This window comes from Schistosoma mansoni (assembly GCF_000237925.1).
Source record: "Schistosoma mansoni, WGS project CABG00000000 data, supercontig 0151, strain Puerto Rico, whole genome shotgun sequence".
Taxonomy (NCBI): domain Eukaryota; kingdom Metazoa; phylum Platyhelminthes; class Trematoda; order Strigeidida; family Schistosomatidae; genus Schistosoma; species Schistosoma mansoni.
This window is the reverse complement of record NW_017386048.1, coordinates 75,769-145,735: the sequence shown is the minus strand read 5'-3', so window position 1 is coordinate 145,735 and position 69,967 is coordinate 75,769. Positions and strand designations below refer to the sequence as shown.

Sequence of the window (69,967 nt, the reverse complement as noted above, 5' to 3'; positions counted from 1 at the left end):
AACTTTCAGGATCTGTCAGGAGTTGCCCATGGTCAATCTTAGATGCAGATTTATGCTGGGACACTCATTGTCATTCATCCAGGCGTACCAAGCGTAAATTCTTCAATTCTATTTCTATAGTACGTCAGCATAGGGGGCAAGATTTTACCACCCAGCTCAGAGAACAAACCCACATAAAAAAATGTCTTAACATTTGTATTGAAAATTCTGACTTTGGTGTCGACTGACAATTGTCTTGAGTTACAGATGTAGACATGATAACACTGAGATAAAATAAATAAAAGTATTCAAACGTTATTTTATCTGGAAAATTAACAATAGTTTAGTTGGGAAGCTTAAATATTCATCATAAATATAGATAAGGAAATTCTAATTGGGAAGAGGATACCTAATGTGATCATATAAAATATTGACATTGAGATGAACTGTGGTCAGGAGGATCATAGAAACAGAAACAAAACAGTTGGAGACATAAGGCATATAGAACTGTACATATAATTCTGGTTTTTCCAGATTTATAGGTAGTGATTTGACAGATTTCGACTTACCTTGTAGATGACCTTGAATACAGGATCCACTTTGATTGAGTATTCTGTGTTCACAAAAATTTTTAAAAATATTTGTTTTATTGTCTTGATCAAGTTAACTGTTTATCATACATTCGGATAAACCAATTGAATAAAACAGTAAAGGTAATTGTTGTTCTTCAGTTAGTAAGTGATAGACTAATTAGAATATGGGGTTCAGATTTATTTGCCATAAAACAATTAATTGTATCCCACCTCTCCCATTAATAATGTTTGAATTAGAACATATATGTAGGGCTTCAGATGTTAGTCTCTCTTTGTAAGAACTAAATACGTTTTGGAGGATTCTTCTGCCATTAAAGTCAACTGTATAGTCCAACTACATCGAGTGTAATGTATGGTAGACCAAAATATATTACTTTCAGAAATAATGACAAAGTTATTATTAAAAAAAGTATTTAGTAATTCCAATTATAATTGCTACAATCCGAGATATGTATCCAGATTAATCACGTAATGAGGATATCATATGATCTGTAAACTTAGCAAATATGTCAGAGATCTGTTATCGTAATAGCGGATAATTGAGAACGAGAAGCATATGTGTGCAGCATTGTATTTGTCAGAGATAATCAATGTATCATAAAAGAGGGGTTCAAAACCGGAACGGAAGGTCAAGTCTTTTAAGCAACAATTTTAGTGTAAATAATGGTAATTTTACAGATTATGAGAATTATTGAAATAAGATGAGAATGATAACAAAAACTAATTATGGAAAGCAGAGATGGATAGTCGTTAGCAGTGGAATCCAGGAAGCGCGTTTCGTCCTATTTGGCACTCGTCAACTGGATGTACCTGCATCTCAGAGTTGATGTTCACTCTAGGACTCGAACCCAGTACCTTCCGCTTCAAACGCCATCGAGTTATCCAATTGGCCACTGAGTCCTGATAGCCACTTGCTTGTGCAATGGGGTGAAGTGTAAATTCACTTGGTATTGTATGTTCGAATCTTTCCATTGATGTTTTAGGACTGCAACTGGTCAGCCACTATCCATCTTTGCTTACCATGCTTGTGAATTAAGGCTATATCGAGGCAATACGCACAGTATGCACATATGCCAATTAGATACTGACCAGTTGCAGTCCTAACACATCAATGGGAAGATTCTTACATACAATACTAAGTGAATATTCATGTCAGCTCATATTTTGCATTTACATTATTAGTCTACTTGTCGTTAGAACATAATTACTTAGAGTGATATTGTATATATGAATATAAAGATATGAAAGAACTGATAAATTGGTGTAAATAAGTGTAACCGAACAGTTGACAATACAAGATATGAAAATTTTTAAACATACAGCTGCCTTTAGACTTGTTTCTGAACAACTGATGTGATATAATAATAATAATAACACGCAATATTGTACAAATGAATTCAAACGGGATGAATAGAAGGGGGTTTTATCACCGAAGTTAATAAAATCAAACTTGTCTGATATGCTATAATAATTTGTAGATATTTTATGACCTGCTTCACACTACTTGCGAGTAATAAAATCTGAAGTTACAAAAACGGGTAACTAACGAGAGTCACGTATTTAGGCGAGCAGAGAAAGCATAGCTGTCACTTTCGGGATATAGACTATCAGAAAGTCATTGATAATGAGTGTCAGTACAAACTTATAGTGTTTCAGAAGTGGAATCAACGATATAGAGCAATTCTCAATGTTATAGTAATCATAATACTGTTACTACAGGTTATAAGGTAAACTTTATTTGGCGAGGATGTACGCCAATAAAAAGCCTCGTACGTACATTTTATCGGTCTACCTAACGAACGAATAAGCACCACACAGCTATTACCACCGAAATCTAACGTCACTGACTGAGTTAAGAGAGTCATTATGTTATTAAAACTGCTTAAGTTGTCGGCACTTATTTGTTTATAGTGTCAAGGTCTGAAGAACAATACTCAGTGCGGTTGATCGTCTTGATCTCCGAGCTGATTTATACGAATCAGTTAGATGGTCTCAAAGTTGGGGGTTCACAGTTTAATTCTAGGAAGAGTGTGCTAATGCACACTGGACACAATAATCTTTACCAGTACACAGTAAATGATACACCGCCTACACCCGTACGGGAGCAAAACGTGCTAGGATTGACAACGAGTAATAGCTTGAAAACAACTGTCAACTGCAATCCAGAAGCGGTTAAGGGTTTCCAATTATTACGGTCACTTTGCTAAATATTCAAATGCTTTGACGAAGATATGTTTCAAATTTTACACTTCACTTATGTGAAACCTCATTATGAAACTTAGTGAATTCATCAGATAGTTCAGATAATGTACAGTTTGGGATCATGTTTATGTGAGTAACAAAAACAAATTATATTTATTCAAGTATTTTGGGCTGCTTATTAAAGTCAAACAGTCGATAAAGTCGTTTGAAAACTTATAAGATACAAAAACTCAGTTTGCGTTTCCTCAAGTAGCTACACGGCCGCGTCACCTTTTCCTATTGCTTGATCGATCCTGACGATAGACATTGAAATCTTGTGGTGATACTAAGCAATCGTCTCACAAAGCATTTAACCAAGGTTCTTGAATGATAATTACACAATAATTACGATACACTGCAAAGGTTGGTTCCATAAGGCGTGCACAGACCTCACAGCAACGGCTTACAACAGACTCAGTAAGTCGGATCATAAGTGGGTATATGTCACGTGCAACGCGGGCTGATCTGCTGACCATGCTTTTCGAACGGGAAGTTTAGTCCTAACGTGATTCGCATTTCTCAAACTTTTGCTGTGTTCTTACGCAACAAAACTACCACTTCTGATCTAAAGTATCTATTCTGAGCTATGCGTTCGAAAGATTACGTTTTATTAGTTTTAGCCAACTTATTAGTTAAATGTGATTTTGCCTTAGCTTACTATTTGTTTTTTCCAGTTTTTCACGAAAAGGCTAGTTTCAGTTAATCTTAACCCGTTTTTATCCATTTTTTACCTGTTTTTAGTGTACTGTTTTTTACGGTCTTAGGCTTTTGCTAGCATCTATAAAACAGTTTACGTTAATATAGTCATTAAAAATCATGTAAACGACCTGCAAAGGTTGGTTTCATGAAGCGTTCACAGACCTCATAGTTCTTATTTTCCTTACGCATTCACTGGGTTTCAGTGTTTCTTTCTGAACTGCATTTATGTTGTTTTAGTTTATACTTAGTCTTGACGACAGCCATATTGGTTTGCTCCCCCGTTAATTGTGTTGCTTGCATTGACTGGAATTGTGCATTTTTGATTGTGAATTAAAGCACTCTTCCAGAATTGGAAACACTCTGTGTTATAAAGAAACCGAATATTATCTTTCGAACGAATCTGCACGTGATCTATCCGGGGAGGATAGAATAACATTTATTTGGTACGCTTGGTAATTTTCTTACATCCTCTATCAAATTATTTACTTATTGTAATTTAAAATTGATTACCGACCGAACAGTTATTGGTTGAATCACTGGGTGGCAATATTTGTTTAGGTAATAATGTACATTTATATTTATAATGAAATCTGGAACCGTCATTTACGCAATCACCTTGTTGTGGCTTCATCTGGAAAATAGCGCGTATCTAAACTACATAAACAGTCATTCAGTAGTCCAAACCATAGTTTGGATTCTACAAAGGTGTCCTGAGTCTCAGACCAGATAGAGCTGCTGAAGAAGTTAGACGTTTTACTCTGTCTGATGGTAGGTTAAGAGTGATGTGGTTTTGATTTTGAAGATGCTAAATAGTGCTTTTGAGCCTGGATGATCCATTACTTTACTTCCAAAATACTTAGAATGACTCAGAGGGCATAAGAAACGCTTTCAAAAGTCAAGGACGAATAGTAATTCCTTAACATCCAGGGTTTTCTTAGTGGGAAATCAACTCATTAAAACTATTCCCGGAAAAGTAGTGTGTGACTTATTCAGGAGAAAACAATATATTCACATCAGTTTACGAGAAATAGGATTAACACAAATCGTCGAACTACCGTTCTCAATCCATGAATCTGAATCTTATCCGAGTAGCTAGTCCATATCTCATTAGACAGGCCGTTAACATATATAGAAATCAAGTTAGTTACAGGTCTTCCCCTAATCCTCGGATAATAAAATCCCGAGGTTAAAAAGTAGTATGGAAACTAAAGGATTTAGTATCATATTAACCTAGAGGAAAACACTGGTTTTGTAATCCCAGGTAATCTTGATGACCTCGGTTAGTTCAGACAGCATTAGTCTCAGCTACATTGTTTCAACTGAAAAATGGTAATTTACGTATTTTTATAAGGTGAGATGGACCTTATAAGACAGGTTTCTAGAGCCCTGCTTCTTATATAGCTTTTGCATGGTTAAATAGAAAACTGAGTGATCACATCCTTGAGTTCTCGCGATCGCAGTAGAGATGAAGTGAGTTGTTATGGTAAATTGGTCACCAAAAAGGGGCTCTGTAGGCCTATGACGTTGACATCAACGTTATCAGTTTTGCTAGGCACATTTTAAGCTGAACACAGTTAGTCAAGCATTCGCCCCAGAATGTGTCTGAGTACACTGCGCTGCACATCTGCGGCGGTAAATAGTTAGCTTGGATACCATACTCCACAGTTCATTGACCTCTGACGAAAATTGTACATATCTTTGTTAAGTTACCGTCCGACAAATAAACGTCTGCTCAACCTGCCTCCACCATTAGAAAGTTTCTTCATGGCAGGCGGATAAGCTTTTTAGGCTGTCAGCTCTGGTTGTTAGACAACGTACGGTGTTACGAAAAATAGTTACGATGACCTTTAAGGAAGATAGATGCTCAGGAACCAAGTGTTGTGTGATCAGCCTCTTCACTTAATCACCTATTACTTAACATACGTCTAACCTTTGATCACACGTTTCCCTGACTATTGTAAGATATTAATTGCATTCTGCCTCACTAGGCAGAATAAAAGACCTCAAGTTTAGATATCCGAACAACCATCTGCCTGCAAATTTGAGGTCTGAGTATAAAAACTGGTACTGTGTGAGATAGATATCTTAGTCAGTGAGTCTTATGGGCATATCATCTGACTATAACTCATTGACTGTAACTTCCTTAGATTTCTGTCCTTGATCATTCAACACTAAATATGGTTTGCAGTGATAAACGTCCTGCGAGAAACCTTGTAGTATACAGAAGGTTTGTTAAAACCACATGAGCAGTCAATTCCTTAGATACAAAATTGAACTTCATCGCGTGGTAGCTGCTACAAGTATTATCACATTAGACAGCAAATATGTCTTTTATCAAGGTTATTTTGCAGTGATTTAATAAAACCAACAATTTCCGGAAGAAGTGGGTAAGAATTCATAAAGACCAACGGGGGTTATGATACTTGCTTAATAGACATCGCCAGTAACCATCAAAATTTAATTAAACTCTTTAACAAGGTCGATTTTCGACAAGACAATGATTACTTTCAAGGCACCCGTCAGTTCAACTCCATCTGTAGCTCTTTCACAGTTACCTCCGGTCCTAAGCCCGGGTAAAAGAGGAGGGTTGGGCATGGGATAAGCGACCCCATCCCGTAGAAAAACTAACTAGCTAAAAAACGCCAACCAGAAGAAATTATTCAAACCATTTAAACTCTTCCTTTCAAGCTCAAGGAAGAATTATGACGCCTAACGAAGAAAGCCGAGATTCTTCGGAAGTCACGAGACCGATGCCTCTTCTAGCAACCACAGCAACACTCCTTAAAGGCACTGAAGTCAGTCATTGAAGTAACTGCAAACATGCTTCACCTTCTATTCAAGAAGATTTGGGAAGACGAGCAAGTACCAACGGACTGGAAAGAAGGATATCTCATCAAGATACCAAAGAAAGGAGATCTGAGCAAATGTGAGAACTACAGAAGCATCAGTTTGTTATCAGTACCAGGAAAAGTTTTCAACAGAGTGCTGCTGAACAGGATGAAAGACGCAGTGGGCCCACAACTTCGAGGTCAACAAGCTGGATTCCGTAAGGATAGGTCGTGCACAGACCAGATTGCGACACTACGGATCATTGTTGAACAATCTGTTGAGAGGGATTCGTCACTGTACGTCAACTTCATTGACTATGAGAAGACGTTTGACAGTGGGGACAGGAAAACATTATGGAAACTTCTTCGACACTATGAAGTTGCTGAAAAGATTGTCAACATTATCCAAAACTCATACGATGAAATACAGTGCAAAGTGGTGCATGGAGGACAGCTCACAGATGCATTTCCAGTAGGTACCAGAGTCAGACAAGGCTGTCTACTCTCCCACTTCCTCTTCCTTCTGGTGATTGACTGGATTATGAAGAATTCGACATCTGAGGGGAAATACGGGATACAATGGACTTCTCTGAATCAATTAGATGATTTGGACTTCGCAGATGACCTAGCCCTCCTCTCTCATACACACGAACAAATGCAGATGAAGACAGCAAATGTAGCAGCAGCCTCCGCATCGATAGGCCTCCACATTCACAAACGAAGAAGCAAGATTCTCAAATGCAACACAGAGAACACCAACCAAATAGATAACACTTGATGGCGAAACTCTGGAAGAGGTGGAAACATTCACATACCTGGGAAACATCGTTGATAAACAAGGAGGATCGGATGTAGATGTAAAGGCGAGGATTGGCAAAGCAAGGGCAGCATTTCTACAATTGAAGAACATATGGAACTCCAAACAACTGTCAACTAACTTCAAAGTGAGAATCTTCAATACGAACGTCAATACAGTCCTACTGTATGGAGCTGAAATGTGGAGAACTACTGCACACATCATCAGGAAGTTACAAATATTTATAAACAGTTGTCTACGCTAAATACTCAACATCCATTGACCGGATACTATCAGTAACAGCGTTTTATGGGAGAGGACAAACCAGCTTCGAGCTGAAGAGGAAATTAGGAAAGGACGTTGGGAGTGGATCGGACATACATTAAGGAAATCACCAATGTGCATTACAAAGCAATCCCTAACTTGGAATGGTGAAGTGAAGCGGAAAAATGGGAATCTGAAGAACACATTACGCCGGGAAATAGAAGCAGACATGAAAAGGATAAATTTTAATTGGAAGTAACTGGAAAGGATTGTCCAGGACAGAGTTGGATGGAGAATGATGGTGGGCGGCTTATGCTTCCACACGAGCGGTGACAGACGTGTGTTTCCGTCAATTCGTGAATGTATGAAAAACGTAATGATCTGAAGCTGTTTTCGCGTTTTCTCGTCGATAACCACCACCGAAACGCCAGTTGTCGCTGTGTTTTTCAGAGACCACATGAAACTTGAATATTATGCATTGTTTGAAGGTCAGGTAAATCCCAAATCAGAATGAGGTTTTGTGTAGATTGTAGTGATTTTAGTAATTGATTTCATGAGTAGGTGTCAGGTCATCATGAAAAACCCATAAACACTGGACGACCGTTTCTTCCCAGTATGGAACTCCTTAGAAGTGCACATCCACGACTCCGCGCACAGGACTCGAACCCAGGACTTTCGGTCTTGCGCATGAATGCTTAACCACTAGTCCGCTGATCCACTAAAACATCAACTACTGCTGCCTTTTTCAGAGACCATATGAAACTAGAATACCATGCACTGTTAGAAGGCCAGTTAAATTCCAGATCCACCATGTAGTTGAATTTGTTTTGCTATCCCTTACTTCACAGGAGTTAGTCTGCATACTTTCTAGAACAGTTATGTATTTGGGAAATTGTGCATGATATTGTTTGGCGTTTAATACAGATATGTTAGAAACGATCGATATCCAACTGGGGTATATGACTTTCACATGCATTGGTTTAATTCTGTTGGTTAACTTAGTCCAAGTTATCTGGTTAATTTAAATGCCCTAAATAAGCATCCTCTTAATATGCGTTTGTTTGGTTGTCCGTCTATCTATCTACCGGTTGATCGTATTGATTCACCAATGCTCGGGACCCGCTGACTAATTTACGCTCTGGAAAGTTTTTATTCACATCAATACAATCCAGATTAGACCGGTCTAAAGCAGTCCTGGATTTGTTTCACTACAATGCAATTTCTGGATATCCTGTTGCCAGTGTTCTTTCCATTATAATACTGTCTCTGATGATTCTGAGTGCCCATGTTATTACCAATCCAACTTATTTACAAAGAGGTGTTGATCCAATACTACTATCATTCCAGTCCATCCATGTCCACTCAGTCCAATTACACTTTGGTCTTTTACGACCGCTAAGAACATTCGTGTTCTGGTTTTTACTTGATTCATTTGTTAACAAACACAACACACACCTAATAACAAATGGTACTCCCGATCGTAGCATGTAGCGTTCGGGAGGTACCGGTTAGAAATACAAATTAACCACATGTCTGACCTTATCTGGACGCGACCTGGAACTGGATAAGAGAGTTTTGTAAACAGATGTCTTAGTCTTTCTGTCTTCTAGGCTCAGCTTGCTTGAGTCGACCGGGAGGTTGTAGTGTTTCAGTAGATCTGTCTCACTGACTGAGATTGAGATTTCTTCAGTGACTAAGTCAAGTTACTTACCTTGCATAAACCAACAATCCTATAAGCACATCAATAATCGTAGTGACAATCACCTTTCCATCTGCATCCCGTGGACCAATAAGATAACTACAAATAATCAAATTCATTATGCTAACTTATTATCCACAGAACTCTCTAATTAGAACTCTACTAGACAAGTATTTACGTCAGGGAGAACTTCTCGGGTTTGATCGAATCAGGCGCAGAACAATATACAACGGAGTCATAAGTTAGTACAAATACAGTAGTTAAACATAGATTCTTTCTGACAAGCGTTCGAGTTCGTGAGGATGCAAACCTACGCGTCAGTATTCAAGAGGCTAGCAAACCTTTTTCATCATATTTAGGGTGTCTAACAGATGTCTATATTCATTGAATACAATTTCCGCTTGAACGCGCCCCCATGACACCTACCACAATAGAAAAATGTAGGACGGTGTTTAGAAACGATAAAACTGGAGTGTGATCTGTGATTTCGAGGTGATTTTCAGTAGGTTATATATTACTTACACCAGTCCATATTTCCAGATGTTCGTGAATGAGAAGCATATCTTTTCTTAAACCAATATTTTTCAAGACCAGAAATTAAAAGCAAACGACGGACTTTTTATCGCGATGAGATCATCAGATATATGAAACGGGCTTAAAGTGTAGCGAAATGATACTACTACAAACCATATGACAAAGGCTAGGTGAACTATGTATCCAAAGATTGACGTATTGTGATAAACCGAGGATTGACTTTATTGTACTTCAGGTGTTGCGCAGTCACAAAGCGCCCTTTGCGACTGGGAAATTATGGCGGGAGGTGAGGAGTTTTATTTTCCTAGTCGATCCAAATGTCTGTAGCCCTTATTTTGTACCGAGATCCTAATATATTCACTTTTACTTACATAAGAAGAATCAAGCGTCTGACATTTACACTTGTGATTTCGTATTGCATAAAATAGCAAACCTAAATATTTGAATCCTACTTTTCTTACTCCTAGTATATTGAAAACTCCTAGAACGTAGGATTTTTAACTGAACTACAGAGCTCTTCATCTGGTGCTTCGGCATTACAGTACATATGATATCAAATATCTACGACGTACGTACACCTTTTACTCCTGACAATTGTTTAACTGGCATGAAGCTGAACAGAAACAGCTTGGTCAGTATACTCACCCTCCCATAAACAAACAGGTGGTCAACTGGTATTGCTAATATTCTGAAAGCGTGTAGAATTTCGTCCAAGGGCCAAAAAATCCCCCATTTATTACAAACGAAGCTCGAAAGCTTTTTTGTGGACACATTTCATCATCCACTTCGTTTCGACAATACTTCCAAGACAATTAGAATAATCAATCTGCTTAGTTGCTGCATTCTGTTTTGTAAGACCAGACAGCAACATCAACCTGTCTCGAAGCATCCTTTGGGATTTGAGCGGATAAATGCACCAAACATTTCAACTCTCACAGCTTTCAAAAATCTCGTTTTGTCAGTATATTTCAATCCTTAAAAATTTAAAATATAGCTTTATAGATAGGTCTATATCACTTTCCTAGGATATCTTGGTAGATAGTCCCTCGTATTTGCTCTTCAACATTGGGTAACATGTTCGGTAACTTTTTTATTGTTCTTTTCTTCCTAATGAATTCCTATACGATTTAGCTAAATCTGAGCAGTAACGCGGTTTGTCAAAGTCGATGAATCTATTAGCGTTGGTCGCGCATACATGCATCGGTGTTGTTTCATTGACTCAAATTAGTTCCCTTGCGTCTACCAATACAACTCAGTTTAACAGTCAAGGTCTTGCTGAGGTGATACCATGTTTTAGTTTCCTTTCATCTTGTTCTTACTCCAGTCAACATGGCCCATCGTGCATGGTAATGGTTAGGACGTACGTAACACATGACCCACCTACCTCAGTTGTTAATGACCCATAACTTTATCTATCGATATGTTATCTTTGGCTGACTTCCTACGTTTGATTTCTGCATTACTCGGTTATATCACCAAACAAGCAATGTTTCAGGGGCATCTATGATCAAACACCTGCAATCTGTTCATGTTCACCGCCGTAGGTCGTCTTATAACCGTGGGATAACAGTACTGAGTACTCCAGTAGGCTCACCTCTTCTACGGAAAACAAATATGTTACATTCATCGCACGTGAAGCAAGTTGGGAAGTGTAGGAGCTTTCTAAACGCGTGGTGAGACTTTATGATCTATCAACCCACCAGGGCTGATGAAACCTCCAAGATCATAGTGGTCAGCTCTTCTGACTACTTCATTCCCCATTTGCAGTCTCAGCAGGGCTTTTTATATATTAGGGGGTAGAAATGTATCTTAAACTTGCTTCCATTATTACCCAAGGGCCTTAGGAAATTGGAGTTTGTCATCGTATTCAATGAACTAAGCTGTCGTTTACGTACTTCAGAGCAGTGAGTGGGATTCGAGGAAAGGAATCAGTCCGTGAAGTTAAATAAACCAAGTGGGGTTTACAACGGGATATCTGTGACGAAATCAAATGAAGCAGGATGGTCGACAGTCCTGACAATTGCTTCTCAAATTTCTGTATCTCGTTTAATTGTAGACTAAAACAAGATTAACACTCCATTTTTTTCGAAGTCAGTCGTACGCAACGTGGGAGCTGGCGCATGTGCACATTGGTTCAAGTTGCAATACTCCACTGACACAGATGAAATTTCCAGAGCAAATCTTAGAATAGCAGAGGAATTAAAAGAGCCAATGGTAATAGGAAAGATTAAGAATGGAAGGTACGATTTGAGAAAAAATTAAGCAGTGAAATAATAAAGCAATTTATGGGGAATTCAGAAACTTTTTTACAAATCGCACCACTAATAGCTAACTATTTAATACCCTCTTTTTTATCGACCGACAGTTACTTAGTGTTACCAATATCAACTGCCTTGTCCATCTCTTTCTCTTTTACTACTTATGACTCATGATCATTGCGTTTACCTTGCCATGTGCGTTTAAGTTGTTTATCGTAACCAACAGTCGTAGCCCTTGAAGTCTAATTATTGTACCTACCTTGTATTTGCGTAACATATTTCATCAATTACATGCTTCCAGAGCAGTTGGTTGGGAGAAAGTTAGGGGCAGCCAAACCAAAACGTGGCATCAGAGCTTGAAATCACTAACTTCTAGTCAAAGTCATGTTGGTAGATGCAGACTACTTGGTTGGGGTCCGCGCGACTATCGTAACCAATGGCTGGGGACTCTAGGTGACATGGCTCAGAATCGATCACAATGGCGTAGGTGTGTACACTGTTTATGTTCCCTTAAACCTTGAACTTAAAAATTGCTTCATATCTGTCTTCCTATACTATATTTTTATGTACAACCTTCCTTTTATATATTGCCACCACAAAATAACTACTATGAATCCGGTGTTCATTTTGTGCTAATGAGGTATGGCAACTTGGACCGATGCATATGTGTGCTTGGTCCCACGTTGTAGCTGACTGACTGACTGAAGTTGTTACACACACTTTTAAACGTACAATCCGATTTAGATATAACCAACAATGACATGAGAACAATGCTTAAGTCAAACATCTAGTTTCAGCAATGCTGAAATCAGTAATTGTAGGTTCAAATAAGCGAATTGTTTGTAACCTCTTTTTCTCGTGAACTACACTTTGATACTTTAGATTGATTACTGAAACTAAATTCGAAATATCTAACAGATTGTAATTAATACTTACGTTGCATCCAAATATTGAATCAGTTACTAATATTTATGATTTATACAAGTTGTTCCTTGCCACTAAGTTGCTTCGTTGTCGTACTTGTTTTTAACCTAATCATGTGTAACAACAATTAGAAAAAAATATTTTATTGCACAGTATCTTTTGTACATTTACTGAAGGACCTTTTATATATGCCATGAAATGTATGTAGGCTTTTTATAAACTTTAATTAAACTTTTGTCTTTACTACTACTAGTACAGTCCTCTTCTCTTTGCTTGTGTTTGTTACCCGGACAGTCATTTAATTGTCATCCAATGTATTAGGTTCATTTTCGTTCGAAAGTATTTTCTACCAAACTTTTTCATTATTTTGTTATGTCACTTGGAGACGTTCATCATTCAATGTATTATTTGTATTCCTATTTTCTGATTTATCCTAACATCAGTCCATGTTTCTGGACCGGGGCCTCCCAGTCATACTTCCCCAACCAAACTTGCTCTCCCTAGTACCTCCCGTAACCAGGCACGTGATGCTGAGTCTCGCAAGGAGAAAAAAATTGGACACAGACGTGTTACAGAAGAAGGGACTGTTACGTACAAGAAGGTAAGTTACACGAAACCTACTACCACTAGTTCCTTAAATTATGTTCATTATTTGAGTCATCACAATACACATGATTTAAGTTACATTTCAAAACTACCAACCCAGGATACGTTAATGATGTTTCTAATCTTGCAAGGCAGACATCACAAGCAACAATGTCGGAGTTTCGACAGTTCTCTGTCCTCATTATCAATGTTTTTCTGATACCATTAGCTGTTTAATCACTTGAAAAGCTAAAAATGAGCTTTATTTCAAATGGTTTGTATTCTCTTATCGCCAACTGGACCGAATAACCAGGTCGTCAGGATCCTGGTGTGGTTGTCAGAGTGAAGAGAAAACAGTGGACAGACAGACCTGGAGTTATGTACTACGTTTTCAGGAAATATGGAGTGTCATTATGCCTCCATTACTGAAATCTGTATTCTGATGATTTAATTCGTCTGTCTTGATTTTTCTAGTCAGAAAATCTGTTATTGCTTTTAGGATTTAAAATTTTGCATGGTTAATTTATGGTAAAGTATGATTTACTGGTTTGATCTAAGTAAGGCTTGCTAGTTTTACTTCTGTTGTAACGTAGTAAACCAGTGGCAAGGATTTCAGTGTCCATAGGTATGGCATGTTCTTTGCACCTTTTAAATGTAAATTAACTTTTTACGAGACCGGCAGGATTCAGTTCTGGCACTCACTTTTGTTAGTGAGCAGTTGGAAGTAGTTTATACACTCTTTTTGAGTAGCCATGTAAGTGCTGGTGGTATTGTGGTTAAGATCGATTGATGCATATTGGAAGACAGCAGCTTATGCTAGTCTGGCCCACTTTGGATGTCTTTGTAGGATTAGTCTGCCTATGTAAAGTCGGATTTACGGCTCGTAGATGAGGGCAGTTTTGTTCTGCGCTTGTGAAACCTAGTCTCTCCGAATTCAGAATGTTAAGCACTTCCCTGTTTGATTATCGTTGTCTACGAAAGGTTGTTGACATTCAATGGCAACACCAGGTTAATGGTGCGGAGGTTCGAAAACGTGTGCACGTGCGCAGTGATGATACTTCAGTTGGTGTCATCATCTTGAAACACCGACTTCGGTGACTTAAATATGTACGACGAATGTCGTCCCTGCAAATTCCAAATCGTGCATTATTTGTTGACACTGGGATTAGTTGGAAAAAGCTGGGAGGTAGTCAGTTCATGACAATGCTGTGGTATGAAAGAAAGCTGTAGAGTACTGGCATCTGTCTGTCCTTCATTTGTTTGCTGTTTTTTTCACTATACCTCTCTTTATTTCTTTACAATCACATTTTCCTTTTGTGTGGAGCATATATATTTTGGTGCCTCTATTATGTTTAAACAAGTAAATAAAAGGTTGCTGTAAAATACTAATCGCTCCGAACACATTTGAAAAATAGAAACATGGTGTTTATAATTTCGATGATATCCTTAGTTGTTGTGTTTTAACACTTGGTTTAATCCTGAATGATGATTTCTGGATTTTTTGCATTGAAATTTGACCGATTTCATGTTAAACAGTGGAATTATAAAGCGTTTTTATTTTTATCATGAGATATCACTAATAAGTATCGATTAAAAAAAGATTAACATGCTTTGCGAATTGGTCATATGTTCTCTCTAATTTAACTGTCGGCTGACACCAAAGACTATCAAAATATAAATCAAGGGACTACGGCGAAGTCATCATAAAGTATATGTTTAATTCATTTGTACTGATTATTTGAACCTTCCCATTGATGCTTAGGACTACAATTGATCAGTCTCTTCTTGACATACATGCATCCTATGCTTATTGCTTCGATATTTCTGTCAGTCACAAGCATTATAAGCAGAGATGAATGGTGGTTAGCAGTGAAATATTGAAATAATCTGTGCAGGATCTACATTTGCCAAAAATAGACTAATCAATTGCAGTCCCATACATCAATGGGAAGGTTCGAATAATCAATACAAATGAATTAAACTCCACCTTATGGCTCAAGCCAGTGTCTGTCTGGTCTCAGTAGCTAAGTAGATAACGTGACGGCCTTTGAAGCGAATGGTACTGAGATAGATTGTTGGAGTGAAGATCAACTCTAGGATGCAGGCGCATCCAGCTAACGAGTCCGAAACAAAACAAAACGTGCATCCTGGATTCCACTGCTAGCCACCATTCATCCCGGCTTATAAAGTATATGTTCTCTAACCAAAACCAAAGTGTAATACAATGAAGTCTACTACTTTGATTTAGATCATCCACCCTGATTATTGTTAACTTATTCACCTAGTAAATACTCGTGTGCTACCCGGTTGCCCGAACCATAGTAGGTAGAGTGGAATTCAAACCTTCCACTACTTAGTGATTGTAACTTGAACTCTTTAATCGTTGATAGGCTGCTCCATAAAACTCAAACAATTTAATTGTTCTTTCTGCTATTGTTGTTAAGATAAGCTAATTATTAAGAATACTAGTTCAAGAAATTTTTAAGTAAACAAAAACGATCGTACAACGAAATTTCACAGTAAACCACCATACATGATACTATGACAACAATAACGTGTATTTTCCATGCAAATGAATTATGCCGTGTTGTTTTTCTCGTGATTTATATATATATGTCATAATCATACACATGTGTATGATCAATTGCCTATTTGGATACTTTTACCTCGTTTCTCTGTACTAACTAAATTACATGTTATTTTATTACTGACAACAAAATGTTAGAAATTGTGAAAATTACTTGGTAATATTATTTATAATATGATGTTCTGCTATAGAAACCTACATCAGAACTCCAAGGAGCTATTCAACTTGGTATACAACATCATATTGGTTCATTACAACAAAAACCTGATCGTGATCTTTTATATGGGGATTTTAGTATTATCGATACAGTTAATTTTCCTCGTGAAGGCACGAAAACAACACAAGCCCATCCATATTCAGATTTCCGATTTAGAATTTATGCTCCTGTGGCTTTTCGATGTTTCCGAAAGTCATATAAATTGGATATTCGTGATTTCTTAGTAAGTCTAATGTTTCCTCTTTTAAAGTGATTCTATGTTGTTAATTGTTTGTTAACCAGATTATCTCTAATAATTAAACTGAATGATGTGCATCCAGAATAGGTGGATTGTGGCTTGTATTTAAATCTAGAAGGCGCGTTTCGTCCTATTCGGGACTCGCCGGCTGGTTGTACCTTCATCCCATTATTAACGTTCATACTCAGACTCGAAACCTGTACCCTTTGCTTCAAATACCAACGTATTATCCACTAAGCTACTCAATTCAGAAAGCCAGTGTTATGTTGAACTAGAAACCTATTATCATTACTAATAATGAAGTAGATTCAGTTTAATAATGGAATAGTTCTTTCACATGATTTATGTCATCTTAATGAAGACGAATATACCCAAATTTCTCGTATCATTCACATAACATTGTACTGTTTATGAATATAATTTATTTACTAATTACCTGCCTATGTACTATAATTTGTCACATTTTTCAATACTACCCGGATTTTTCAAACTTGAAGTAAGCAGGACCGGCTTGAAGAAACCTGTTACCCAATCATTCGAATCCATACATTTCAGTCATTAGGTTATCATTCCACTTTTAATGTGTTTTGCTTTACGATTTTCGGCAAGTTACAGATAGAAGTGGTTTGTGAAAACTTCTCCTCAGGTGTTATGCAGGGGATTTTTCATGATAAATGAGCGACGTCTCGATTGTCAAAATAGATAAGTAGGATGCTAATTGATAGACAAGTGTAATGATATGATGTGGCCAAATGATGGCTCCCCACTAAAATGTGTTGTTAGTACAAATTCACGAATAAGTAGAAATCAAAGACAAGAGCTCTAGCCAGATGGATAGTTTTTATGCAACAAAATAACATGTGCATGTGCAGAATATAAACACAAAATAAACGTGATAAAATGCAATATGTGGTTGGAAGAAATTAGCTTGTAAGTCATTCATTCTTCAGTCTGTTAAGATCTGACTTTTAGGCTAAATCTTCTTGCGTCACATCAACGTATGTCTGGCAGCTTGTTCTTTCGACCTTGGGTTTGGTTGTTGTTGTCACCTGTTATCTGCACACTTATTTTGAATGACTTCCTTTTTAACCATGTTCTTATTTATGAATCTTCTAATTGGTTAGCTGTCTTTCAATTTGTTTATTGACTGGTGACTGACTTCAGTGCCGATATTTTTAGAAATTCTCTGATCTGGTATTGCTTGTCCAAGACTTTAACGTTGCCCAATCGAATATGCGTCCATAGTTGTCTACATGATGTATTGATATAAGTGATGGGATTCGTGGGGTTTGATAGATAAATGCTGTTATCATGTGGATGTGGATGATGTGGGCAAATTAACGAAAGTCTACTCAATACTTTTGTCCGTATAGGTTTCCGATAGGATTTTCCACGTCGATCTTATTAACCAATATTTACTATCAAGAGATAATGCTTCTCATTCTGTTATTTCATGGCAAACATTAGAAAATTTATGAATATAATAATTCCACTCAATTCTCTAGTTATTATATAATCTCACTTTCATTTCTGCGTGGTTTTCACTATCATTGATACTATTTTTTACTATTTCCACTTATTTGCTTTTCATTTTATTGATCTCTTACTATGTTGTTGTTATGGTATGATAACTTGGTGCGCCAATACACATCTGTGCCAAGTCTCTCATTCAGTAATGAAACTGGCGGATTAAATGTATTTAGCTTCCACATGTACATACAGTAGCCGTAGTCAATGTAAAAACAATTGGGTTGTGTATAAATGTGTTTATAGGGTGAAAATTCAGTGTTGTGTACTTGTGTGCATTCTTTTATTCATAGTGTTTTAATTTTTTCCTTTTTTGAACATTTCCTTTTATATTCATCATTTTACATATCCCTAATCAAAAGTACACAACTGGTGTTTCTTTTTCAAATATGTACTTTTATAGTTTATAATTGAGTATCGACTATGTAACTCTTTATGTGCGTTCATATACCTGTGTGTGTGTGTTCATAATAGTCGGTGCATAATTTGTTGAAAAAAAATTACGTACACTAGGTTGAGGCTAAATTCTTTATCACTACCGGTAGTTATTTTTTGTTTTGCAAGGTTACACTAAAAAACTAGTCATTAGTTTGAAATTCATAATCAGCATATTTTTTGTAATGTTATAATGTCATTTTTTACATTTAGTAAAGTATAATAAATGAAGTATAATAAAGTATAATAAATGAGTGCATTAACTCTTAATAATGAATTACTTTTCTTTATTCATAGTGTTTATCCAATATCCCACTTCTGTCAAGTATCTATCAGTTGGGCAGTCACCCATATACGTTTAAATTCATTCCTTCTCTGAGGCTCAAAATTTCATCAACGGATCTGTAACACTTGAGCTTGTACCCTATTCATTTTATTAACATTACTAACTTAATAGTTCTATCATACACGACCAGTGGTTTGTAGACATCCTAAATCAGATTTATTTACTTACGCCTGTTACCCCTCATCGAAGAGCATAGGTCCTCCACCAGTATTCTCCATCCAACTCTGTACTGGACAGTCCTTTCCAGTTGTTACTCGTCCTTTTCATGTCTGCTTCCAATTAACAATTCAGTGTGTTCTTTGGTCCTCTTCTTTTCCGCTTCCCTTCAGGATTCCAAGTTACGTATTATCTCGTGATGCAGTCTGCTTATTTCCCTAATGTATGTACTATCTACCTCCATCGTCTTTTCCTAATTTTCTCTTCAACTGAAAGTTGGTTTGTTCTCTCCCACAGTAGGTTGTTGCTGATGGTATCTGGTCAACGGAGACAATTGTTTATGAATAATTGTACTATTTTGATGATGGTTATGGTAGTTCTCGAAGTTTCAGCTCCGTACATGTACACGTTCCGTACAGGATTGTGTTGGTGCACGATGATTGGCTGTTTCTTAACCAATCAGCGCTAGTGGATACTTGGAGAAGACTCTAGAACCTTCTCGTGTACAAACTATAAATATACCAACGTTTTTGTTATTGTAATTCCTACTTCCATCCACCCTTTTTACTTGGAGTATAATTTCGTTCCTGTTCAACCGTGTTCTGATTTGGGGATTTGTCGAGTGAATCGGTGTCCAGGAATACTAAGCAATAAGAATAGCTGGGTCGTGATAAGAGAAATTATAACAGTACCGTAGAACTGTCTTGACGTTTGTACTGAAGATTATGACTTTGATGTTGGCTTACAGATAGTTATTTTGAGTTCCATATGTTCTTCAACTGTAGGAATGCTGCCCTTACTTTTCCAATCCTTACCTTTATGTCTGCATCCGGTCTTCCTCGTTCATCATTGATGCTTCCCAGGTATGCGAAGGTTTCCACATCTTTCAGAGCTTCTCCATCTTGAATCAGATACTACCGTTAAACGTACGTCTTTTATTTGCGTAGGTAATGTTTCGCGATCGTTAAGCGAAACCAAGTGACCTGTTTTCTGAAGCCTTCTGTCACGTTAATGGGTAGACAGCGATAGGTTGATTTCTAGTAAAAATAGCTTTTTTGTCTTCATACCATAATTATTTTCAGTCATGAACTCACTAGGAATTGATAAGACTTCCCAGAAAAACTCAAAATGTTTAATTACTTCAATTCTTGTCATAGAACTAGATATCAACTTAGATCATAATTATCGTTACTTTTTTGCATTGAAGTGTTTTTGTTTTCTTCCATTGTTATTTCTCCTTCATAGAACTCTTTATGTAGCCAATCACTTCAAGAGCTTTCAAACCCCGGTGCAAGTGGTTCCATTTTTTATATTAGTCAAGATGATGAATTCATCATTAAAACTGTACAACATAAAGAAGGTGAATTTTTACAAAAATTACTACCGGAATATTTTATGAATTTAATGCAACACCCTCGTACTTTATTACCGAAATATTACGGTCTTTATTGTTATCAGGTAAATTATATTAAATTTATATAGTAATTGGTTATTTTGTCCACGTATATATATACTGTAAAATGTACCAAATAGTCCCATTTTTTGCCTATTATTATGCATATTGGGATTGCTTATCACCATATCCAATTTACAGAATGTTTCGGTTCCGATTGGTATTTATCATTTTTGCTGCTGTTTTGTTCTTTGAGACTAGTGTGATACCAACTGGTTGTTTCAACTGAATTAGATGTAGTGTAGTTAAAATCTTTACAAACCCCTTGTAACAATAATAATCATGTGCTATCTAGTGACTTATTTTGAAGGTTAATTCCAAGGATTCTAGTAAGAAATCATGACCAGTGGAGTTTAAACATGCTTAATGAGGTCAGTTAGTTGCTCGCTAATAAAACATAACATGATAACTGTATAATATCACGGATTGATTGAGGTAAGAAATGCAAACCAGTTAGATGCTGACTCAGTGGTCTAAAAGTTAAGTACGTGCCGCGCAACCTGGTAGACTTAAGTTTGATCTCTGATAGGATCATGCATGCTGATTGATGAAGAGTCCCATACTAGGACAAAACAGCTGTCCAGTGTTTCCTGTATAGCAAAGGTCAGTCCGTAATGTGTAGACTGTAAAAATCTTATACATTAGTTGAACGTCGAGTTCCTTCACCACTTAACTGGAGTCTAATGATTCTGTTTTTGTGTTTTTAATTCGTTAATTACGTTATGAACCGTATTCATGATTTATTTATTAGTGGGAAAGCTTCGAATTTGTATCCACTTTTTACTTTTGTTAATAGCTTAAAGTTATGGCAAACAAAAATGGTCTCAGCAACTTTTGCAGTTTAAATTCCCCCCTTTGACCTTTGCTATTATCTTATTGGTTATTCTCACCTTTAATTTGTTATTTTGTCATCCCCTAAGGTCGCAGGTATTGTTATATAAAAAGATGCTGTATTATAATTTTCACTTTCAATATCAAGCATTTCCTTGAGTTATTCTATTGTATCTCCGGTCACATGTGGAAATTGTTATTGCTGAGATGCTACGGAGATTAGCTATCGAGCTTGTTGGAACGCACAGATTCTGTATGTTGTCGGAAACACCTTCCAATTGTTCATAATTTTGAATAATCGTAATCTATCTTAATATATAAGGGTGACTTTTTTTATACTTCTCATGGGCGAGAAATTGATATGTGCGGTCTTGAAACAGTTTAGAATCCTTGCTCACTGGTCTAAACGTCTTATCCTTAAGCTTCAATCATTATGTGTATATTTTAGTTAGAACAGATGTTTGTCTGTCCTTTATAGGGGTGTGTATTGTACTCAGCAGTTTCCTGTCTAACTTCTTAGCTGTGGAAATTCCCTTATAAAGATAAAAGTATGAAAAATTTGCTTTTTATTTGACCAGAAATATTTTTGAAACTGTTTGGATGTATAGTGGAATTAGGTAGTAAGAAGTTTTGAAGTGATATACTAGGTACATATGGCGAATTGTTTGAGAACTTTCGTCGACTAGATTAGCTGGGATATATGACTTTTATTGTTCGAATACGTGAATGCAAAATTAGGTGTGGTGGCGCTAATGTATTGATCCTTTACCGCTTTGTTTTGTAAATCTAAGGTTTCAGTATCATTTTTATTTTTGATTTCTCAGTTTTATTCGTTCCCTTAGAATGATATTTATTGTGTTTGTTTGTCTATTATAATTGTTGCTACTAATATTTTGACTTTTGATCTTGTATTCATTTCTTCTCACTATATCAACTTGGTTTATTATGTATTTCCATCAAGTCCCGTGTCATTTATTATTGACTTTGAGAACTGTTATCTATCGTATACATGGTATTAGACATTTGTGTATCTCACATTTCTGTGCAAAAAAGTATATGTGACCACTAGATAACATGTATATTTTCCGGTATTATATATGTTTCCGAATTATTTACATTAATTACATAGTAACTTGAAATAGCAATATTTACATTATTTTTCACTTATTTTCATTCATCAATTAAATCAAATATATATAGTCTGGACATAAAAATATCCGATTTGTTGTTATGAATAACCTACTACCTTCTTCTGTACGTATTCATGAAAAATATGATTTAAAAGGATCTACTTATGGTCGCCAGGCCAGTGATGCTGAACGCGCTAAAAGTTCACCAACTCTAAAAGATCTCGATTTTATGTAAGTCATTTTTGTATTATTCTACTACATTTTTAATTGAATTAATGTAAAAGTTCTTATCTCATGTTGGTTGATTTATTTAAACCAGCTTTAGTTCATAATTACGTTTGCTGCCATATGACATGGGATTGTAGATGGTTTAAATGATTTTTTTGGTTTATGTTTTTATTAGCAAGGTTCTTTTTTACAGGATGAGGTTACTAACCCTATGCCCAATCCTCCTTCCTCTGGGCTTAAGACTGGCAGTAGCCCTAGAAGGGCTCCAGGAGAAGTAATGTAATTTTAGCATGCTATTCAAGCAGCAAATTTCACGAGAGTTTTGTAGATGTTAAATTCAAAAAACTTATTTATATACTGGTTATTTTGTAATTTTTATCTTTGTAAGTTTGAATTTCCGATCTTCAATTCGAAACTTTCAGTGGGATCTATACTTGATTTTTACTGGCATTTAAAAACACTAGTACTCTATTGGTCAGTGGCTTGCTTTCAACATCTTTCCACAAATTTTTATACGCGTATATTGTTTGGTAAACTTAATCGTTGGTTTCTATCAGTAAATTTCACTTTCGAGATCTGAGTAACTGGAGCTAAACAAGAGAGGGGAATCGTGGTATCCATATCAAAGCTAGAAGTTATCACTCCCTGGTTCACTACACATCAGGTTTTTTCCTTTGACAAAGCAACGTAATATAGCTGGTAACAACGTTTGTTTTAATTCTTCACTAATATATTGTTGTTTTTATTCTGGCTTTTCAAAGTTTTGGTGCATTAAGCTTTGCCAATAGTATATATCTTCTGCGGAGCGTATAAGAGATGTTTAATTATCAATCAATTAGTCACTGGTTGACATCTAGAACGAGGTATGGTTTGGGTCACTCATATATATATATATATATATATATATATATACGCCCCAAATCTCACTTTAGTTAGGAAAAAAAACATACCATTTATTTTTAACCTCTTCTACCATCGGTTCCTTAGGCTTCATTATCACATTTATTGAACTATTTTATATTATCACCATTTAGAAGTGTTAATTGTATTTTCTTTTGATTCTGTGAAGTAGTTTTTTATCAAAGCATTAGAAACCCTCCAAAGGCTTCTCAGAAACCTCTTTCATTTCTCTTTGCTATCCTGTATATTTAAAGTGTCGTTGTATAATAATTGTTAGTTTTAAAATAATCACAACAAACTTTTCTTCGTGTTGGTATTATAGCTTGGTCTTTTCCTGCTAAGAAACAATATTTGGATTAATTGTTACATTTTTCTCTTAGTAACGGAATTAAGGTTTTGTGGAAATTATTGAATTTCTTAGTTTATGTTACTAATCTACTGTAGCTAGACAACCATTAAAAACCGAGAAGCGACCTTAACGGTGGTAATTGTAGTAGCTCTACTTACCTCTTCTCTAACAATCTGTTGCTAAATGGTTTCAACTGAATTCCGCGTACTGTGTGGCGCATATGTATCTGGTGCCCCCTCGTACCAATATTTATGTGTTCAAATAAATAAATAAATAATAACTTTAATAACTATCGGTGAAGTAACTCATTAACGAACTATGGGTTTATTTACTCGACTTTGAGCTACATGTTTTCTTTCTGTGTGAGGGCTAGTTATTCTATGGGGTTACACAAACGAACGTAAATGGTGTAGCGTTACGATCTATGGTGTATTTTGTTTGAAAGCCAAGTGATTTTAATCATTCAACCACCACTTCACTATCAACACAGACTGATCAAGTCGCTTTTAGTTACTGTGGATTGATTGAATGATTTGAGCATGAATTGGTTAACTTGAATGTTGAACAAGATAAATTTTTATGTCCATTTTCGAAGTAGATTTTTTTTACCATCAATTTCGGATTGTAACAAAATTCTATTTACGCTTAAAACAAAATAGAGTAGGACTGATCTAAAAACTATTTTGACTGATTTTAGTTGGAAATAGTTTTCGTTGATTCAGTCATACACATTTATAATATTAATTATTATTATTATTATTATTATAATACACGTTCACGCAGATACTTACCCGTAAAATATAAACATCAAGTTTTTGTTTTAATGATAAACACCTTATACACGATAATATAGACACTGCATTTATATTTAGTAGTAATAATGTATACATCTTGAAGTGCTAGTTGTTAGGCAACTTCTTTCCTCCATATTATTATCAGAAAAGTGTATTACGCTTGCTTAATCACTACGTACCTCGATGAGCGATGTTTTACTCGTATGGCATTAGGTTGTAATAAAGCTAGAGGCGGTTGAACCAAGACTTGGGATCAGTCTGTAATGTCATTGACTGTTAGTAGAAGCAGATTATCAGGTCAGGGTTAGTGTGGTAACCACGATCGATGGTTGGAGACGTTGGATGGCATGGCTCAGAATCATCCTCAACGGCTCAGTTGCATTTACTCTGTATTTTCTTCTTGATCTTCAGTCCCACTCTTCAATTATTTATGCGTTTTCATTCTGTCTTTTCTTACCGTATTTCTTAATGTTTGGTCTTTCACATTTTCATTGCTATCGTATTATTTTAGCTTCTTTACTATTCATCTTGTTAATTTCGTTTGATTTCTCTAAAGTTGTCTGGCAACTTGGTCTAGCGCACATTTGTGTCAGAATCTATAACTGACTAATACCAAGTGTCGTAAGCACTTCAGTAGTTATTTGTAATTTCACTCATCTATTGAACTCGTTTCTGCATTACTTAAAACAAACCTCATTCAATCGGATGTAAGTTATTAGGAATAGCATGTCATCCATATTAGCCAACGTGGATTATATTAAGGGCTTATTGGGAAAGTATAAATTTAACGTAATAGCAACGGTTTGATAAGAGACATATAAGTCTCTTCTCATTTCTAAATGAATGATACAATCAAACTTTTGCATCATCACATCAGTTTACTATTTATTGAACCAAATGTAGTAACATATCTAGATGCATACATACATTTCGAAATATGTATGTAAATAGTCAAAATACATCATTGTACATAATCCTGTACAGTGTGTACCTCAGTTTAGTTTTATAGTTTATAAATGTTATTTGATTCTAGATACCATCGATGTAAGTTGTTTAAATCCTTCTTTTTTTCAAGTTGTATTAAGGTACGTGTTGGGGTATGAGTTATTTTACTACAGAATAACCACAATGTTATATTCTCCGTTTGCCTGTATCTATAAAAATTAATATCTTTGAATTTTTTTAAAATTTATTCTTTATTAGTGAGAATCATCCAGATGGAATCTGGTTAGAGGCAGAAACTTATGATGCTCTCCTCAAAACGATAGAGAGAGATTGTCTCGTAAGTCATTAAACCTTTTCCACCAAATTATTTTTTTAAATGATGTAATTATTTAGGAAGTTTACAAGATTTTGTATTCTGTTCTTGTTGTACTGGTTACATATTACTCCTTATCATTTTTCACTCGGATCCTCCCAATCAATGTTTTTCAAATAATTAATAATCTGAAGCATCGTAGTGAATTAAAATCCTAATTCCAAGCATCTTCAGGTGTTATGCGTGACATCTAAATGTAATTAATATTGTATTGTATGCTTTGAGCTGAATGGTTGAATCATGAATCTTTCATTGTTCTTCTATTCAACATCATCAGCACAAACCTCAGGTACAAGTGAAGCATTTTAATCCTTCCACATATGAGTGACAGCTTGTCCTGTCGACCTTGATTTTGACTGGTTATTGTCGACCTTTAACGTGTCATTGTCTTCATCTTTATTCTGATTAATTCTTGATCCTATATTCGCTTATGATTTTTCTAGTTGATTGATGAATTAGATCGATTTCTTTATGTTTATTGACTACGGATTGACCTGAATGCCAGGCTTCCAAAGATTCCCTGGTCTTCTTTGTATTTCCCGTATCCGAAATTTCAACACTTTTTCGGTCGAACATGTATCCACAACTGTCCACGTGGATTGCTATAAGTGAAGATACATCATAGCGTTTAACAACTAGTTGGTGTTTGTGCAGATGATAAAGAAGAGAGCACCCACTTTGTGTGATATTGTGTTTCTCGCAGTCGAAACAGTTTATTTTGTAAATGATGTTTGAGTTCCCTTTTTTATCAGAGGAAGAGTCAGTCAAGCTAAAGATGAAGACAATGACACGTTAAAGGTCGACAATAACCAGTCAAAATCAAAGTTGACAGGACAAGCTGTCACTCATATGTGGGAAGATTAAAATGCTTCACTTGTACCTGAGGTTTGTGTTGATGATGCTGTATAGAAGAACAATGATTCATGATTAAATCATTCATCTCATAGAACCAAACCATCAAAAACATGTATAATTTAATAGATATTTCTAAAGATAGATAGTTCTGCATAGACTATTGTGTATTCAAATAGTAACTGTGATCCTCAATTGATAGCAGTTAAAAAATCACACGGGGAATGGTTTTTTTGGATCTACTATGATTTTACGTACGCCAGTAAAGATAATTCCACAAATTCAGCTAATGTATGTGTTAACTCTCAATTAGCTTTCAAAATTTCTCCCAACTCAGTACCGCATGCTATTCGGACAGAGTCAGTTAGTCATGCGTACTGCAAAATCTGGCGAACTTGGAAGTCAATATGCAGTTGTTCAATGATTCCTGATTTCCAATTGTTCCCGGGGTGACTTTATCTCCTAATGAAAACTACCTTCAATGAAAGTCGGAGTTTTTATTAAAACAGTTCAATGGTTACACGAATACTTTCACATATACGTGTTCTTTTCATTGATTCGTAATTTCTACTGTAAATGTAAATGTAATTGAATATCAGTGGAAAACATACTGAATAAATTTCATTACTCTATTAGTCTAGATGGTTTGTATTACAATTTATTGTTTATAGAGTGGTAGTTTAATGATCACATCATTCAATTTTCAATTGAAAGGTCCTTTGCTTTGAACCTCTTCTCTAGTTATTTTGTCATCAACACCTAAGTACTTCCATTTCAGTTCTCATACTGTGATTGTATGGTTCAAAGCTGCTTACATAAATTATTTATATTCATACTATAATGATTAACTGAATACTGCTTCATTAGTTATCATTTACCCATTGTGACGTAATGTACAAAAATTGGTGTGACATTATATGAATAAAAATATTAATGTTTATGTCCATTATCATATACTTACTAGTTACTAACTCTGAAACGAAACTTTCAGTGTTCTAATGAGGAGCTGCGACCAGTGGTGTTCAACTGTTTCGGGTGTGAAAGCAATGGAAGATAATTGCTCGAAACCGGGGATTAGTTGAAGGTAGACATTAACACCATTGGATGCCGGCTCAGTTGTCTAGAGGCTAAGCGTTCGCGCGCGACAGAGGGTCGTAGGCTCGAATCGTGGATGTGCACTGATGAGAAGTTCCATACTGGGACGAAACGGCCGTTTAATACTTCCAGATTTGCAATGGTGGTCTATCATTGGTTGGTTCATGATCTCAGTAGGAAAATTTTATTAACATTATTCCATCAAATCAGTACAAAATTTTAGGACAATTGAAATCAGTTAGTCAATCACGTTTTGTAGGTTTTTTCTCAAATTGATTTTTTACTCCGGAAATCTTGACCCATCTGAAGAATCAGTTTATAACAATTTTTTATAGAATCGACCTCATAAAAATGTCCTTTTTACAAGTTTTTTTGCTTTTGATTGAGTTTATTTCTGTTACGATTTATCATACCTTTTTTCTCTCTTCCAATTGAAGGTGCTCAAATCTTTTCGAATTATGGACTACTCCCTTCTATTAGGTATACACAATTTGGATCAAGCTAAACGTGAACGAGTTAGTGAGATGCTTCTTTAATTTTTTATAAAGAATAAGAATATTTACTGTATTATTTTCCTGGTTTACTGAATTTTACTTCTACTGACCTTCACCCATTTCTAATATTTTTGTACCCATTTACAAAACTTCGTAACATTGTTAAGTTTGTATGTTATCCCATGTATATCATAATTATTATTCTATAGTCATTATTATCCACAGTTTCAAATTTTTATTTTTCACTATTTACAACTCCTAAAAATAAACTACTGGATACCGGTTCAGTGGTGTAAAGACTGAATGCTCACTGCAAGACCTGAAGGTTTGATGTTCAATCGACAATGAGATCATGGATGCGCACCCCTACGGAGTGTTTTCATACCAGAACGAAATAGCTATCCATTGCTACTTGGCTTTCAATAGTTGTTTGGTTATGATCAATCCGTGATTTTAACATTGAAAGATCATGAATATGATCAAAGGATTTCAGTGTAGTGAGTCGATTGAACACTATTCATGTTGAGCTTAAGTTTAGAAATTAAGATGCTAGGCTGGTTCCACTTGGATTCGAGACAGAATTATGTCTCAAAATAGTGATACGATGTAAACAACCGGAATTCATATTTGAAAACTTCAAATGATCCCACTTGGTTTTTATTATGTTACGCAGTCGCCTGACTCTGAAATTGTTATACACAAATCCTATACTCGAGCTTAACTTGCTGATAGAATGGAAAAACACTAAACGGAATAATAGGCTTTATTGGCTAAGTGAATAGAAATATGTAAAAAAGCTCATTTATAAATATGGATGTATGTTCCTCGGATAATTGGACTGAATTTCAACCAATAGAGTATATCTGTATCCCTCGAAAGCTGAGCGAAATCTCGGCCAACATCGTGCTCTTATCATTCGACCTTGAACTGGCATATAATATGTCTGATTGACCCACATATTTATTTTGCTAGGTATCCAATTCTTTCTCGTTCAGTTATGTCTACTATACTTTTTGCTGCCTTTCTGTGAAAATATCTGTAATTTTGTGGTTTAACTAATGACTTACACGTCATATTTGCTCAACAAATCCTAATATATTCCGGTTAGTTCACTATGAAAAGCTTGATATATTATTATATACATTCAGTTTAATGAATACGGCAGATATCACAATTATTGAGTTGTATTTTAACCTTTTCATAATCGAAACAATTCCATATGAATTGACTATTTGCTTATTCAAATTGAAATTTCTATCTCTTTAACATGAATTCAACAAATCAGCTGTTGATAATGAAATTTTCCGACAATTTGCCAATTTAGTATTTTCATAGTTGAAATCATGAGTCAATTGAAGCTAGACCACCATGGAAACCCTGAAAGAACTGGACGGCCGTTTCGTCCTATTGTAGGACTCCTCAGCAGTGCGCATCCACGATCCCGCACTCGCGAGATTCGAACCCAGGACCTGCCAGTCTCGCGCCGGAGCACTTAACCGATAGATCACTGAACCGGTGTTAATGTCTTACTTCAACCAATCCACGATTTTGAGCAACCGTTCACCAATTGTCTTCAGTGAGTTGATATCTCTACAACAGACTTGGTAGAACTCCACTGGTCACTGCTTCCCACTAGAACTCAAGGAAATATCTCTTGAAGCCAGTCACTAGTGAGCATATGATTATAGATCAGAAGGGGTTTTGTGGAGAATTTAGTATTTTCATAGTTGAAATCATGAGTCAATCGGTCTATTGGTTAAGTGCTCTGGCGCGAGACTGGCAGGTCCTGGGTTCGAGTCTCGCGAGTGCGGGATCGTGGATGTGCACTGCTGAGGAGTCCCACAATAGGACGAAACGGCCGACCAGTGCTTCCGGGTTTTCCATGGTGGTCTAGCTTCAATTGACTCAAGATTTCAACTATAAAAATTTGCCAATTGTCTTTATCAAATTTCATAACATGTGACATAATTACTTGAATAAATACACCGGGTCATCATTAAAATTTAGAATGGGGTTAATTCTAGGTTTTTTTTTCTCATCATCCATATATATATACGCATCAAATAACCAACCAACATACAGACTTATTTTAAGGTAATAAATATATACATATTATTCACATTATTTGCATTATTTGTAGAAAATAAGTTCCTTCATGTAATAAATCACAGTTCAAGGCATACTTCTTTTATGTTAGTTTACAAATATTAATTATTTGTTTCAATCAATTTAGTCGGTTTACGCCGTTCAAAGTCTATGTTTATTTTACTTACTTCATTTCGGTTTTCATTTCTTTTTCATTCCTCTTTCCTCATTTCCTTTTTCTTGTTGATGTTATCATACCAAGATTTATAATTGTCTTTCTCTGATTGGTGCTTAGTTCTATTTTTATTGATTTGGTCAGATCAGATAAATTGATAGAAGGATGTGACGAAAAATGAAATCATTTTTTCCGTTACTATAAAATAATAATAGTAGAGCATTTTAATCAATTACTACAAAAAATGTTTTAACTCCCTTCTAAGTACATTTTAGTGTACTATGAAGGGGATGGGGTGGACTGACGCGTAATTTTACTCATTATTTGTTTCATACTTTATAAACAGGTAGCTTTTAGGACTCCGATAATCTTACCCTTTTCATAGTTGGTAATGGTATTTTTGAAGTACTAGGGGTTTATTGTACACATGATATATATATTGCGTTCATGAATAAGACTTGTCGTTAGCGATAATGGTCTGGTGTCTGACAAAGTCTTGGCACGCATTCAAAAGGCTTAATTGGTTTTTGTCAACATGCGTCACTTGTGGCGTACGCGAGACATCCATCTGTCAATGAAGGGACGAGTTTACTGCGCACCAGTTCTCTTTGTCCTACTTTATGGATCCAAAACATGGCCATCAAAAATGGATAATATTCGTAGGTTACTGGTATTCAACCATATATATGTCTTTGAAGCATTGCCCGCCCACAAAGCAACCAATGCCTGGGTTAAAAATAGGGTACTAGGTAAGGATGACAAATCGATTGATGACGTAGTAAATGTTCATCAACTGAGGCGGTCGGGACATGTGTTACGAATACCTAGCCACCGCCTACCTTGACGGACGGTTTCCTGTTGTAGGAGTAGGCTAGAAAGAAGCTAGGAGCGGCCAAACCAAGATATGGCATCAGTCCATGAAATTATTGAAAATTGGACTTAGCCATGTTAGTTGGTATAGACTACCTGGTTGGGGTCCACGTGATCAACGTAACCAATGGGTAGAGACCTTGACACGGCTCAAAATCGGTTGCAATGATGCACGTGTATCCATTCTTTGTTTTCTCCCGCTTCCTGGGATTCTGAATTCCTCTTAACTTTTGTTTCTATTTCACTAATTTTATATTTTCTTCTCGAATCTTATCTTTGATGCCTAGTCTTTTCTATTACTCCTAATACTGTCACTACCTCTAGTATTCTGAGATTTGGCTTAACAATTTCATCTTTCTGTGCTAGCGTTGTATGGCAACTTGGACTGATGTACATAAGTATCAGGTTCTACGTTGTAACTGACTGACCATTCACGATAAACACAACATTGATTATTAGATAATTTTGACATCTCAAATTAATTATTTTCACTTGGTTAATTCATTCTGAAATGAAATATTATTATTTCCTACATCCTGATCTCTTGTTAGATTCAATTAAAACGAGGAGAACAAGATTTGTAGAATAACACGAATCCATTGTATTTCAGGGCTGCCCATTAGCTAAAAATGGCCTAAATATATATTTGTAATATTATCCTAAAACGTTTTGCTATAATCAATGAAGTTTAATTTGAAACATGAGAAATAACAAGAGGAAATAACATATTTAACGTAATAATTAAAATTGATCACTGTTTTTATGTTGAAGACAAAGTCATAAAAAGAGTGGAGTGAAGTTATAAATGATATTAAAGAGACACTGAATAATAAGAAATTGTTTGTAAATGAGTGTCCACCCAAATATTCAAGCTAACGTTGTGGTTGAAAATAACGTCAGCATCATAAGGGTATTTAAAATAATTAGCAAGCAGCGAGCACCACTTTTATTCCACTTCGCAGAAACGGTTACCGTCAGACTCTTTGTACAGAATGAAATTGTGGTATACATAACCTCTTTAATATATTAAAAAAAAATCCCATTGACGTTCACTTACGACGCTGGCTTGAACTTTATGCCAACTACATGGCTTGGTTATCTCTCGTTTTAATTGAGATCATGCACTAGATGACCGTTTTGTCCTAGTATGGAACTCCTCGTCAGTGCACATCCACGATCCCGCACACGGGATTCGAGCCTACGACCCTCTGTCTTAGCCTCTAGACAACTGAGCCGGCATCGAACAGTGTTAATGTCTAACTTCAACCAGTCCACGGTATTGCGCCACCATCTTACATTGTCTTCGATGGATAACTGCCTCATACCCGATACTGTTGAACTTCACTGGTCACTGTTTCTCACTAGAACTCCGGGAATTAATTCTGGAGGCTAGTCGTTAGTGATTACATGATAATTATCAGCATGGGGTTTTAAAAATTGTTGAGTTTTAATTGAGATCATGAACCGATCAATGTCACACTGTTGTTTAATAGTTCGTTTTATTCATTATCATCTTTATCATTATTATTAGTATTATTCATAACTTCACCCCTTTCTTTTTGTAACTGTATATTCAGCGCATAAATACTAATTAATCTTCACGGTTACATTGTTTCGAATTACACTTCATTAATTATGGTATAATGTTTTAGAATAATCTTATGAATGTAAATTTAGGCCACACTTGCAGTTGATGAGAAACTATGTTATTCTAAAAATCTTGTTAAAATCTGTTCCTCTTGTGTCTGTTTTTACACGGGACTTATTTCTAATTATTTGCGTTCCACCTCCCCGACCGCGTTCCACCTTTCTGTTACCAGGTCAATAACCGTTCTGTATCGAGATACGTATTATATATATACTTTTCAACTGTTTATGTGCAACATTTCTCTGGTGTTATTTGTTAAGTGAGAAAAAAACATGAATAAAAATGTTAAGTTTAATTATCCTTTCACAATGATCATTAATCAACTGTTAAATCCTATTCACATCAAAAGTTTTATGATACAGTCTTTAAAGGTTCATTACTATATCAAGGGGCTAATGATCGAATCCAGGACTCGGATTTCATTCTATTTTGGAACTCAGCCGGATGTATCCCTGTCATTATCATTACTATTAATAGTAGTAGTAACTGTAACGATTTATATTGTGCAGGGAGTCTTCTTTTAAGAAATTTAAAGCAATTAGTCCCTTTGATAAATTTCGATAGTGTAATAAGAAGATGAAGATAATCAGAACTATGTGGTATATTAGCGCAATGCCTTTCGAACAATCTGATCACACATATACTTGTTAAGAACATTTATTTATAAAAATAAAATGTCAACTAGACTGGAAATAGGGGGTAAGAATAGATAAGGATAATAATAATAAAAGTAGTTTGAAAACAATTTGAAAGCTGATCACACTTGATTTTCGTATGGCTAAGGCTTCAATAAACCTTAGTATTCGCCCTTGTACACTTTTATACGACACCACAAAAGCTGATTTAAGATCAATCTTTCGACCTGTTTCGATTATATGTTTGGCATTAGAGGATGATGGATGTTTATCCTTTACTGTTATCGGGTCGTTTGCTTCTTTTTGTGTATTCAAAAAAAGTTTTCTCTCACCTTAAACCTACCCTGGTAATATTAGCTTATTATTTAGAGTGATTATGTTTCAATTTTTTTCACGTTAGTTTTGTTATTATTATTATCCTTGTCTATTCTTACCCTCCATTTCCAGTCTAGTTGACCTTTTATTTTTATATATAAATGTCCTTAACAAGTATATGTTTGATCAGATTGTTCGAAATGTATTGCGCTAATATATCATATAGTTCTGATAATCTTCGTTCTCTTATTACACTATCGAGATTTGTATTGTCCTGTTTTTATCGTTAAGGGCGGCAATCGTTCAACCTTTAACGGCGCCTCTGCATACTGAGCTATTGTTACTTAGTTTTCGTTAAAGTTTGACAATGATTAACCATGAATTCCAGGACTGGCGTTCTGTTTTGTTCAGGTTTCGTTAGTTAGATGTACCCTCATCCAATTATTAATGTTCACACTGTGACTGGAATCTTGTGTCTTTTTGCGTTATTTGCTGAGGCGATGGCTTTTGCAGTTAATCTGTTTTTAGAGATTTGTTCAATCCTGTTATTTTCACCATGAACTGACGTTAACTAAACGATATTGAATTGTGATCATGGTTATCCACGAAGATTGACTGAAGATAAAAATATTGACCATTATTTTCCTATTCAGTAGTCTAAAAATACCACGATAGTGTGAGGATTTTAAGAGCAACGCGGTTCATGATTATTCAACTGACTTCCCACTAATGTTCGCCGATTTCAGTATTTCTCATTTCAGACACTCAATGAGTTTATCCACTGAGCTACTGATTGTAAATAGTTTATTATCATTACTTTTTAACCACAAAATTCTGACTACATGTTTATGTATAAATTCTTTCCAATTTTCTCTTGTTTTTACTTCCACATCATTTAGCTCGCTCGTAAACAGGCATCTGAAAAACAAACTACTGTAAATCAACGTGGTAAGTGTTTATTGTTTACTTTACTATAAAAATTTTCAGTTAATTGAACATTTTATGCATTATCCTATGCAATGAGTAAATGTAGGTGATAATTATGTTGGCATATGAATTCAAAATTTTTCAATGGAATGTTCCGCTTTACAATAATATATGGATCGCATTTAAATGAATGAATATCCTGCTCCGATCAAACACTTATTTCCTACCATTTGAGCTGCATAAATTGAATGCTACTCACTGTATCTCGAAATGACTTTGTGGTCTGGTCGCTGAATTATATAATCTATAGCAATAGGTGTTGCTAATTGAATTCATGTTCTTCCATCTGTAATCATCATCTCTGTACGAATCATTTTAGATTTTTCAGACATTTCAATGGTTGATGTGATTTTTAATTTTTGGTTACCAGCAACGAGACTCACCAGTTTATCAATTGTGTTAATTTGCTGAAATAATTTGAATGCATTTCTAATATACATGTTACAACTGAAAAATAACTCAGTCAGTCAGTCAGCTACAACGTAGGACCAGGCACATATATGCATCGGTCCAAGTTGCCATACCTCGTTAGCACAACAAGATGAACACCGGATTCATAGAAGTAATTAATTTAGTGGTGGTAGTATATAAAGAAAGGTTGTATATAAGGATATAGTACAGGAAGGAAGAGAGATATGAAGCAATTTTAATCTCATAGTTTAAGGGAAGATAAAGAGTGTATACACCTACGCCATTGTGATCGATTCTGAGCCATGTCACCTAGAGTCTCCAACCATTGGTTACGATGGTCACGCGGACCCCAACCAGGTAGTCTGCATCTGCCAACATGGCTCAGGCTAGAAGTTAGTGACTTCAAACACTGATGCCATGTTGAAAAATAACTACTGTAACTTTACACATGGAAAGTGAAGGAAAACATTTATGTTCAATGAAGGCGTTTTATTGAAATTAATTAAGGATCTGATTTTGAATAATTAATTTAATAACACTTTTGTCACCGGTTAATCAATAAGTAATAACTGAATGAACACAATTTACAAATATTGTAAGATTAAACTGATTTACTGGGTTATTTACTTCTTAACATCTTCTGTTTCAGTTTTAGTGTGTGTGTGTGAATAGGTCTTTTGTTTCGGAATTAACTTGATTAATCTTTATTCTTTGTGAAAATACATGGTTTATTCAAGCAGGTGTTATTTGAATTTTCATTTTACATAATATAGTTTATTGTATTTCCCTATATGAACAAGATGTATTTCCACATGTTCCATAGAATAGATGGAATTTGAATTGCAGTAGGATCCAGGACACATATTTCGGTCATATCTTCATTGCAGTATTAATATTTATACTGGGAATCGAACTCAGTAACAATGCCTTTCGCTCCAAATGCTCGAAGCATTATTCACTGATCTACTGAGTCCAGATAGCCACTGGCCAGTTCGACTTGTATGAATTCAATTTGATTCTTAAGATTTTCATGTATTTTATAAAATTTGTGACAAAAATAGCTATATCACTTCGCACAGTTTAGGTACGTGTCAACTAAAATTGATAAAAATTCAGTCAAGACTATCAACAAGAGGATAATTGAAACCTCTGCAAACTAAACTATTCACATATGTTTGTTTGTTGTTATACATCCAGTCATTCGGTTTTGTGTAAATTTGTCTTGTAATAAGAGAGTAACTAAGATAACATTTACTGTTTTTGACAATCGAATATCCGTTTATCGTTGATAGAAGATAAAGAAAATCATTTATTGTAGACTGTATTTTCATGTGCACTTTCGATGTTTTGTACATTCTTTTATTTTAAATTTTCTTTTCATCGCTTGATTGTACGGTATTTCATATATCGTTAGTTAATAACTGGTAAATATATGATTGTAGGATGTTACATCAAGGCAAAATATATAATTGGTGAAGAGATATAGGTCAGTATTATCAAGTTAAATGTAATTTAAACCGAATTATATCATACCTCAACGTTACACCTTAATACATATATGGTCGTAAGCAGCTGATGAGAAACCACGAAACATAGTGAATTCCTATTTTTCTGCCTTAATTGTTGTTTTGGCTTTATACAAATTCATAAAGGGGGGACAAACTGCATGTAATTATTTACAATTGGAAGCTAGATTCTGTTTCGTAAATTTTTTAGTAACCCCCAAACTAGATTTACACAGCAACTTGAACGCAAGAGAAAAGGTACGAAATATGGAAAAAAAAACTCTTTAATGCATATAAATAAGTAATATATTTGTAATATCCCTTTCTTATATAAAATGAAAATTCAAATAACACCTGTCTTGAATAGACCATGTATTGTCACAAAGAATAAAGATTAATCAAGTTAATTCCGAAACAAAAGACCTATTCACACACACACACACTAAAAATGAAACAGAAGATGTTAAGAAGTAAATAACCCAGTAAATCAGTTTAATCTTACAATATTTGTAAATTGTGTTCATTCAGTTATTACTTATTGATTAACCGGTGACAAAAGTGTTATTCATTTAACTATTCAAAATCCAGATCCTCATTAATTTCAATATAAACAAACGCCTTCATTGAACATAAATGTTTTCCTTCACTTTCCATGTGTAAAGTTACAGTAGTTATTTTTCAGTTGTAACATGTATATTAGAAATGCATTCAAATTATTTCAGCAAATTAACACAATTGATAAACTGGTGAGTCTCGTTGCTGGTAACCAAAAATTAAAAATCACATCAACCATTGAAATGTCTGAATAATCTAAAATGATTCGTACAGAGATGATGATGATGATGATCACAGCTAGAGGAACATGAATTCAATTAGCGACACTTATCGCTCAATTTGTTCAAAATTATCTTTAATGCAAAGGTTCTTTCATGTATAGAAAATCTAGGGTATTTATAGCATTATAGATGGCCTTGGGCTTCCGCGAAATTCCGGAACGCTGCTAAACATAGTAGCGGTATAGATAATCATCCAATCATAAATGCGACATATGAATTTGCACTTTCTAAAAGTTTCAGACAAAACTTCTGTTAAATGCTAATCGACTAAGATGCCTCTCAGCGTTTTCAGAACTTTTTTCGCTTTTTCAAGGGGTTTTCTTGAGTTCCCGGCAACGGTAAATGTTGGAAGGCATCCACTCTCTTTTTGTCTCTCGCTTGAATAGCCTTCATACGATTGAGCATTTGTGACCTCCTTTTCAGAAGTTCAACTCACTGTTTTGGCAAACCTGGGATGTATTTTCATGTTTTTAGCGCATTCATTTATTACATAGTATTCAATTTGGTGTATCTACTTTAACCCTGGAATTGATGTATTGAATATTCTGAGAATAATTCACACCTAAATTTAATAGTGTTACATCTCGAGTAGATAAATAAATACAAGTAATATGTGAATATTGTACCATGCAATAGATTTCTTTGTTTATGTTCAATACATTTCCTAAAATGTATTGACAATACCCTTGAGTTTCAAGTGGTTTAAACTATTTTGTGCACAAATACTGATACGGTTTAATCTCAGTATATATATATATTCTTTACTATAAATAGGTGATGAATCGTCTGACTTATCTCCGAATTCAATCCCAAAAATGAAATCCAACGGATTAATATCTCATATTTCTAATAAGAGTAATGAGAATAATACTAATCAATCTTCTTCGCCATCAAACGGTGTGGGTAGTGGTGGACTTTTAGGTACTGTCAATGAAAGTAGTAATAAAACATCACCATCTTCTCCAAACGGTTCACAATTGCCTACGCGTCATGCTCATTTCACATCCGGTGTTGATGATGAAACAAAAACACCAAGTGATCATAATACTAATAATGATGAAGATGATAAATCGGTGTTTCAACGCGGCGTACATAAAACACATTCACAAAAACGTGTTGTTGCTTATTGTACTGCTATGGAGTCCATTAAAGCAAGTGCAGAACCAGTTGAATTAGAATCGGAAGAACGTGAACTTATTCCGTATGTTTGATCATCAATTATTAATTTTACTCGTTTCGCTTTGTTTTTTTTGACTCTCCATTAGAAGGCAATGAAATATCGAAATTATCAAAAAGGTATCGTTGGTCAACAAATGTAGTTTAGTGTTTCTTACTTGGAAAATAATAGATTTATATTCCGAACAGTTTCTGTAATTCTTAGTATTTCCTTAGATATTCTTCGATTCAGGACTCGTGGTTTTTGGTAGTTTTGGTTTCTGACAATAAGATAGAACATTACTCACATTGGCTTACTTATACTGGTAACCTCTCGCGGAGCCATAGGCCGTCGACCAAGATTCTTCGACTATGTCCTGGTCTCTCCTTTCCAGTTTTGTCCGATTGCTATTCATTCTCTTGATGTTTGCATACAATTTCTGACGCAATATGTCGATAGATCTTCCTCTTTTCCTTTTCCCCTCAAAATTCCATGCACGGGCTTTCCTCGTGATGCGGTTTGATTTTTTTCTCAATATATGTCCTGTCCACCTCCAGCATCCACCCTCAAATTCCTCTTCACCTGGAAGTTGGTTTGTTCTCTGCCACAGTAGGTTGTTGCTGATGTTATCCGGCGAACGGATCTGGAGTATCTTGTGTAGACAGCAGTTTCTGCTGAAGTACTTGTACTTTTCTAATGATGGTTATAGTAGTTCTTCAAGTTTCAGCTCCTCACAGTAGAAGTGTCTTGGCGTTCGTACTGAAGATTCTAATTTGTATGTTGGTTTACAGTTGTTTTGGGTTCCATATGTTCGTCAATTGTAGGGACCCTGCCCTTGCTTTCGTCACTCTCATTGGCACCATTTTGTACTTAACCACAGTTCACACTATCCACTGACTGAAATTCTGAAGACGTGGCTGGTTGTTTACTCCATTTTATTGCTACTACTCATGAGTAATCAAATCATGCATATCGATATATTTTCAATTCACCCAGTTTAACTACATTAGCTATTAGTCATTATCATAACACTTTTCTTTATTAACAGTTCCTTATGAAAAATATGTTGAATACCGTAGAAATCATCCGGGTGTGCTTAGTCGAATCGCGTAAATCTGAATTCATAATTTAATATTCAACTATTTGCACTCAGTATTGTAATTGGTCATTGAACTACTATAAATAGCGTCAATAGGTTGTTTATCACAAGTTAATCTCTATTGTGAGATCACTGGAAGACGAGAGGAACTGGATAACTGTTTTTTCCCAGTACGGAACTTCTAAGTAATGAAAACCCACGACCTCCAGCGATCAAAACTAGGATCTTCGGGCCTTATGGAGATCGCTTAACCCTTAGAACATTGCGTTATCGTTCTGGGGTACAATTTCACCTTTTGTCAATTCACGATCTAAATTGATAATTATCTTATGCTAAAAATTATAACTGTTTCTCTTCCAAAACGTCTGAATTCCAGCAGTCATAATTTTTTACCAGAATTTCTGGAATATCATTAAGCAAGTCGCTTGTAAACTGCTTATCATGTTTAGTCAATTAATAATATAAAGCGCCAAATCAAATTTACTCTTTTTTGAATTAATGACAAAAGTTACTTATATCAGTTTTCTTTTCGTTATCAATTTTTGACAAATAGACACCTTTTTATGTATGTCTGTGTTTTCTATCGGTTTATACTTGCATATTGTTTGATAATTACGTAGCTTACTATTTTTCTACAACACGCCTAAATCGTACTGAAGACATCATTTCCCTCTTTCGTTCATTTTCAAACCTCATTTTTCGCCAACAAAATCCATTCAACATTCGAAACTAGTCAATACACCACTATGCCATCTATTATCTATCTGATTTTTCTTGTAACATTAAAAAGATCAATTCAGATCTTGTAGAAAAATAAACACTGAAGTTATACGTAAACGAGTGTGTGCATACTTCGTTACTCAAGTATGTATATATATCTTTCATTGAAAAAGTTAACATGAAACTGTTTTCCAATAATAGTTCACAGGTTTCATCTTATTATCATTGTACATTTTTTATATTTTGAATAACATTCTGTCAGATCTGGAGGTATTCCTGCACGTGATACTAACGGTGATCGATTGTTGTTGTATATTGGTGTCATTGATATTTTACAAAGTTATCGAGTTTTAAAGAAAATGGAACATGGTTTCAAATCTTTGGTAGCTGATGGAGTAAGTATTATGAATTTTATATCTATTCTAAGTTGTATGCATCCTTCAATGTGCGTTCTACATGTGGATAATATCGTTAGATAATCAGTTGAAGTTTGTTGCGACGTTTGGAACAAAACTTGTAAATAATTTCTGCTAATATTTCTATTTTTAAAATTTTATTCAATTTGTCCATCTCTCATCATTTGTTGTTTAACGGTTTGTTTCAATTGAGAGATGATAGGGAATAGTCATAGCTCAGGACTAGGATGTTGGAAGTTTTGTGATCTCGTAGTTGGACTGTTTCGTTTTGAAACTTTCTTTGTTCATTTCACTGTGTAATGCATTATGTAACTTAAACCGATGTATACACTTATTGAGTTCTATGTTGTAGTTGACCTTCAACAGTTTGCCTGAATTTTTATGTTGATTTGTACAAAATTATTAGGTAGTGATCAACACCACCAAATGTATTTTTTGTGTTTGTACATTAGATCTCTTACGATATCATCTTAAACCGCAAACAGACAAGGTAAATACAGCGTTAGATCATCACGGATTTAACATCCTGATTATTCACAAGCCGTTATGCTTTGTATTTGATACTTTATTCAATAGGCATTCAACTTGTGAATTCAAAGAATTAGATTATATTTTTTAGTTTAATACCGACATCAGATTTATCAAAAAGGTAGTACGATTGGGTTAGCTAACACGTTATCTAAACGTTAACTGTATTATACAACAGAAAAAGATCAGTCCTGATGGTTTAATTAAGCTTTAATTCAAAAACTTGCATATAAAAATCGAACTTCATTGTGAAACTTTTATTTCTCTCTCTGATCCTACCGTTGTATGTGATGTTTTTTCATCGACAGAAACCGTTCATTTGTTCTTTAAATTTTTTGTAAAAGCATATTTCATTATCTTCACTTCCTATCATATCAAGTGATATATAATTCTGGGATGGATTTAGGGAATATGTGCCAAAATTTAATTGAATATCAATCCGTCGGGACTAGTTAGACCTCTACGATAATCAGCTTGTCAAAAGTGTATCAAGGGGAGATCATAATTTATGGACGATTCAATCAGATTTATCATATCAAGTACCGGGTTCTGACATTTTAGCTTGTGTCAGTTCGTGATGAAGACCCCAAATCTAATTCCTCACCCTAACCCTCATTTAGCCATAGTATGTAGGTGGATATTCTCAAGGTCCCCTTATCATCGCTCAGAGGTCGTCCATAAATTAGAGCCTCCCCTGTATCAGTTATCTATATTTCCACTTGATCTAAACTATTCTTCTCATTTTTATTGTTAAATTACTAGAAAACTATTTCTGTCACACATCCGTTATATTATGCTCAACGTTTCCAAGAGTTTATTGGTCGTACAGTTTTCAAACGTATACAGTCTCGTAAGTTCTTACGCGTAAATGGTTATTGTGCTTATTGAAGTTGATATTACTTTTTTTAGAAGGAAAGTTGTAGGTAAACAGTTTTTTTGTTTGGAAATCGTAAACTTGAACTTCTATATGTGTCACACAAGTCAACTTATCAGTGTTGTATAGGACGAGAACAAGTAAAGCATTTAACTACATAGTGCAACTGTTTATCTTTTCAAATATGCTTATTTTGGAGTTTCATATTATGTTTAATATGATTTCATACGGTATATAATTTTTAACTCTATTAATATTCTTCAACTGTGTTTCTGTCGATTTATTTATTTATTTAAATACATAAATAATTGGTACAAGGTAGCACCAAATACGTATGTGCCACACAAATCATTCGGTTTGTGTGAGGGCTGGAATACTGCCTGGACGCTCAAACTAAAGCAGTGGTTTTCTTAGTAGGACACTCCTTGAATCTCTGACCTAGAGGTTTAATCCACAAGACAGTAGAACAACTTTAGGAGATGCAGTCCCATGGTATCCGGCGACCCTCAATGGGTTCACTCTCCATTTGTTCCCTCAGGATCCTGGAGCCCATGTGCACCATTGGTTAAGAATCAGGATTTTCCAACTCCCTTTGGTGGACTCTCTGTGTCCACTAACATGGTTAGAGCGCCTGACATTCGCTTTTCGTCCTCTCAATTTTGTAAACAATAACCTCGCCATGAGAATGCAATAAGTAGAACTTCCCTGTCCGTGGCTGTATACGCGTGGTCATGTGAGAGCATTTCAAGAGGGAGAGCTGACTCTTCCCACCCTCAGCTGCACTAGAGCATTTGGGGGCCCTTCAACTGTGTACATTTTAAGTTATTTGAATTTGATGAGTTGATATCCAATTTTATTTGTTACACTAAATATCTTATGTTCTAACGATTATTCATGGTGATTATTTGATTATATTCAAAAAATGTTTTTTTTTGGAAAACCTATGATCAATGATTTCTTCACCTACACTTTCAGTTTATATGTTTACAGGTATGCTGTACTTAATAGCTGAAACGATTGTACAGTGCTCCTTGATTCTTAACTTTTGTCTAACCATAAGCAGTAGGTAATATAAATTACAAAAATATTAAGACTCTTGAAATGTAAAAATAGAATTCTTCTTTCAGAATTCAAAGGTACTTCTTTTAGCAAGTAATTGTAATTATGCTTGTTTTGCGATATGAATATCAAGGTATTCAAAAAGTAAGTCACAACTGAACTTTATTTTAAGATTAGAAAATAATAAGACTCATTAAATTGTAATCTTAATTAAAAACTTTACGCTATTCAGGTTATTGTTACTTGTTAAATACAAAATTCACGTTAGTTGTAATTAACCAACATCGACTCTAGCACATATATGCATTAGTCCAATTTGTCACATCATATTAGCACAATGAGATGGTAAATCAGTTGATGAGGTCATGAATCTTCATCGACTGAGATGGTTAGGCCACGTGTTACGTATACCTGAATTTATTTATTTTATTTATTTAAACACATAAGTATTGGTACAAAAAGCACCAGATGAATATGCGCCTCACAGATCTCATTTGATTTGTGTGAGGGCTGCGATACTGCCCAGGTGCCCAGACTGAAGCAGGTGGTTTTCTTAGGGGGCCACACCCCGAGCCTTTGACCTAAAAGTCTGATCCACAAGGCAGTGAAGCATCGTGAGGAGATGCAGTCCCATGGTAGCCGGTGACCAACAATAGGTTCATACGCCGTTCGTTCCTTCAGGATCCTGGAGCCAATGTGCACCATTGGTTTGGAATCAGGGTTTTCCAACTACCCTAGGTGGACTCGCCTTGTCCACCAACCCGGTTAAAGCGCCGGACATTCGCTCTTCGTCCTCTCACTTTCGTAAACAACACCCCTGCCACGAGAAGGCAGTGAGTAGGACTTCCGTGACAGAGGCTATATATTCGCGTGGCCATGTGAGAGCATTTCGAGAAGGAGAGCGGATTCCCCCCACTCTCGGCCGTACCAGGGCATTTGGGGGCATACCTGAATACCGATTATCACGACGCGCTATTCTGATGGGGATGGTTGGAAGAGAGTTAGGGGCGGCCAAACCAAAACGTGGCATCAGTGCTTGAAGTCACTAACTTCTAGTCTGAGCCATGTTGGTAGGTGCAGACTACGTGGTTGGGGTCCGCGTGACCATCGTAACCAATGGTTGGAGACTCTGTGTGACATGGCTCAGAATCGATCACAATGGCGTAGGTATATTTGTCTTCCCTTAAACCTTGAGATTAAAATTGCTTCATAACTTTATTCCTTCCTATACTATATCCTTATATAAAACCTTTCTTTGTATATATTACCACCACTAAATTAACTACTTCTATGAATCCGGTGTTCATCTTGTTGTGCTAACGAGGTATGACAAATTGGACCGATGCATATATGTGCTTGGTCCTACGTTGTAGCTGACTGACTGACAATGAGATGAGATTATCAAAATAAATATCAAATTAGTAGAATTATTAGTGATAGTATGAATAATATTATTTACAGATAATGTTATTCAAAGAGAATGGATTTCCTGTTCTTGTCATCATATTTTCTATTGAAATGAGATTACAATATTTATTGATTATCTGAAGTAAATATTCCATATAAACCTTATTACTTGTATTTAACTGGTAGTTCAGAACCAAACTACAAAATTTACAAAAGATTTACAGATGAAATTGACTTTCTGTTTAGCATTATAAGAACACCCTATGTGTCGTTGTGGTCAACGTCTAGACAGTACTTATTATTTGATTTAGCTTTGTTTTCTGTTGGTCAAACAGTTTTCATTACTTTAATATAGTTAGTTAATGAATCTGTTCAAGTTGGAAAAAAGCCATTGTTGCCTTCAGTTAATTAAATTTATGTCAATTATGTATCACGTAATATTGGTGTGTAGATAACCATCGAACTTCTTTTGTTTACTTTCATTATTGTACAGCAGTATATATATATATATATATATATATGTTTCTGTTTTCTTTCATAGAACAAGGACGAGATATCGAGACATTTAATAGTACTATTCACTATCTTCTTTGTGAAATCATGTATTCTTTTTAGTCAATTTCATTTCCTTATTAGTTTTCTATTGCATTATGTGATGGATACAGTTTACTTTTTATTTCTAGGTAAACATTATTTTGTTTAGTTGTGTGTTTCTATTTACCGTAATCTTGTTTAGTTAGTTGATTCAGTCATCTTAATGGATGTAACAGATTTAACATCAAGTGCTTTTTAGTCTGTGTTGATAATGCATAAAATCCCGTAGTTTGATATTCTTAATCCAAAAAAGAGACTGTCTAAAATTGACCGCTCTTTCATTTTCAACTCCTTGATACTGAGGAATCTATAAATTGCCAGTGGTTAAAAAGTCGGTGTCTGAATGTCCAAATTATTGGTAGTTTATGTATACATTTATTGCTTTCGTCAAATAAGTGACTGTTTTCTAACTATACCTCTCTATATTATACTTTAGATATTGGTGTGTACTTCTTGAATCTATCTTACCAAACATATACATTTGTTTAGAATTAGTCAGTTTTACTCATTGTAGAACTGCGCACATATATGCATTGGTCCTAGTCATCCTACCACATTCGCAGAACGAAATAAAATTATCGACACAAATCCTACAGTTGTAAGGGTATTAACAATATTGGTGGTAGTAGGAAAAATTGGGTATACAAGATATAATTCGAGGAAAAATATGGATTCGTAGAATAAACAAATTATGAAATAATTTGGAAACCTAAGATCTGAGAGAATACAATTAGTGAGTTCAACCGTGTTATTGAGAATAATTTCGAGCCATTTCAGCTAATGTCTGTAACCATTGGTGACGATAATTACACGGACCCTAACGAGACAGTCCGCGCCTGTCTACACGGTTCAGCGCAATTGTCAATGACTTCATGAACCACATTTTGGTTTGGATGCATGCAGCTTCCTTTCATACTACTCTTACATCATCCGTCATCGTCCGTCAGGTAAACACTAGATAGCCCTCACTGTAAGACCTGATGGTCCTGATTTCGGCACTTTGTGGGATCGTACTCTCGATTTGTTCCATACTGATTTTGTTTAGTGTTTTTAGTCGTATGTAAAGTATTAAGCAACAAATATAAATTGTTTAAAATACCGTGTTAATTTCCATCAAGTAAATCTACTCACTGACACCAAAATCAGTTTCTCTCATCCTGTAAAACTTGTGACTCGTAATCTAATATTAAGAACTGTATGGCTTTATCAAGGGCCAGTATAAATTCAATAAATAAAGTTTGTCTGGCCACTTCACTTCATGATGTTACTCGGTTTTGCAACTATATAACAGATATGGGTTCAAATAGCTAATCGATTTACTCAAGTCCATTCACTTTAGGTTTCTCAATGTATCTCATATGTAACATTCTTGATTTGTTTACCCAATAATATACGAATTTGTTCAACCTTGAGGCTAGAATTGCATGAGTCTGAACTGAAACTAACAGCTTTGGGCAAAGAGACGAAAACTATTCTATCACCTGATCGGTTGACAAGCGAGAGAGAAGACAACTCAACTGGGACACTACTCGATTTATTTACGATTCCCCATTCCGATTCAGATCAGTGTAAAAAGATAGATAAATATATAAATGGCTAGCATGATCACAACGGAAAAGCAATTAGAGATTAGGGTAGAAAAATAGAGTACCAAAGGTTACGTTTAAATCACAATAGCTTTGAAACATAAAAGGGCATGGCAGTGAATAATACATCAAACGAAAGTTTATGGTCTATCAAATAAACTAGGGACAAAACTAAATGTTAGTATTTCACAAACATTGAATCAAGTGAAATGTCCCGAAAAATAACTTACATTGTTTGTCATGGTTTCACTATTTCTCTGTTCAAATCACTATCCTAGATAGCGCTTTATTTATTTCTATAAAAGTACTTTAACTTGATATATGTATATAGTACCTATAATAGATGAACAAAATTTAAAGCAATTAGTCCCTTTGATAAATTTCGATAGTGTAATAAGAAGATGAAAGTTATCAAAACTATGTGACATATTAGCGCAATACATTTCGAACAATCTGATCGATCCATCTTTAGAAAACCAATGTGGATAGCCCAATACCTTAGTCATTATAGTTATTGCCCTGTGCAATACAAACGGGGTTTGATAAGGTGCCTATTTAATAGGCTTGATCGTATTTACAAAAATGACGCTATTGACGATGATATTAGGTTATTAAGCAAGACATTAATTGGAAATGGCTATCCACTTAAACTCAGAAATAGACGGAAAGTTCATGGTACGGTGAGATATACTGTAGCCTTGGCGGGAAAAAGCCTGTCTACATCAACAAACAATTTAGTGACGATTCAAATAGCCTCTTATTGAAACAAAGGCTTTAATCAGTCATCAACAAAACGTATTGTGCAGCAAAGGTTATTATCAAACAAGAACGAGTTTCATGCTTTATCCAAAACCTAAAAGACATGAAAACGATTGTGTCACATCCTACTGTGTTTACCAATTTAAATGTGTGTGTGTGTGTGGTCACACAAACATAGGGAGGAGCAATCGTGATCTCAAAATTAGCGTGGGTGAACATGTACTAAAATGGTTGCAAAAACAAATAGAGTCGAATGACCCAATAAGAGTAGATGATAAACATCCATCATCCTCTATTGCCAAACATATAATCGAAACAGGCTATAGGATTGATCTTTACTCGGCTTTCGTGGTGTCGTATAAAAGTGTAAAAGGTCGTATACTAAGGTTTATTGAAGTCTTGGCCATACGAAAGCTGGAACCCTTTTTGTGTGTTCAAAAACATTTTGTTCTCACATTAAACCTACCTTGGAAATATTAACTTATTATCCAGAGTTTCAAATTGTTTTCACATTATATAAGAACTATCGTCTATATTAGAGCGAATAGTTTCATAGTATTTGGGCGCCATATTGATGTAAGACATTAAATAGAAACAATATATTTACAAGTATATTATTCCTATTTAGTGTTTTCACATTATTTTTATTATTATCCTTGTCATCTCTTACTCCCCATCTCCAATCTCACTGTATTTCTCAATTTCCTGTTTGTGTTTCTGCAGCAGCCAGATAATTTTAACGATAATATAACAAAATGAACTGGAAATTTCGTTTATATTTAAGGATAAAAAAATAATTTAGTTATCAGAAGGGGAGTTTTGTGAAGATTTTAGTAATTTTATAGTTGAAATTATTAGTCATTTAAAGCTAGATCGCCATAGAAAATCTGGAAGTACTGGACAGCCGTTTCGTCCTATTGTGGGACTCTCCAGCAGTGCTCATCCACGATCCCGCCTCGCAAGATTCGAACCCAGAACCTATCGATCTGGCGCCTGTGCGCTTGACCTCTAGACCACTGAGCCGGCTGATACCCAACGGTGTTAATGTCTAACTTCAACCGACCCACGAAGTTGAGCAACCACCCACCATTGTCTTCAGTGAGTCTATATCTCACAAAAGACTCGGTTGAACTCCACTGGTTACTGCTTCTCACTAGAACTCTTGAAGCCAGTCACTAGTGAGCGTATGATGATTATCAAAAGGGGGCTTTCGTGTAGATTTTAATAATTTTATGGTTGTAATCATGAGTTCAACCAGGTCTGTTGTGAGATAGTAAGTCACTGAAAACAATGGTGAACGGTTGCTCAATTTCTTGTATGTGTATGGGATAGAAGGGCCAGGTGATCTGCGAAGTCCAAATTTTCTAACTGATCCCGAGTTGTCCATTATATTCCATGCTTTCCTTCAGATGTCGAGGTCTTCATAATCCAGTCAATCACCAGAGGAAAGAGGAGAGCGGAGAGTAGACAGCCTTGTCTGACTCCGGTCCCTACTGGAAACGCATCTGTGAGCTGTCCTCCATGCAGGACTTTGCACTGTAGTCCGTCCTATGAGTTCTTGATAATGTTGTTAATCTTCTTAGGAACTCCTTATTGTTCCATTCAATTAATTGTTTAGCGATGATCCAAGTGTCGCAATTTGGTCTGTGCACAACTGATCTTTACGGAATCTAGCCTATTGATCTCGTAGTTGGACTTCTACTGAGTCTTTCATCCGGTTCAGCAACATTCTGTTGAAAACGTTTCCTGGTACTGACAGTAGTATTATGCCTTTGTAGTTTTCACGTTTGCTCAGATCTTCTTTCTTTTGTTTGTTGATGAGGTATCCTACTTTCCGGTCTTTCGGTGGCACTTGTTCTTCCTCCTGAATCTTCCTAAATAGTACGTGCAGCATGTTTGTAGTTACTTCAGTGTCTGACATCAGCGCTTCAGCTGGTATATTATCAGGTCCTGCTACTTCCCCTCTCTTGATTTGTCTGATAGTCATGCTCGTGGAATTGTTCTTTATTGTCGTCATTGCTACCAATTTTGGGTGCTTAACACTGGATAACATTCATTGTGATTTCCTCTTTCCTTGTTTTGAAGGATACTTTGATGGTACTGCATCCGTGAGATGGGTACATTACGTGCTTATTTGGACAGCAAAAGAACAACTCCCTGAGTGTGTAGAGCATCTTCTTCTCAGTGACCAGAGTACAGCACCATCTCTCCTGAACCTAACCTTTCCCGTCCAGCTTGGGTCCGAAGGGTTTCGCTGATTCCTAGTACTGACAAGTTGTATCTCCCCATTTCTGTTGCTATTCGACTGGTCCTCACGGTCTTGCACATAGTCTGGATATTCCATTTATCTTAATTAACGGTTGCTGTGGTTGTTAAAGGAGCATCGGTCTCGTGACTTCCGAAAAATCTCGGCTTTCATCATGAGGCGTCATAGTTCTCCCTTGAACTCGGAAGGCAGAGTTCAAATGGTTTGAATTATTTGTTATGGTTAGCGTTATTTTAGCGAGTTAGTTTTCTACGGGATTGAGTCGTTAATCCCGTGCCGAACTCTCCTCCTTTGTGTTGGCTTGGGACCGGCAGTAACTCTAGAAGAGCTGCAGGCGGAGTTCCACAAAATTGTACTATCCCTAAATGAAATTCGAGTCTGAAATATAAATAATTGTTGTATGTGTCACCTCGCTGTCTGTTTAACTTATGTATGACTGTTCCAGTTCTAAGAAACGTAGATGTACAATGTACCTTATTTCCATAGTTTCCAGGTTCTCTGTGATTGGTCGTATAAAATTAAAATCCTTTCTATTGATTGGTTTTCTTATCAGGATTATTTTTAATTTACTTATTATTTATTGTTGTCTGTTGCTTGTATATTCACTTTTTTCCTGAAATAGGGTTTTCAATGAAATTGTTAATCATAAACCATGAAATTATTTTCGTATCTCATAAACACAAAAATATCAAGCCAATCGGTGTCTTTAGTGAATTCCTGATAAATGTCAGAGTGTAGCCTGTTTTTCATTCAAAGTGTGCGATGTGGTCTCCAAACTAATGAAAATACCTAGTAACGTTAGATGTAGCAATTTGAGACATTACTCATCTTAAGCTGTCTACTAATAATTGTTTTTGTTGGTAGTTCAAAAGTGTCGTTTAACTGAGACTCTAGAAACCTAGCAGAAGTTTGGGAACATTTTGTTCCGTCAGGGTTGTATACTATCATCTCAGAAACATAAAAAAGTAAAGGATTATACATCACTTTTTGACTGGATAATTTCCTATGTTATTACTTTACTTAGTATGTTTTTATAAGTACCTAGATCAAAGTTACACAGAACCCTATTAATATAGTCGATTTTTTGGATATAATTAACCTTGTAGTAAAGCTTTTTCTCACATTTTACACCTTTTCTCTATTGCTTGAGTTGAAGCGCAGAAGTAATCCGAGGTTGTAGGGAGCTGCTGGAAAGTCAGTAACAAGTGTTCAGACAGCAGACTTATTAGTACTCAGTGTTTAATTTTTCCAAAAATAATCAGTAAAATGACTTCAATTTACTGATACGTAGCAATATCAAATTTATTTATGGAATATAGTTACTTCATTATTGTTGTAGTCTTGGAACTTAAGATTTCCAGTGTTAGCTTACGAGATGTATCGTGCGAAGTTATCGCTTACAGAATTATTCTAACCCCCCAATATACACAATGGTTATTTAGCGTAATAATGTTTGTCTGTTTAATAGACATTTTGTTCTTTTTATAACTTAATTTTAATCAGTTGTTAATGTCAGTAAGATGTATCATACTGGTTTTCTGTCAAACACAAGATAAATTTATGTTGTATAACATTTTCATAGTGTCAATTTCATTTGCAATGGTTTAAATCATTCCTTTTTTGTTGACGTTATAAACTGCAATCAATTGGTCTATTGTTGAGGAGTGTACATCGTCAAAGGATAGCTTCGATAATATTGTTATATTACAAGTATTTTATTAACTGGTGCGATTTCGAAGTAAAACAAAACAGGTATTTTGGATTCTACTGCTAACCACTATCCAACTTTACTTATTGTCACAGTTGTTTTGCCTACAAACACCATACTTTGTTAACTGTTGACATATGAGCATCTGTTAGTTTATCCCTAATTTGAAAGCATAGGATACTTTAATTACATTAATCATTATTATTATAGTTATTATTATTATTACTATTATTATTATTATATGCATTAATCTGTATACTAAAATGCATGTATATTGTTTTAAATTTTTTTGTGTACATTATGCACTAAAGTGGTTTCACATTGTTTTATTCTATCAAACACCGTTTTTCGTCATTTGATTTTCTTTTTTGAATGTGCACGTAATGAGTATAGTGTTTTAGCTCTTATATTCCGTTTTCACATTTATCGTAAAGAATTTTAGATAAATCCAATTAAAGTTTACTTAGTATTGTTTGTTTGTTTCTTCCCATTGATGTGTAGGACTGCAACTGGTCAGTCTCTTATTGGCCATATGGGCATACTGTGCGTATTGCCTCGATATAACCTTAATTCACAAGCATTATAAGCAAAGATTGATAGTGGCTAGCAGTGGAATCCAGGACGCGCGTTTCGTCCTATATATATATATATATATATATATATATATATATAAGCATTAATAGATCAGGTAACTGAACCAGTGTTATCAGTGTTATTAGTTCAAGCATAGCGAGGTGAGATCATACTAGGAATACGTACTAGGTTTTACGTATTTTGTTAAATAAACAGTCACTGCTAGCCACTATCCATCTTTGCTTATAATGCTTGCGAATTAACGTTTTTTTCCCCTTAATTTGAAATAAATATATTCTCGTATTTAAGTAATAGTTCTCAATTACATTTTATTACATCATAAAATATCAATGGACTCATACTGACTAAATTGTCTCATTTAACTTGTTTGTTTTTATTGTCATATTGAGTAGTATGATTTCGAATCCCATAGAATGCAATGATTGTAGTTTTTTTTTTCGACGCACATCAGTTTATGACTGTGTCTGTAATGAATCCCAAAGTTAATTTTTCAGTGAATTTAGGAAATGGATTATCTCATACAGTATTCACTATAAGACTCAACTGTAATGTTTGGCTACTTCTTATATATGTTAAAACAAAAAAAATAAATACTCAGTAATCTAATTACAAGGTTTTATTTGCGAATATGAACTCTTTGTTCTATAGAAACAATGATCCTTCTACTAAACTGTCTATCTGTCTTTAAGTAAGTGGGTAGAAAAATATTGAACTTATTACCTCTACTAGTTATGTTATTTGAACATTTAGCAATTAAACCTACTTCTCTTTAATCTTCTACTACTTTGCTGACTGCACTCATCAAATTGACGGAACATCTGAAGATTAGCAATAAAAAGATGATAATTTACGGAAAACAATAATTCGATATTGAATAATGACAATTGAAATCATGTTAGTCGAAATTGTAGGTCATTAACCTTGATATACAATAAACCCTACATAACACTTAAGTATTATTACGTTTTTTAAAATATTTTTTTGTACGTTTGGCCTTTTTGATTGGTTGATTTCCTTTCTAGTTGATGAACCGAATGTTTTTGGACCGCATACATCACGATTCAGGCGATATGCTCATATGGGTGCGTATTTTTTTTCCTTTACCACACAATCTACATACTTACTTACCTGTTGACCTGGTGTCATCGTTTATGGATTTTATCATTATTTTTTCCCTCATATATAATCTCCGTCTCCTAGCTTTTAATGGCTGATAATAATCTTTTATTTCATAACAATATCATATATGTTTTGTTTGTATCTTGTAATCCCCGTTATAAACCCATATAAGGTGAAAATTTGATACCTTTTCTATGATATTCCTGGAATGTTAGTTTTTCTTCCATGTTAAAGAGCAATTATATTGATCATTTCTTTATTCTGTCCATATCTTGCAATATTGAATTATCTATCGCTTAACCTAAGTTGTTTGTTGGTAAATAGTTCAGTCGTATCTATATATGCAAATATTATATTTCGGATTCTTGTTTTCTTGTTATGTCAATCATCTTATTCTGTGGTAAATCACTGTTTGTTTGTCTGTTTTTCTTAACGTTGTTCACTATAGTTCATTGATTTTTTTTGTCTAAGTTTTACGTGTATTTGTCTCAATGTATAAATTTCCAGTTGTATGGGTACGCATGAGTGAATTGTTCACTTCAAAACGCTTAAAAAGAGCATTGCAGAATAACATATATATATTACATACAACACACTGAAAGTGAAACTTTCACCGATTTAATCAATTGATTAACATTAATATTCACTAATGATCCTTTGAATTAATTGATTCCCTGGTGTCATTTTGTCTAACTATTTTCTCTTCATTTTATAATTTGAAAAAATCTTGATAATGTACAATTCGTTTGCAAAATTTTTATCACACAATTAGTTTTCTGTATGTCGTCAATTACAGGTAGTGTATCAGTAATGCTTAACAAATCTGGGGATCTGCTAAATACTGACATCTCCCCATAAATCTGTTGGATAAATTTTTTCTAAATTGCTGTAATATGAGCTTTTTTCCGTCATCGAAATTCGAATTCCTACAAGCTGATAAAGCAAATTTGTAGCTTAGGTCATACTAGTGTATATAGTTAATAACAGCCTCTATAGGCATTAAATTTGATTGGTTGTATGAACAATAATTCATAGTATAATATGTCTGCAGAGCGATCTGTTCTTAACTTAACATGTTATAATACCGTAGTTCTGTTATTTCTATCCTGCTAGTGGTGATGATTTCATCTTAAAATTTTATGAAAGCTTCACGACCAAGCCATCTAACTCAGAAAACACAACAGGTCTCTGTGTATGTTGAATTAAATTTGAGTTGCTTTGTAGGTCTCAAGACATTGTCGTCTACCTGTATTTCATCCATTCGTCCGGTTTGTATTTCTTGAGGACTCTCTCGAGCTATTCTGGCTAAAATATTTATTTCTTTAGGTTTTACTATATCAGATAGTTTGATTGAAAATGGCAAATTCAAAATCTGAGTACGAAACTGTACTCAACACCTTATAAACAAACGTACCCTCTGATATCAAATAACATTCAAAGCCGACCTGTGCTTCATTGTTATATACAATCCAAAAACAATCAATATTATAATTACAAACACATTTTCATGGTTTCTTTATTGACTACCTTCTTGTACTTACCTTCGATATCTTCGTCTGAAGAATTTTTTTTTTAAAAATATAGTTGTAACTAGTGATAAGTAGATATCTTCCCCTCATTCTAATTTCTGCAAGCTAGTCAATATATATATATATATTCAAGTTTCTTGTGTGTTGTGTGTATTTCGTTTTACTCTCCAAATTGTTAGTTAGTTATCCATCCATATTTTGTATATATATATATATATACACGTATATACACACGTATATTTATACCTTTATCTACATAATCAGGTTTGTGCTTTTTTTCTTCTGTTTCGTTGCTCTTTGTAGAGTTAGTTTATGAGAATACCAATTTTAAATTGTGTTTTGTTGTTTCTTTTTACTACTACTACTACTACTACTACTACACCCACACTCATTCATACTAATGGTTAATAACACCCATTTCTATATATATACATATATTTATGCATATACATAATTCTTAGTGTGGCAATACTATTAGGAAGCAAGATATATATGTATTTCATTATATTTATGTCTTATTATAATTAATTTCATATCGGTATAGCTCAAGCAGCTGTTGGTAAGTTCATCTACTGTTTATTTTTTTTTATGGTAGAGTAGTGTTACTACGGTTTTGTGTTTGTGTAATATTTATCCGTTGATGTATTTTTCATTTTGAACTAACAATAAAAGTAGTTTATTGTAGATTTTCATCTTGATCATCTTGATGCATGACTTATATCTAGCATTTCTGTTGTATCTGTTTATATCACTTCAAAAATATCAGAATTTTATTGTTTCCACTTGGTCATTTGGACAGTTTTGAGTATATACATGCATAGATGATAGTGTAAATAATGTTGAGTATGTTCATTAAACTCCATATATATGTAGTCATTGCTACATCATGCATTACTCAACGGAATTACTATAATTGATAGGGTGTAGATGTCTAATGATGAATAAATTTAGAAATACTAACTCCAATGGTCTGAATAGTTAAGCACTCGCTATCAGGTCTAGACTCGTGAATAGGCACTACAAACGAAATCATTGAACAATACTTCTTAGTTCTCGATGGTTACAAATCTTTCTTTTTCTCCATATTTACCATGTTTTAATCAATAAATCAAAATGTCTATTTCTGAGTGCATAGAAAAAAATATTTTCGCACATCTTTCAATATTATTACCACCACTAATAATAACAGATTAATTTCACAATCATTAAAATTATTTGGTATCCATTTTTAACAAGCCTATTTAAATGTGAAGAACTTACTATTCAAGGTTAGGTAGTTTTATCTGCATACCTTTTGGATACACAAAATATGTCAATGCCTATTTTTTTTTCAATGAAAATAATTGTTTTTTTCCGTGTGTGTACGTGTGTGAATTTGTTCTTGTGTAGTACTTGATTGGTGGTGGTATTAATAGTAGTAATAGTAATTTTGTCTTCATCTAGAGAATATTTAGATTTTTGTTTTTGAAATGAAGTTTTTTTTTAAAACTTGCTTTTGTTCACTTTCCGGATAGAGTAGTAGTGACATTTTCTCGAAACATCATCACTGTTAAAAATTCTCTCAGTGATTATCGATCTCAGTGGGTATTTTAGTTCATTTTTGTTCGATAATTTGTGAATTCGAACTTAAAACATACAATCTGATCAGGACTGAGAAGTATTGAAAATATATGACATTGATCACTACTCAATGGTCAATCAGATGTGAATACATCTCATTCCTAAAGAAGGTGGTCAGTCACGGCCTGGATAGTTCAATGATAACATCTGTGTGACACGGGAATATTAGCTCCCTGAAGTTTACATGTACACCTTGCTGATGAGTGCGAACTTGCACAAAACCTAGGTCATTCACAGTTTTCCTTCCGACTACCTCCAGCTCTCATCAGACATGTGTTTCATCTTTAAATGTGTAACTTTGAATGTAAACAGGTGTGCTAACCACACGTTGTTATCTACAAGCATTATTATCATATATTTTCCGTTTCAGTATTAACTTTTGAAGTATAATTATTTTTCATTTTCTAATTGTTTACTCTGTGTTATTCTGTGACTTGCAATGTTTTATGGTGTAGGAATAGGTTGGAAGAAAACTAGGGGCGGCCAGACCAAAACGTGGCACAAATCCATGAAGTCACTGACAAGTTGACTGAGCCACACTGGTAGGTGTAGACTACCTGGTTGGGATTCGCGAGATGATAGCAATCGTTGGTTAGAGACCTTGAATGACATGGCTCAAAATAGTTTGCAATGGCGAAGGTGCATCCACTCTTTATGTTCTGCCAAATCCTAATCTTCTGAATTCTTCATGTCTCTATATTTTTTCTCTTTCCAAATTTATTTCACAGCATTATACTCCTTGAATAACATCTTCAAACCCTAATCTTTCACATAATGTTTATACTCTTACTATGTCTACCACTATAGGATTTGAATCGACAACTGCATCTCTGGGCTAATGTGGTATGGCAACTCGAACTGATGTACGTACGTACGAAGTTCTACGTTGTGAATGACTGACTGACTGACTGTGTTATTCAGTACAATTGACCAAGAAAGTCTAACGCTGTTGCCTATTTAAAATCTAAAATTTCTTATAAATTCACTAAGTGTTCTTATAAAAATGCGTTCAGAAGAGAATCAGAATAATTGACAAGAAGTTTCTTATCAGTGATTAACTCACCAAAGGTTTTTGAACCTAACCCTTTTCTGACATAGTTGTAATTCGAGTCTGTTTTTTTTATCATTTTCAACCTCTATTTTCTGTAATCCTTTTAAATAGCAAATTAAGGTATCTTTTTTTCGCATTAAGGTCAACCCTGATACTCCTACATAAATAGTGACAATACTGTAGTTTCTAGTCTAAATTAACTTATTCACCACATACACATAGTTATGAGCCGCACTCTAAGTGTGAGGGCGAACGATACTGCCTCGTTGCCTGAACCAATGTAGATGGGGCTGTGTTCGAGCCCACCATTTAATAAATGAAAGTTTAACGCCATAGTAATTAAGCCGTCAATCCAAAACACGGTATAAACAATACTAGACCTTTAGTATGATTTTTGTATATATATATATATATATAATCAAACCCGAACTATGTTACTCCCCTTGAGGCATAGCCTGCCGACCAGGAATCTCCAACCTATTCTGTCCCTGCCTCTTCTTTCCATTTCTCTCAAAGCTCTATTCATTTTTTCAATGCCTGTCTCCATTTCCTGGCACAATATACAATCGTGTACCCTATCTATCTCCAGTGTCTTTTTTAATCTGAAATAGTTAAATAATACCAACAAGGCTTCATAGTCTTAGATTAAAAACTTGCTGAAAATCGAATACAGATATAAACCTTCATACCACCTTCTTTGGTTATGGCAAACGGGTGCTATTGTTAGCTCTCACTGTCATTAGAAATATTACGGCATTCATTACTTCCCGGTTGTTTTCTCCACTTAAAGATACTTCCTCTTGAGGTGCTTGGTAAAGATACTGAGTGTTAGAGGTGGTCTTGATGAGTTGATCAGTGACTGTGGTGTCGAATAGGTAAATGCATTGAGGCCTGTCACACACGACATTTAAGTGAGTTGTTTTGGATATGTTAGCTTCTTACTTTTAAGACCTTATCATGGCCAACGGACGTCTGTGGTTCAATGTGTCATATCATACTTTTAGTTTTGATGTTTTATAACCGTCTACCTTCTTTGTGAGAGGGCAGCATGGCTACAGATGCTAGTTAACTGAGGGAACACCCTTCTGCCGTTATATCTTAGCAAAGTTCACGGTACGACTTCTCCTCCGAAACAAAAGTTTGTTGCTTTTAGTCTTATTATTTCCCAAACGACTCGGCACAACCCAAAGGGACGAATATTCCAGCCTGTATAGGCCGGTCAAGCTATAATCCAAACTTGACCACCATGTAGCATTTACGGTCGGGGATTAGCTCTCATACTATGTATATCTGAAAACTAAATGGATAAAAATGTATGTCTGGTCAATGAATGGTAATAAATGTTTAGACTACCGTGAACAGTCCAAGAAGTTAACAGGTTAACTAAATGAAAATAATCTAGGCCGTTGATAGTCCTCCTGTCCTATAATATCATTATTAGAGCCATATATTTCAAGTCTATTCATCCCATTCTCTTAGTAACCTTCTCAAAAGTAATTGGATTTTAAGACAATTGTTAGTACTAAGTTTTATCAAAGTAAAACATACTGAATTACCCACTTCTTCCTAATATTGTGCTTACATTTTCCCACCTAAGTCAACGTCTTGATTGCTGATTAACTTTTTAAGCAACGATATAAACTGATATGAAACTTTGATTACTTTTATTTATAATAAAGGTTTGATATTTTTCTTAATGATTATCTTCATGTAATACTTTCAAACTGTTTATGTATGCCTAATGTAGACAGTTATGTAACTCGACTTTGATATATATATATATATATATATATATTGATGGTGTTCAAGGACTAGTCATACTACATGAGTGATGAAACTGAAGTAGATATTGTGGTGCGTTTCAGCCTGTCACAAACTCTGAGTGATTTGCTTTAGCCACTTAACCACTACTTCATATATTGCTTCAGAACTAATGGAGGTTAAAAGTCCCTTTCGATTTAGATAAAAATTCTAGTGTATATGCTATTTAATTGTTGAAAAATATACATTCGAAATCTATGATTACTCTATAGAGTTACATATGCTTACTTCTTTTTGGCCATTGTATGTTGGTGTGATACTGATTCAGTTCTGTACTATATCAGATTGTACATTATATTAAGTGATATAATCAGTATATCATATATTTTTGATGCTTAAAATTAACTGTTTTATTCATAGTTTGATGAGCACAATACTTTTTTTTTCTCATCGACTATCGTCAATTCATTTTTTTTGGTTAAAATTTGAAAATTTTTTCTAGTCCGGTTCACCTAACTGATTACTTGAACCTGAAATGCTTTCAATGATTAAATTTCTTTTTCTGTTACGTAGTACTCTGATTGTGTTGTTGTCTAATGTGTGTTCATCTTTTCGTTCATCCATGTGTCTTTCTCCCCCCTCTCTGTATATGCTTCTGTTCAATACCTTCCTTACTTCAGCATATATATATATATATATATATATATATATATATATATATATATATAGCGCTGATATATTGTCTTTTGTCTGAATTCGTTTTAAAGCAAATTTTCTGTCCATCCCCTTTATCATATTATTATAATTTCATAAAGTTATTTTTTTTTAAATCGCTTTATATGTAGCCAGCTATTTACTTTTCATTTGTTTTGTTTTACTGTTTTTTATCGAACAAATAGCATTAAAGCAGAGTACTTCCAAACGTCTTCATCGTCCAATGGCTGCTATCAAAACTCTAGATGGTATGTGTACCATTTCATAATTGTTTATTTTAATATTTCATTCGTGGTTCTTTCTTTCCTTTTTTTAAAATTTGTATTATTTATATCTTTCCAGTTTAACATGAATACTTCATTAATAGGTGATTTGATTTTAATTTACGACAATTATCAGCTGACTTTACATGTGATGATGCACCGTTGACTTTATCCAGTTTTTTTGTTCATGAAAGTTTACATCAAAGGCTCTGTGTAACAAGTGTGACCACATATTTGATTTTACGGTGAAACAATGTTTCTGACAGTGTTGTTTCACAACTTATTAGTATTTTAAGCGAGATTCGAACCCAGGACCTATCAGTCTCGCGCGCAAATGCTCAACCTCTAGACCACTGAGCCAGAATCCAACGGTGTTAATATATAACTTCAACCAATCCACGAAATCGAGCAACCGTTCACCAATTATCTTCAGTGAGTTCCTATCTCACAACAGACCTGTCTGAACTTCACTGGTCACTACTTCTCTTAAGGAAATAACTCTTGATGTCAGTCACCAGTGATCATATGACTATTATCACAGGCGGGTTTTGTGTAAATCTTAGTAATTTTGTAGTTCAAATCATGAGTTCAACCAGGTCTGTTGTGAGATAGTAAGTCACTGAAAACGATAGTGGACGGTTGCTCAATTTCTTGTGTGTGTATGGGATAGAAGGGCCAGGTGATCTGCGAAGTCCAAATTTTCTAACTGATCCCGAGTTGTCCATTATATTCCATGCTTTCCTTCAGATGTCGAGGTCTTCATAATCCAGTCAATCACCAGAAGAAAGAGGAGGGCGGAGAGTAGACAGCCTTGTCTGACTCCGGTCCTTACTGGAAACGCATCTGTGAGCTGTCCTCCATGCAGGACTTTGCACTGTAGTCCATCGTATGAGTTCCGGATAATGTTGAGAATCTTCTGAGGAATTCCATAGTGTCGAAGAAGTTTCCATAATGTTCTCCTGTCCCCACTGTCAAACGCCTTCCCATAATCAATGAAGTTGATGTATAGAGTATAGCAACATCTCTCCCATATCTAGCCTTTGTTGTCTAGCTTGTGTCCAATGGGTTTCTCTAATTCCGACGTAACCCAACAATGAAGAACTATACTTTTTTATATTGGATAATGGTATTCCCGGTCTCCCACATTGTCCGGACGTTCCATGTACCTATAAAGAGTGGTACTGTGGTTGTTAGAAGGGGCATCGGTCTCGTAACTTCCGAAGAATTTCGGCTTTCATCATGAGGCGTCATAATTCTTCCTTGAACTCGGAAGGCAGAGTTTAAATGGTTTGAATATTTTTTTCTGGTTAGCATTTTTTTAGCTAGTTAGTTTTTCTACGGGATGGGGTCGCTAACCCCATGCCGAACCATCCTCCTTTGTGTGGGCTTGGGACCGGCAGTAACTCTAGAAAAGCTACAGGCGGTTGCCTGAATTAAAGTAAAAATAGAATAGATTTTCGAAAATCTGAACTCCCATCATCCTTCATCACTAAGCCACAACAATTTCTGTTTATAGCCTAAATCAGATTTTTGAAAATCATCCTTGTTATTGTGTTACTTGTTTATATGCCGGATTCATGTTGCTAAATTATCTATTTATAACGTAGTATTCAAAGTGTAACAGACCACAAACCCTGGATTATTCGATCTGTGACGAGGTTGTGCGTGTACATATTAGCTCGTAGTCACATACTTGACATAAAGCGACTGTACATAACTGGTTAAACAATACGTTTTAAGGAAATTTTTAATATAAATTTATTGAAACGCTTTCTCTTATCATAACCAATGCTTACAATTTCGCTTAATGCACTGTTAATATTTTACTTATTCACTCTTCCCCTCTTTTATTTATCAACCGTACCGTAGATACTATTGATTTGGCTGACAAGTAAGCATGAAGATATATATTTATAATATTGACTTTTTTTCATGTAAAACGCATTCATACATTTGCTTTTTAAATCATATCTGTTTGATTTCGGTGAATTAACCACTTTCTATATATTTATCTAGTATTTCATTAAGATATCTATTTCGTTTACACTTATCGATTATTCATTAGAAATGAATTTCATATCACTTCATTCCTGGTTCTGACCAAATTTTAACTGTACAGTTCTCAACGTAATCTCGATAATATCACTATACCCCTGGTTTAAGATATTCTCAAATCGTCAGTCCATAAGAAGCTTCTGTGTTAAAGATCTCCATAGCTATTTAATGACAGGGGTTGCCCCGAAGCTTGAAGGTCCTACATCCGATCACTAGTGGACTTGTACTGCTCAAAAGTCCCATACTAGGACGAAACCACTGTCCAATACTTCCTGGTTGTCATCGGTTGTCTAACTTAGGCCCGTTCGTGACTTCGATAACATTTAAGTCTTCAGAAACCCTTTGCAGTGATAAAAGTATTTAGGTTGATCCACAAAAGAACACATTCCTTTGAATAATGTTTAGATTTGCCACATAATTATAACTATTTCATCTCTTTATCAACAAGAAATGACTGATTTCGTTCCCATAAGTTAAACCTGGTAAACGACGTTAGAATTATTCAGGTTCTAAACATATCAGCTGTAAATAAAACTCATAGAAGACTACTTCTTTTGTATCAGTAATCACCATGATATCATGTCATACCTTACTGAATTGTTTAGTTATTTACTGTGGTTGTTCTTTGAAGTAAGTTAGTTACTTCGCTATATCATTTTTTTCACGATTTCAATCACTCATGAAATCACAGTTTACTTTGATCATAAAGGTAGCTGTAGACCTTAGTTCCATATTAGTTTTCTTTATTAACAAGTGTATTTACAATCTTCAGGAACTTACAATCCCTAAGAGATTCAAATCTGCATCATTGAATGCTCCATCCACACACACACATTACCCTTAAACTACTTGAGCCACGACTGACTTTCTGTAAGGAATTGTTAGAAATATACTAGTGATATGTGTGTGATAATGTTTTCATTTTTCGAAAGTCCTGTACGAACAATCTAACGAAAGAAATATATATAACTTGAACATTTAAACAATGAACTTCATGAAATGTAAAGTAGGAAATGGTGAACTATTTAGTAATTCTTTACTCAACAAAGCGATATAAAACTGTTGAATATTCATTGTTTATTCACATATAACTTATTTGTCCAGGGATGCTACTATTGATGTATTTTGACAGAGACTTCCTGTAAACATGATACCCTCAAAACCCTTATTCTGAGTCACAAATATTCTTAATCTGAGATATTTTTCATTGACCAGTCTGCTGACTAGCGGTAAACAATGTCATAATTAATCTGGTCTCTGTGACTTGATGTTCTACAGTGGCACTTCTTGGAAACGTCTACTTGTTTAGCGGTATTATTTGTCATTTAAATCACTTAATTTTCAAACCTTTTCTTAAAGTGTTACCCTTAAATTCTTCTTGCTCTGTGTTTTGTCCCGTCAGCCCTGATGATTTAGTATCGGACAAAATCTCGGGACGGATTCAAAAGGTTTGGTCAGGCGCTTACAACTTTCGTCCCTTGTAGTGTAGACAGGATATACATATACCAACCAAATGACGTGTATACTGCACAGCTGTCTTGTCTGTATTGCGTTATGGCCGTGAAATACGGTCTCTAAAAGTAGGAGACATGCATAGGTTACAGGTGTTTGATCATTCTTATCTTTATAGCAGTATTTTCCTTTGTGTGACTACCACGTAAGCAGTGTCTAGGTTAGGCATAGGGTACTGAGCAATGTAGAAGTAATCTGGAAGAAAGTTGGAGATGGCCAATTTAGGACTTGAAATCATTGGCTGTCAGACAGAGCTCTGTAACGTCGATTCAAACTACCTGGTTGGGGTCCGTGTAATAGTCACGACCAGCGGTTGAAAATATTAGATGACATGTCACAGAATTGTTCACAATCGTCTAGATGTATTCACTCTCTACTTTGCTCTTAATCTTAAATTCTTGTATGTATTCATAAATACCTTTCCACTTAGTTTTCTTGAACCTTATAATCGACTCTTACTTTTTCTTATTTTCATTAGTGCTGCTCTATTATTTCCATTTGTTTCGTTATTCATCTTGTTACTTTCATCCTATCTTACTAAAATCATATTTTATTTTGAAACATTAAACATCTATAACAAGCACTTCATTGATGATAAGTGATTGATTAACTTTATATTTTCCTAATTGTTCTCTTCTCATTTTCTTTTACAGAGGAACAACATGTGAAAGTGGTAAATCGACAGGTGAGATTTAGTTCATTTACTTATTTTTTTCTCTTATCATAAACTATCATATTATTCTTTTGGATTGTTGTTGAACAAACTAAAACATTAAATGGTTAGTTATTCATAATCTAATTTGTACTACCGTTTCATGTCCCTATCCTTTTTCTCTTTTCAAATTTATTTCACTGTATTATACTCCTTCAATAACATCTTCAAACCCTAATCTTCCGGTTTACTGCTTATACTCTTACTACTTCTACCACTATGGGATTTGAATTGACAACTGCATCTCTGTGCTAATGTGGTATGACAACTGGAACTGATGTACGTACGTCCGAAGTTCTACGTTGTAACTGACTGACTGAATTGTAGTAGTTCTTATAGAGTAGTAGTATATATATGGTGAATATTGTGACACATATATTTAATCGACATGTTACATGTGCATACACCACTTCATCAGTTGAATCGGTTCCATGAAGTATCACACAATAAATATAATTTATAGTTGATTACAATAACTTATATACAGTCTCTGAAAGGAAATACATTCATTCTGTATGGATAAGAATTACTGAATTTGTTGTTATTATTGTTTTATTCTATGCAATACAAAATGTTTATTTATTTCTTTATACATGAGAATTCCTTTGATATTTGCTTATAACTTTATATTGTATGTCTTTATCTCTCCTAAACATCCTCTGTCGAATACAATTTTAGAATTGTTTCTCTTTAATCACTGAATAATTAGATCAGATCTTCAAAGGGTTTGGCTTTCATAGAATACTTTCTTTTTTTTAAACAAAATTTGCTAATTGATTTAGCAATTTCTTGGACATTTTGTTTTTCTTCGAAGAATTTAGATTTAGATCTCTGATTGAATTGCGGTTTTTCTCAACGTTTTAACATCAATTTATTTTTTAAGTTTAATGAGTTTTATCAAAGGCTGATGAGTTTTTCCGACTGCCTGATATATGGTAAAGTATTTATCATTTCTATTTCATATCTTTTTATGGACGAATTATGTACAGGCTACTAGATAAAAATGGAAATCGTTTGATAAAGTAGTCAATCCCACTCAACACAGGTGGTTGAGACATCTAGTACGTTATGCTTTGCCTAGTCACTCCCTACCCCGATTATTGACGTACACTGGCATAATATTAAGTTCAAGGAAAGCTAGATGTGTCCTTTCTCAAGATATAACATCAACTTGTAAAGTTATCGTCCGACTGGGCCGTTTTGTCTTGTAACTACTTAGTTGTGGTCATTGCGGTTTGAGAATATATGTAATATGAATCTCTCTCAACGGCTCAGATGTATTCAATTTTTGTATTGACTTTTTTAATTGTCTTATTATTTTCATCTTATGAATTTATTCTTCTCAATTCATATTATCTACGCTTAATGTTTACCACAAATGATATTATTACTACTTTCATCGCTACATTGGCGTTTCTTTTAATAATTCCGTCTCGTTTTACTGTTGTGTAGTTTGATAACTAGGACCGATATACTTATATATCAGGTTCTACGTTGTGTTATGTCTAACTGACTTGTTGACCGCTCATTGTGTAGGTTGTAAGTGATAATTTAAACAAAAAAGTATTTTACTATTATATATATTACAAATTCATTGTAATGATGTTTTCTTTTTGTTTCTCTTTTTCATAAATATGGTTTGTTTTCTGGTCCTTTATTGTGCTTACTTATGTTATAACATAATGCTTTGTATTACGGGCGTATCTTTGTGTGCGTGTGTATACTTGATCAAATCTTTTCATTTCTTTTGTGATATTCTTTCCTGCACTCGATCGAAATTTTACATGACCATTTGCATAAAATCATGATAAATTATTCCCAAGATGTTTCACCTTTGTATAGATCAGATCGAAACAGCTCAACTCAAACGCTCCTCTACCATACATCGTTTAGTAACATCAGCTTTACAAAATCTGATGTGTGGTGTCCATCCAAAGTCCGAAGTTGTAACGGTACGTACTCAAGAAAAAACTCATATCTTAGTTCATCATCAAAACAACCTTATGCGATTAGAAGTAAATTGGGATCCAATTCCTCCAACATTATGCCAATCACAAAAATGCCGAACCGGTACCGTAGTACGGGCGAACTCAATCGAAGGATCTCCACCCCGGAATCCTCCATTTCTACCATATCGTCTGACAATGGTCAAGGATCAATTACAGGAAATAATTACAGTAGAAGATTTAAACCACAATCCGGATACAGATCTACCGCTTTAATATCTTCATCCAATAATAATCAACGTATCCCACATATTTACGATATATTAGCATCTGATTTTGAACGTACACCTAGTCAAATTAGTTTCAGTACATCAAGTTCAAGTGATAAATATTCACATACTAATGATAAACATACTAATGTTAGCCAGAATAATCTACTATCATCATTTAACAAATCATCTTATTATGACCATAATTTATTACAAATAGTCAATAATCAACCAGAATCATGTGGTATTATACAAAGTAGCCATCAAATCACATCGCATAAAGTACTTCCGTCAAATATTGATAATAATAATACATTGAAAATAAATAATGAATCGTCTGATTCGACAAACAATATTAAAAAGAGACAATCTAATCGATTTAGTCAAATTGATTGTGCATCATTAGAGAAATTCATGAATGATGCTTCTTCAACACTTTCCTCTCCCATCTATGACCCTTATGGGATGGCATTTAAAATTCCTAGTTGGTCATCATCATCTTCTACAACTGCTTATCATCATAACCATCATCAACCATATAATCGTCGTCATCATCTACCAGTCCTAATTCTTGATAAACAACAAGATTGTCCAATGCCTTCTTCACGTAGTTCTATCAAATCATCTGGAAGTACACCACGACCTGTCCCAATACTTAGTGAATCATTTATAAGAAAGCGTCAATGTCGAAAAGTGAATTAAAAAATCTCCCAACAGAATAATAGCATCTAAACAAAATATACTTGTACATAGTATGTAGTTTCTTTTTAAAAAGAACAAACAAACAGAATTTGTCTATTTTGTACGTTACCATGAACCAACATCTGAGAATCAATTGTATTTACTACGACTATTACTATTTTTCTAATTCTCAAATACACTTAGCATATAACTAGACATGTAGTATAATTAAGTACTCTCGGTGAGCTCTTAAGCACTAATACATATATGTATATATTTAATTTTGTGTGTATGGCTTAATAATAATTGCGTTCTCTTTCATCGACCCCCCTTTTTAACACTATATTTCACAGTGCGTACTCATTCACATGGAATTACTCACCAATTTGTGTTGTTAAATTAAATGCTGTTTCATTTTCTTATTCACCAATTTCTAAATCCTCAACTATCATTGTTTACTAAGGTTGTATGGTTTGCATAGAATGTATTATTAATATAGTTATTTTTGTTATTGTTCGATTAATATTGGTGACAATTATTTAATGAATAACCAACGCATAAGTATTATGACATATACACTGGGTTTTCTGGTTTTTATTTTTTTTTTTACCAAAAAAACACAATTTGGATCCTGCATCTAATCTAACGAATGAAAGCTTTTTGCTGTTTGTATATTACTACCTCTCTTATCAGGTAGTAGCCTTAATGAATCTGTTAGTTTGCTTTCAATATCTCCCATATATTTAAAATATAAATTCGCTTAGTCGGCTTTGAGTTCCGCTATTCGTATATATATATACATATGTGTATGTGTATAGGAATTTGTTTTCGTTTCGTACGCCACTCAAACCAAATTAGATGCAACTAACTAAGTACCTACATGATGATTGAAACCTGGCAACTTTAACCTCTTTTCTTTAGCTTAATAATGAATTTAATTTGCATAAATACAATATGAGTCAATCATAGTCCCTATATATCAGTAGTAATGTCTTAGACTATGAAGCTAAGTGAAGTGAATCCAAATTGGACTATGAGCTTCACTTCCATGAATGATTAAATGTGATATAATTAGGCGAATAGTGCAAAAAAAAATTTAAAACTATGTTACAAATAATCATTGTTTACATTTTTATTTCATAACTAATAAACGCATAGACCGTTATATCTTTATATTTTTGTATTTCTGGACTTTCATTTGATCTATAAATCATTACTGTATGTCTTATTTTTCCCCAATTTATCATTAATTGTTTCTCTATTACTCTGGTCTTATATCACTTATAGCAAAGTTTTGTATGCTCAGTAACTTCCCCATTGTTGGTGTACTGTCAGACATTTCAAGTATGTTATTGTCTGGGTTTTCAGCCACTATTGAATTGAGTACAACAGAGAACTGATCTGGTTTTAGCTTCATCTTTTAATCGCACACTGGGTTATAAGATGTTCAAGAGCCAATAAGCGTTAATGTCTTCCTTTTTATTCATTGGTCTATATATCAATTAGTAAATAGGTCATCCGTCCTACTAGCGGTATTACTTACTTATTTCTTTACGCCTGTTACCCCTCGTCGAGGAGCATAGGCCGCTCACCAGCATTCTCCATCCAACTCTGTCCTGGCCAATCCTTTCCAGTTCCTTCCAGTTGCTATTCATCCTTTTCATATCTGCTACTATTTCCCGACGCAATGTATCCTTTGGCCTTCCTCTTTTCCGCTTCCCTTCACCATTCCAAGTTAGGGATTGCCTTGTAATGCACATTGGTGATTTCCTTAATGTATGTCCGATCCACTTCCAACGTCTTTTCCTCATTTCCTCTTCAGCTGGAAGCTGGTTTGTCCTCTCCCATAAAACGCTGTTGCTGATAGTATCCGGCCAACGGATGTTGAGTATTTTGCGTAGACAACTGTTTATAAATACTTGTACCTTCCTGATGATGGCCGTAGTAGTTCTCCACGTTTCAGCTCCATACAGTAGGACTGTCTTGACGTTCGTATTAAAGATTCTCACTTTGAAATTAGTTGAGAGTTGTTTTGAGTTCCACATGTTCTCCAATTGTAGAAATGCTGCCCTTGCTTTGCCAATCCTCGCCTTTACATCTACATCCGATCCTCCTTGTTTATCAACGATGCTCCCCAGGTACTTGAATGTTT

At 34.8% G+C, this 69,967-nt stretch overlaps 2 protein-coding genes across 2 annotated transcripts; both read left to right on the top strand.

Annotated features, from left to right (window-relative positions):
* Positions 1-9,909: 9,909 nt before the first annotated feature.
* On the top strand, positions 9,910-39,040 carry Smp_124970 (phosphatidylinositol-4-phosphate 5-kinase type I, putative; the record flags this gene model as incomplete). Its single annotated transcript, XM_018798542.1, has 9 exons — positions 9,910-9,919; positions 13,259-13,416; positions 16,179-16,427; positions 20,152-20,364; positions 22,391-22,551; positions 25,795-25,873; positions 28,294-28,371; positions 34,978-35,026; positions 38,592-39,040. 9 exons carry the CDS (start codon positions 9,910-9,912, stop codon positions 39,026-39,028), a joined length of 1,434 nt encoding a protein of 477 aa, XP_018646672.1. The 3' UTR covers positions 39,029-39,040.
* A 27,683-nt stretch (positions 39,041-66,723) lies between these two features.
* Positions 66,724-67,836, top strand: Smp_005360 (hypothetical protein; the record flags this gene model as incomplete). Its single annotated transcript, XM_018798531.1, has 1 exon — positions 66,724-67,836. The coding sequence occupies one exon, from the start codon at positions 66,724-66,726 to the stop codon at positions 67,834-67,836; it is 1,113 nt and encodes a 370-aa protein (XP_018646671.1).
* Positions 67,837-69,967: the final 2,131 nt, after the last annotated feature.